Source organism: Xenopus tropicalis, chromosome 7 (assembly GCF_000004195.4).
Source record: "Xenopus tropicalis strain Nigerian chromosome 7, UCB_Xtro_10.0, whole genome shotgun sequence".
NCBI lineage: Eukaryota > Metazoa > Chordata > Amphibia > Anura > Pipidae > Xenopus > Xenopus tropicalis.
Genome location: NC_030683.2, coordinates 131,916,210 through 131,987,170, shown reverse-complemented (window position 1 = coordinate 131,987,170; position 70,961 = coordinate 131,916,210). Strand labels below are relative to the sequence as shown.

The 70,961-nt window shown below is 51.1% G+C and overlaps 3 protein-coding genes and 1 long non-coding RNA gene across 8 annotated transcripts in view; all 4 read left to right on the top strand.

Annotated features, from left to right (window-relative positions):
• Nucleotides 1-1,411, top strand: part of ddi2 (DNA damage inducible 1 homolog 2) — an 18,985-nt gene extending 17,574 nt beyond the window's left edge. For 2 of the 3 annotated variants that reach the window (XM_031905124.1, XM_031905123.1), the window contains one exon: nucleotides 1-1,411. This exon is cut by the window's left edge. The gene's annotated coding sequence lies outside the window, so the exon portion shown is untranslated. 3 annotated transcript variants of the gene reach the window in all.
• Nucleotides 1,412-34,858: 33,447 nt separating this feature from the next.
• On the top strand, nucleotides 34,859-56,706 carry padi2 (peptidyl arginine deiminase, type II). Of its 2 annotated transcripts, none has more exons than XM_031904768.1 (16): nucleotides 34,859-34,965; nucleotides 46,601-46,784; nucleotides 46,867-46,939; nucleotides 49,096-49,157; nucleotides 49,238-49,355; nucleotides 49,431-49,556; nucleotides 50,020-50,183; nucleotides 50,659-50,762; nucleotides 51,164-51,275; nucleotides 51,476-51,583; nucleotides 53,477-53,628; nucleotides 53,820-53,964; nucleotides 54,076-54,169; nucleotides 54,588-54,664; nucleotides 54,839-54,967; nucleotides 55,859-56,706. In XM_031904768.1, exons 1-16 carry the CDS (start codon nucleotides 34,874-34,876, stop codon nucleotides 56,093-56,095), a joined length of 1,977 nt encoding a protein of 658 aa, XP_031760628.1. In that variant the 5' UTR covers nucleotides 34,859-34,873; the 3' UTR covers nucleotides 56,096-56,706.
• Nucleotides 56,707-58,624: 1,918 nt separating this feature from the next.
• Nucleotides 58,625-66,791, top strand: sdhb (succinate dehydrogenase complex subunit B, iron sulfur (Ip)). Of its 2 annotated transcripts, NM_001126528.1 has the most exon segments (9): nucleotides 58,625-58,704; nucleotides 58,706-58,771; nucleotides 63,504-63,649; nucleotides 64,444-64,529; nucleotides 64,611-64,747; nucleotides 65,749-65,865; nucleotides 65,985-66,086; nucleotides 66,308-66,430; nucleotides 66,538-66,791. In NM_001126528.1, coding segments are annotated over 8 exon segments (855 nt in total). In that variant the 5' UTR covers nucleotides 58,625-58,704; the 3' UTR covers nucleotides 66,616-66,791.
• Nucleotides 66,792-67,814: 1,023 nt separating this feature from the next.
• LOC116412474 lies at nucleotides 67,815-69,752 on the top strand. The gene is made up of 2 exons (XR_004223721.1): nucleotides 67,815-67,885; nucleotides 69,536-69,752. It is a non-coding gene; the product is annotated as an uncharacterized LOC116412474 (long non-coding RNA).
• Nucleotides 69,753-70,961: the final 1,209 nt, after the last annotated feature.

The following is a 70,961-nucleotide window of genomic DNA, read 5'->3' as shown; positions in this document are numbered from 1 at the left end:
TCTCTTCATTGTCCACTTTGAAGGTCCCCCATTAGCCAAAGGCCAACGATCCCATTACAGGGTGGTGTGGGATCCATGGGGGCACGAGAGTTTCCTGTTTGCTGCTTTGGTTTTAGGGGTGAGGTTAAGGCTTTTATAGGCATGAGTAGAACCGCAGGCCGAGGGGGTGGGCACCACCATGAATTCTTCCTCGTGCCCTGACAGTAGGGGGTGCAATTGGGCAGCTCCGGGGACGCGTTGCCATTCGCTGCTTTACATAGTTTTTTTTTTTTTTTTTTAAGAAGGTTTTTAAATGACGGACGCTGAGGTGCAGGGGTATTTCTTATGGGGGGGGCTATTAATTTGCCGAGGTGATCATTTCCCTTGGGGGGGGGGCGCAAGTGCTGAAACGGGTATGCTTCCATCCACTTACTGAGTCTTAATGTAGTTACCAAGTCATTGCAAGGGGGGTGTGGTTAGACCTGCCAGGGGGAGGGGCTTCGGCCTAGGCTGCGGAGCTGACACACGATTAAGTACAGACGGGACGTTGATAAAATGTTGCTTTTCTGTTGTATATTTTATATTATGAGCGGAATCCTTAGCAAATATTTTGGGGGTAACGTAACAGCCTCCGTTCCTGGGTGGGCACCGCAGGGGGTAGTTCAGTGTCGGTGACTAGCGGTGCCGCTGGGTACTGCCTCTCCCTACAGCGGTGCCACTGGGTTCCGGTACCGGGTCGGAATAACGAGAGGTTTGGGGGACAAACTGCCTTTCTGCTCTTGTTAATGGCGCTGGTTCTGCTCCTACACCGTTTGGGTTTGGGTTGTGCCATGTACAAGGAGCCCCAGTACTTATTAATGGCGTGTCCTCACTTTGCTACACTGCTGTTCTGTATGAACCGGTTCTGGTGGAGCTCGACCCAAGCAGCACCCTCTCTTTAGCGTTTGTTGGAAACATGGCAGCAGTTTGGGGGCGGGTTTTGCCCAGCTGGGGGTGGGGCATATACGCATGACTGACAGTTCTGCCCCGGGGCCCTACGAGCGACATTCTCAGGGTGGGTTTTACGGTAGAAAATGACACTTGAAACCCCGCGCCGTGTATTTCTGCCTTTTGCTTTCAGTCGCTCCGTGTCCCTGTATGTAGCGCTGCGCTTGGGGGGCCGCATACAGAGCCCAGTGGTCCTGGGATGTGCCAAGCTTTCAGGCAGGGGGGGTGAACTACAGCTCCCAGCATCCCCTGAGAGCCACCTATCCTTGCTGGGAGCTTTGGGAGTCCCCCTGTATATTGTGCCTTCCTCCCCCCCCCATAGGGTTCTGAGCTGCTCGGAACATTTACAGGTCGGGGGCTCATTGGCTTTGGGCGGGGCTTGGAAACTGGATGTTACTGGAGTTTGTATTTAAAAACCAATAAAGTGTTTTTTTTTCCTGAAAAATGTGTTTTCTGCAAGTAATAGATCCATAGTATCATTGGGGAAACCCAGGCAGGGGGGGGAATTCTGCTGTTTTGCCCCCTGGGGCTATAGCCAATAGCCAATCACAGCCCTTATTTGGCTCCTCCATGAACTGTTATGGTGCTTGTGTTGCTCCCCAAGTCGTTTTACATGTGACTGTGGAAAGTTGCAGGTTAAGGAAGGTATAATTTGCAGCCCCCCAGCTAAAGCCTTTGTGTATTTGGGGAAGTCCGGGCTGAAGGCCCCTCTGTACCCCAATATTTCTCCATCAGTAGTGGGACACAGTGGTGTGCCTGTGGGTGTCACGGTCGGCACCCTAAACCAGAACTGATGCCAAGTTCCTTGGTCTCGGCGCGGCTTCACCAGTAGTGTGACCGCCTTTGGCTTCGGGAGGAGCCCTCAGCTACTCAGAGGAACAAGGCGAGGAGTTCTGGCAAGCAAAGGGGCACGACAGTAGTTAAAGTCAGTTAGGCTGAAGATCACGGTACAATAGGATTAGGCAAGTTTGTAGTCAGGCAGGCTGGGTCGAGGCAGGCAGAAATCAAGGATCGTCAGACAGGCAAGGGTCAACCCTAATAATCAAACAGCAGGATGAGGCGAAAATCAGGGTCAACGTACAAGCCGAGGTCAGGATACGGATAGCAGAATAGTCGGGAACAGGCCGGGTCAAAACCAGAGGAAAGCACTAGCAGGGTACAGGGACTAACGCACAAAGCTCACAAAAGGCACCAGGAATCAATCCTATCACGGGCAACGAAAATGTAAACAAAGCCCCTTTAAATAAATTTAAACTTCGCGCCATTGCGCGCTGATGTCGGCGCAAATGCGCCTATAAATTACTGCATAAGCAAAAGGGCTCCAAATGCACCGGACACAGCGGCTTGCTTAAAACTCGATTTTTATTACTCCATTTAAAAACAATACGCCTTATAAATTACTGCGGTGCGCACTAGGAAGTTGCCGGCACAAGAAGAGGAGAGGTAAGCAATATTTTATTACATTACCCCCCTCTCTAGGGGGGGCCACCGGACCCCCAGGCTTCTCAGGAAACCTAGAATGAAATTGCCTCCTGAGGCGGTCAGCCTTGATGTCATCAACTGAGACCCAAGAGTTCTCCTCAGGACCGAAGCCTTTCCACCTAGTAAGATATTGAAGCTTACCTCTCACCAGGCGGGAGTCGAGGAACTCTTGGATCTCATACTCGGGCTGACCTTCAACCAACACCGGGGGAGGAACAGACAGACGACGAGTATTAGTAGCAGGTTTTAGAAGAGAAACATGAAAAGTATTAGCAATCTTGAAATTAGGAGGTAACTGAAGACGGACAGAAGATGGGTTAACTATCGAAATGATGGGATATGGACCAATGAACCTTGGACCCAGTTTGGGAGAGGGAACCTTCAATTTAATATTTTTGGTTGACAACCACACTAAATCCCCCACCTTATACTGGGGTGCTTCCCGACAGGACTTGTCAGCAGCTTTCTCCTGGGCTATGGAAGCTGCAGACAATGAATCATGAACTGAAGACCAGATTTCAGAAAATTTTAAAACAGAAGAATTGGCAGAAGGTTCAGGGGAATTAGAGCCAGAAAAGGAAAATGCTTTGGGGTGTAAACCATAGACAACAAAGAAAGGAGACCTCCCTGAGGAGGGATGGGTAGCATTATTGTAAGCAAATTCTGCCCAGGGAAGCAGTTCAGACCAAGTGGACTGGTTATCAGATACATAGCATCTGAGATACTGCTCAAGGGACTGGTTCACCCTTTCAGTTTGACCGTTAGTTTGGGGGTGATAGGCAGAGGAAAAAGACAATTCTGTACCAACCAAAGAACAGAAAGCACGCCAAAATTTTGAACAAATTGGCCCCCCCTGTCAGAAACAATATTTACCGGAAACCCATGAAACTTAAAAATATGAGTAATGAATAAGTCAGCCAGGGTCTTGGCAGAAGGGAGATGTGGAAGAGGAATAAAATGAGCCATCTTACTGAACCTATTGACCACCACCCAAATCACTGTCTTACCCTGAGAAGGGGGCAACTCCACAATAAAATCCATAGAGATGTGAGACCATGGTTTCATTGGGATGGGTAAGGGATTTAACAGACCCTGGGACCGATGATGAGACTGACAAAAGTTTTAGCATCCTGTTTGAAGGAAGGCCACCAAATATGACGGGACAATAAAGAAACGGTTTTTGCAATACCTGGATGACCTGCCATTTTAGAATCATGAACTTCTTTTAATACTTGTTCCCTAAGCTCCTCAGGAATGAACCATCTACCAGCTGGGGGTTTCAACGGGAGCAGAGGACTGTAAAGGGGACAATAAGGAAGAGAGGTCAGACTCCAAGGTTGCAACAATTATTTCCCTGGGAATGATGGGAGTGCAGTCACTAGGGTCGGAGGAAACAGAGTCGAAACTCCTAGAGAGTGCATCCGCCTTGGTATTCTTTGAACCAGGCCTAAAGGTTAATGAAAGATTGAACCTTGAAAAGAATAAAGCCCACCTTGTCTTGGATTCAGACGCTTAGCGGACTCGATATAAAGTAAATTTTTATGGTCAGTATAGACCGTTACCAGATGCTTAGCCCCCTCTAGATGATGGCGGCATTCCTCAAAGGCCAATTTGATAGCCAACAACTCCCTATTCCCTATGTCGTAATTTACCTCTGCAGATAAAAACTTCTTAGAGAAAAAGGCACAGGGATGCATTTTGTTGGTTATCGGGTACCTTTGAGAAAGAACTGCCCCAGCACCCACTTCAGAGGCATATACCTCTACAATGAAAGGGAGAGCGGAATCGGACTCTTTTTTGAGAATTTCAAAAGCTTGTACCGCCTCAGGGGGCCACATGCTGGGATCAGCGCCTTTCTTAGTGAGATTCGTGATGGGGGCTACAATAAGAGAAAAATTCTTAATAAATTGACGATAATAGTTGGCAAAACCAACCGATTTCTAGACCCTTGTTAGAAATAATAAACCCCAAAAACTGGACAGAAGAGACTTCAAAGGTACATTTCTCAAGCTTTGCATACAGATTATTCTCTCTTAGTCTCTTTAAGACCTCACAAACATGATTACGATGTTCAATTAGATTAGAAGAGAAAATAAGAATATCGTCAAGTAGACCACTACGAATACCCCTAGCAGGTCACAAAAGATGTCGTTGACAAATTCTTGAAAAACTGCGGGGGCGTTACAGAGCCCAAAGGGCATTACTAAATATTCGTAGTGGCCATCCCTGGTGTTGAATGCAGTCTTCCACTCATCCCCCTCTCTAATACGAATGAGATTGTATGCACCTCTAAGATCAAGCTTGGTATAGACCTTGGCGCCTCTAACCTGGTCAAATAACTCGGAAATTAGAGGAAGGGGGTAGCGGTTCTTAATAGTGACTTTATTTAACCCTCTGTAGTCTATACAAGGACGAAGACCACCATCCTTCTTACCCGCACCTGCAGGAGAACTAGAGGGCCGGATAAAACCCCTTTCAAGGTTTTCCTGGATATATTCCCTCATAGACTGAGATTCAGGTAAGGAAAGAGGATATGTACGACCACGAGGAGGAGATGCACCTGGAACCAGATCAATGGGACAGTCATACTGTCTGTGGAGGTAGGAACTCGGCAGCTTTTTTAGAAAAGATATCAGCAAAAGCCGAATAGGCTGCAGGTAAACCCTCTATTGAGGTGGTTGCAATAATAGGAGGAATACAAACACCCCTACAATTATCACCCCACTGAGAAACCTCCCCTGTAACCCAATTAATCAGGGGGTTGTGAGCCTGGAGCCAGGGTAACCCCAAAATGAGAGGAGAAGAGGCACCTTCAATCAGAAAAAGTTATCTCTTCACTATGAAAATCATTTACACATAATGATAAGAAGATAGTTTTCTTATCTACCACCCCTGAGCCTAGGGGTCTTTTGTCCACCGCTAAAATTCTCATGGGGACACCCAGAGGGACCACAGGAATTCCATGTCTGGCTGCAAACGTGGCATCTAAAAAGTTACCCTCTGTCCCAGAATCCACAAAAGCGGACAAATTAATAGAGCCTGTAGGCCAGGTCAGTTTGACCAAGTTGCATAGGCTCCTCCTGAGATGGAGACGCAGAGGAAACAGAGGACTTAACATTTGACTCAAAATCAGGTTTGACATAAGTAACCCCAGCGAAATTAGTATGACCCTTTTCATTCCTTCTTTCTCTTTGTCTCCTATCAATCTGGATGGTCAGGGACATGAGGTCATCCAGACTGGACGACAAGGGGTAGTTCACCAGGCTATCTTTAATAGAGTCAGATAACCCAATACGGAACTGACTGCGCAGGGCCGCATCATTCCACCCAGTTTCTACTGCCCACCGGCGGAATTCAGTGCAATACACCTCCGCATCCCGTCTCCCTTGGCGCAATTTACGAATCGCTGAATCGGCAGATGGAGTGCGATCCGGGTCATCGTAAAGATTTGCCATGGTATGAAAGAACAAATCTAGGGAGAAACGGGCAGGATCAGAGGGGGGCAGTCTAAGGGCCCAAACTTGGGGGTCCTCCAGAAGAAGGGTCATGACAAATCTTACTCTTTCCTCACCAGTTGGAAATGAATGAGGGAAAAAGCTAAGATAAAGTTTACATGCCTCTTTGAAGACAAAAGCATTAGTCCTATCCCCAGAAATTTTTTCTGGAAAGGCAATTTTGGGCTCTTGGGGCCTAGAGGTGTTACCCCACATAGCAAAAGAGCCTACAGGAGGAGAAGGACTAGGCACAGGCTGCTGCTGTGGAACTTGTGGAGTCTCTAGCTGGCGGGTTAGACTGTGGAAACCCTGCAGGAGATAATTTTGTTTCTGCTCCTGGTCCTCCAAGCGCTGTAGTAGGGTAGTAAGAAGCGATTCGGTAGCAGATGGAGCAGAAGAAGCAGCAGCGGACTTAACGTGATCTTGGTCCTCTATGGCCCTTGATAATGTCACGGTCGGCACCCTAAAACCAGAACTGATGCCAAGTTCCTTGGTCTCGGCTCGGCTTCACCAGTATTGTGACCGCCTTTGGCTTCGGGAGGAGCCCTCAGCTACTCAGATGCCACCTGGACTTAACGAGAGGAACAAGGCGAGGAGTTCTGGCAAGCAAAGGTGCACGACTGTAGTTAAAGGCAGTTAGGCTGAAGATCACGGTACAAAAGGATTAGGCAAGTTCGTAGTCAGGCAGGCTGGGTCGAGGCAGGTGGAAATCAAGGATCGTCAGACAGGCAAGGGTCAAACCAAATAATCAAACAGCAGGATGAGGCGGGTCAACGTACAAGCCAGGGTCAGCATACGGATAGCAGAATAGTCGGGAACAGGCCGGGTCAAAACCAAAGGAAAGCAAGAGCAGGGTACAGGGACTAACGCACAAAGCTCACAAAAGGCACCAGGAATCAATCCTATCACGGGCAACGAAAAAGTAAACAAAGCCCCTTTAAATCAGCCTATAAATTACTGCGGTGCGCGCGGCGTGCACTAGGAAGTTGCCGGCACAAGGAGAGGACGGCGCGGCGGGCCGGTAAGCAATATTTTATTACAGAGGGAAAGCTCCTGTGCAGTTATAGAGTTGAACAGCAGGTGGCGCTGCAGCTGCACTCATGCACTTGTATGTATGTATAACTTTATTTATAAAGCGCCACAAGGGTACGCAGCGCTGTACAGTCTTACAGAATACACAATTACACACAGGGAGGGCAAGTGATATAATAAATAAATACAATAAATACATATTATGTATATATATATATATATATATAAGTGCCATGTGGTATGAGACACAGTAGGAAGGAGGTCCCTGCCCCGTAGAGCTTACAATCTGAGTGGTTGGGTAACATACAGGCACAAACTGGAAGGTAAGAGGCACCAGGTATGGGCATTTGCCCTTAAGCGCAGGACTGGGCAAAATAATGTTTTAGTGCCCCAGAAGGTAACAGCTGAGTTTTTTCTTAAAGAGAGTGGGTGAGTTTTCCCTACGGAGGGATTCAGGGATAGAGTTCCAGAGGGAAGGAGCAGCGAGATAGAAGGGGTTAAGCCGAGAGAGCGCAGTGGGTGTGGTCTGGTCTTCTTATCCTCCCCCGCAGGTCTCTTTACCCTAAGCCCGAGGTACCCCCCCGGGCCTCCTTACCCTAAGCCCGAGGTACCCCCCCCCGGGCCTCCTTACCCTAATCCCGAGGTACGCCCCCCCGAGGGTCTCCTTACCCTAAGCCCCAGGTACGACCCCCCCCCCAAGGGTCTCCTTACCCTAAGCCCGAGGTACGCCCCCCCCGAGGGTCTCCTTACCCTAAGCCCGAGGTACGCCCCCCCCGAGGGTCTCCTTACCCTAAGCCCGAGGTAAGCCCCCCCCGAGGGTCTCCTTCCCCTGAGCCCGAGGTACGCCCCCCCCGAGGGTCTCCTTACCCTAAGCTCGAGGTACGCCCCCCCCGAGGGTCTCCTTCCCCTGAGCCCGAGGTACGCCCCCCCCCGAGGGTCTCCTTACCCTAAGCCCGAGGTACGCCCCCCCCGAGGCTCTCCTTACCCTAAGCCCGAGGTAAGCCCCCCCCGAGGGTCTCCTTCCCCTGAGCCCGAGGTACGCCCCCCCCGAGGCTCTCCTTACCCTAAGCCCGAGGTACGCCCCCCCCCCACCGAGGCTCTCCTTACCCTAAGCCCGAGGTACGCCCCCCCCCCCACCGAGGGTCTCCTTCCCCTGAGCCCGAGGTACGCCCCCCCCCGAGGCTCTCCTTACCCTAAGCCCGAGGTAAGCCCCCCCCGAGGGTCTCCTTCCCCTGAGCCCGAGGTACGCCCCCCCCCCGAGGGTCTCCTTACCCTAAGCCCGAGGTACGCCCCCCCTGAGGCTCTCCTTACCCTAAGCCCGAGGTACGCCCCCCCCCCACCGAGGGTCTCCTTACCCTAAGCCCGAGGTATGGCCCCCCCGAGGGTCTCCTTACCCTAAGCCCGAGGTACGTCCCCCCCCCACCGAGGGTCTCCTTACCCTAAGCCCGAGGTACGCCCCCCCCACCGAGGGTCTCCTTACCCTAAGCCCTAGGTACGCCCCCCCCCGAGGGTCTCCTTACCCTAAGCCCTAGGTACGCCCCCTGCAGGCAAGTGTCAGCTGAGTCCCGGCCGGCAGTCACTTTGCCCTCGTGCCATTAGGACTGATCCAGTTTATACTCGGTGCCCAGGCAGCAGAGTTGGCACAGACTCCCACCATGTGCTGAACTGGGCACATAAAGGGCGCAGGGAGTCCAGTTTGTACCCCCCAGAGGGCAGTTCTCATTGGCCCCAGGGGTCGGTCCGGTCAGTCGCCTGATAAATATCTATATTTGTCCGGTCGGGCACAGACCTAGCGCCATAAAAGGCCCCAGAATGGAGGTGCCGGAGTAAGGGGACACGGGGCGTTCCTATCCCTGTGCGTATGATTCCCAAGCGCCGGGGGGGCATAACTGTATAAGCTGGGGTATTAGGCCGGGCCCCCATGTACCAGGGCGGCCATTCTGTAACCGGACCCCTAACATTAAAGGCTGATGTCATCGCAACCAATCGCTGGTTAATTAATCAAGTGCCCGGGGGGGGGAGCAGCTGGGCAGCAAGTGGGGGGGGGGGTATAGAGAAATGGATGCTGGGAGTGGGCCCTGGCCATGGGGGGGAGTTGGGGTGTATTAATACTGTAGCACTGACATAAATGCCCCCCCCAAAATGTTCCTGTACCCCCATACTGTACTGTCTAAGGGAAACACTATGGCACCCCTACCCATATGTATAAATACAAATATACAGAGAGGGAATGTTCTGGGCACACAATAAGCTGTACCCCCATACTGTACTGTCTAAGGGAAACACTATGGCACCCCCTACCCATATGTATAAATACAAATATACAGAGAAGGAATGTTCTGGGCACACAATAAGCTGTACCCCCATACTGTACTGTCTAAGGGAAACACTATGGCACCTCCTACCCATATGTATAAATACAAATATACAGAGAAGGAATGTTCTGGGCACACAATAAGCTGTACCCCCATACTGTACTGTCTAAGGGAAACACTATGGCACCCCCTACCCATATGTATAAATACAAATATACAGAGAAGGAATGTTCTGGGCACACAATAAGCTGTACCCCCATACTGTACTGTCTAAGGGAAACACTATGGCACCTCCTACCCATATGTATAAATACAAATATACAGAAAGGGAATGTTCTGGGCACACAATAAGCTGTACCCCCATACTGTACTGTCTAAGGGAAACACTATGGCACCTCCTACCCATATGTATAAATACAAATATACAGAAAGGGAATGCTCTGGGCACACAATAAGCTCCACCCCCATACTGTACTGTCTAAGGGAAACACTATGGCACCCCCTACCCATATGTATAAATACAAATATACAGAGAAGGAATGTTCTGGGCACACAATAAGCTGTACCCCCATACTGTACTGTCTAAGGGAAACACTATGGCACCTCCTACCCATATGTATAAATACAAATATACAGAGAAGGAATGTTCTGGGCACACAATAAGCTGTACCCCCATACTGTACTGTCTAAGGGAAACACTATGGCACCCCCTACCCATATGTATAAATACAAATATACAGAGAGGGAATGTTCTGGGCACACAATAAGCTGTACCCCCATACTGTACTGTCTAAGGGAAACACTATGGCACCCCCTACCCATATGTATAAATACAAATATACAGAGAAGGAATGTTCTGGGCACACAATAAGCTGTACCCCCATACTGTACTGTCTAAGGGGAACAATACAGAAATACATTTGTTGACTCTTTAGTAATTAATGGGTCCCTAAGGGGCCAATCAGTGCACCCCGTGGCAGGTCATTATACACAGAGCTGTTTTAGGCTGGAGATGCCCTCTGTGCCCGCGGGTGACAGTTAATCTTGGCAGACTCGGGACACGGCGAGGCTCTTGGCTGTTAATGGGAGACGTATTTCTGAGCCGAGGGGGGAAGTGTCACTATCAGAACCATCTCACTCCCGCTGGGGACTCTCCGATACCCTCGCAACTCCCTGCCCCCCTGCGTTAACACCTACCCTGGCAGACTTACAGCTGCACGTGCCCCCTGAGCGCTTGGCAGGGGGTATCAGCAATGTCGCCACTTTCCATCCGGTGCCCCTAGGGTGCCAGTGAGCTCATTGCACAGATCAGATCTATATGTGTATTGCTAGCTTGCAACTCCCTGCAACTCCTACAATGTACCTTATAGACCCTGCTGCCCTGGCAGAGTATTGCATAGAGCTCAGTGCCACTCATGGCACACTGGGTGCCCGACCATGCCTGGCATAGTGCATTTACTATTGTGCCCCATCCCTTATTACATCCCCTGTCCCTATCCTACCCCCGATAATCGGCATTTTCTATTCCCACTGGGTGTCCAACAGTGCACCTAGAGGGGCCCCGGCTGGCAGTAGGGCACAGGTTGGACCACAGATGATGCCCTCAGGGGGCAATTCTCCCCATGCCAAGTCCTGCTGGCATCCTGGCACACTGCAGGCACGCTCCGTAGGGATTAGTGGGAGTGGGGGGGGGGGAGACTGGATCCTGTTACACCAGTGGGATCATTTTGTTCAGGTCGACGTTCCCGAGGGACAAAGTCACGGACCATGTGTTACAGCCGTCAGCTTCGCTGCCTAATTTGGGACATCAAGGGCACAGTGTGTTGTGTAGCAGCCCCAGGTATTGCCCCCCCCTGTCTGACTGGTGCCCCCCCATGCCCATGCCCTTCCAGCGCCCTCCCTGTACTGAGTCAATGGTGCCCCCCCCATCTGACTGGTGCCCCCCCATGCCCATGCCCTTCCAGCGCCCTCCCTGTACTGAGTCAATGGTGCCCCCCCATCTGACTGGTGCCCCCCCATGCCCATGTCCTTCCAGTGCCCTCCCTGTACTGAATCAATGGTGCCCCCCCTGTCTGACTGGTGCCCCCCCATGCCCATGTCCTTCCAGTGCCCTCCCTGTACTGAATCAATGGTGCCCCCCCCTGTCTGACTGGTGCCCCCCCATGCCCATGCCCTTCCAGCGCCCTCCCTGTACTGAATCAATGGTGCCCCCCCATCTGACTGGTGCCCCCCCATGCCCATGTCCTTCCAGCGCCCTCCCTGTACTGAATCAATGGTGCCCCCCCCTGTCTGACTGGTGCCCCCCCATGCCCATGTCCTTCCAGCGCCCTCCCTGTACTGAATCAATGGTGCCCCCCCCCTGTCTGACTGGTGCCCCCCCTTGCCCATGTCCTTCCAGCGCCCTCCCTGTACTGAATCAATGGTGCCCCCCCCCTGTCTGACTGGTGCCCCCCCATGCCCATGTCCTTCCAGCGCCCTCCCTGTACTGAATCAATGGTGCCCCCCCATGCCCATGTCCTTCCAGCGCCCTCCCTGTACTGAATCAATGGTGCCCCCCCCCCCTGTCTGACTGGTGCCCCCCCCCATGCCCATGTCCTTCCAGCGCCCTCCCTGTACTGAATCAATGGTGCCCCCCCCCCTGTCTGACTGGTGCCCCCCCCATGCCCATGTCCTTCCAGCGCCCTCCCTGTACTGAATCAATGGTGCCCCCCCCCTGTCTGACTGGTGCCCCCCCCATGCCCATGTCCTTCCAGCGCCCTCCCTGTACTGAGTCAATGGTGCCCCCCCGTCTGACTGGTGCCCCCCCATGCCCATGCCCTTCCAGCGCCCTCCCTGTACTGAATCAATGGTGCCCCCCCCGTCTGACTGGTGCCCCCCCTGTCTGACTGGTGCCCCCCCCATGCCCATGCCCTTCCAGCGCCCTCCCTGTACTGAATCAATAGTGCCCCCCCGTGCCCAGAGCACCCATGCCCATGACCTTCCCTGTACTGAATCAATGGTGCCCCCCATGCCCAGAGCACCCATGCCCATGACCTTCCCTGTACTGAATCAATGGTGCCCCCCGTGCCCAGAGCACCCATGCCCATGACCTTCCTTGTACTGAATCAATAGTGCCCCCCGTGCCCACAGCACCCATGCCCTTCCCTGTACTGAATCAATGGTGCCCCCTGTGCCCAGAGCACTCATGCCCATGACCTTCCCTGTACTTAATCAATAGTGCCCCCCCGTGCCCACAGCACCCGTGCCCATGACCTTCCCTGTACTGAATCAATAGTGCCCCCCCGTGCCCACAGCACCCGTGCCCATGACCTTCCCTGTACTGAATCAATGGTGCCCCCCCTGTGCCCAGAGCACTCATGCCCATGACCTTCCCTGTACTTAATCAATAGTGCCCCCCCGTGCCCACAGCACCCGTGCCCATGACCTTCCCTGTACTGAATCAATAGTGCCCCCCCGTGCCCACAGCACCCGTGCCCATGACCTTCCCTGTACTGAATCAATAGTGCCCCCCCGTGCCCAGAGCACCCATGCCCATGACCTTCCCTGTCCTGAATCAATAGTGCCCCCCCGTGCCCAGAGCACCCGTGCCCATGACCTTCCCTGTACTGAATCAATGGTGCCCCCCCCCATTCCAAGGTTCTGCCCCACATTGTGTCCCGGTTCTGCCCCTGTGTCTGGGCAGAGATATTTATAAAGCGAGAGGCGCTCAGGGTGAGTGGGGGTCCGACGGGGGGGTCTGTGGGTGGGACCGGGGGAATCTGAGGGCTTCCAGGCATGAGCGGAACCTTTAAATACATCAAGGGAATAACGAGGGATTAGCAGGGACAGAAATATGGAAATGCCCCCCCCCCCCCATATGTCCTACTGCCCCCTCTGTGTCTTTTGTGTGTGAGCGACACCGACCCTTTAGTTGCCCTTATTGGGCACCTGGCACCTCCCACTGTATCTCCTGCCCCCCCCCCGAGCCAACTCCCCTAGCACTCACCTGTATATAAACTTACCTGTATATTAACTCACCTGTATAGCACTCACCTGTATATAAACTTACCTGTATATAAACTTACCTGTATATTAACTCACCTGTATAGCAGTCACCTGTATATAAACTTACCTGTATATAAACTTACCTGTATATTAACTCACCTGTATATAAACTCACCTGTATATAAACTTACCTGTATATAAACTCACCTGTATAGCACTCACCTGTATATAAACTTACCTGTATATTAACTCACCTGTATAGCAGTCACCTGTATATAAACTTACCTGTATATAAACTTACCTGTATATTAACTCACCTGTATAGCACTCACCTGTATATAAACTTACCTGTATATTAACTCACCTGTATAGCAGTCACCTGTATATAAACTCACCTGTATATAAACTTACCTGTATAGCACTCACCTGTATATAAACTCACCTGTATATAAACTTACCTGTATAGCACTCACCTGTATATAAACTCACCTGTATAGCAGGTATATACAGTATACAGGTGAGTGCTATACAGGTGAGTTTATATACAGGTGAGTGCTATACAGGTGAGTTTATATAGAGGGGAGTGCTATTCAGGTGAGTGCTATACAGGTGAGTTTATATACAGCTGAGCTTATATACAGGTGAGTGCTATACAGGTGAGTTTATATACAGGTGAGCTTATATACAGGTGAGTGCTATACAGGTGAGTTTATATACAGGTGAGTTTATATACAGGGGAGTGCTATTCAGGTGAGTGCTATACAGGTGAGCTTATATACAGGTGAGTTTATATACAGGGGAGTGCTATACAGGTGAGTTTATATACAGGTAAGTTTATATACAGGTGAGTGCTATACGGGTGAGTGCTATACAGGTGAGCTTATATACAGGTGAGCTTATATACAGGTGAGTTTATATACAGGTGAGTGCTATACAGGTGAGCTTATATACAGGTGAGTTTATATACAGGTGAGTGCTATACAGGTGAGTTTATATACAGGTGAATTTATATACAGGTGAGTGCTATACAGGTGAGTGCTATACAGGTGAGTGCTATACAGGTAAGTTTATATACAGGTGAGTGCTATACAGGTGAGTTTATATACAGGTGAGTGCTATACAGGTGAGTTTATATACAGGTGAGTGCTATACAGGTGAGTGCTATACAGGTGAGTTTATATACAGGTGAGTGCTATACAGGTAAGTTTATATACAGGTGAGTGCTATACAGGTGAGTGCTATACAGGTGAGTGCTATACAGGTGAGTGCTATACAGGTAAGTTTATATACAGGTGAGTGCTATACAGGTGAGTGCTATACAGGTGAGTTCTATACAGAGGACATACAGGGGCAAAGCTTCGTTCTGGAGACTCGCAGGACTGATTCCTATTTCTACAAGTAACATTTCAGCCCAGTGACCCCCCCCCCCAAGCGCTTGGTTACCCTGAGCCCCCCGCTGAGTGATCTGGTTATTCCCCTAATCCTGTGCCAACAAGGCAAATGCCGCCCTGGTACTTGTCTAATTGATTGGATCCTGTATGAGTGGGCGGCGTGGAGAGACGGGTATCTGCTAATGCCCCCCGGCCCCCCCGGCTCCCTCTCACATTACACCTTCCCTACACTTTCCCCGGGAATCCGAGCAGGGCATTTAGTGGGAATTAATCAAAGTCAGGGCAAAAATAGCCCCAGCGTCTCCTGCCGAGCTGCCTCCTGGGGGTAATTAGGGGGCTGATGGGCTGCTGACATGGCGGCTAATTAGGCATTTGTTGCGCTTTAAAGGCCCCACGCCCGGTGTTGGTCCGACTCCTGAGCACTTGTACTGAGCTGTCACATGGTCACGGTGAATTTGTGCCCTGGGAGTGAGCTGTCAGCAAGGGGTATTATGGTCTCAGCAACGGGGGGGCGGGGGCAGATTGGGTCATTACAGACACTGTCATTTACCCCTAATGTAACAGCAAAATAACATACAATTTCCTTCCTGTACATTTGATCCCAAATTAAAGGGGATATAAACCCAAATATAAAACTCAAACTCTAACATCCCAATATCCATTCATTCCGCATTCCCTTCCCTGCACTGCTGGTTCTGACTCCTGATACAACTCCCCAATACCCATTCATTCCTCATTCTCACTGGGTTTATAGTTATGTGTAACTGTCACTGTGTCTGTCCCTTTCCCTTCCCTGCACTGCTGGTTCTGACTCCTGATACAACTCCCCAATATCCATTCATTCCTCATTCTCACTGGGTTTATAGTTATGTGTAACTGTCACTGTGTCTGTCCCTTTCCCTTCCCTGCACTGCTGGTTCTGACTCCTGATACAACTCCCCGATACCCATTCATTCCTCATTCTCACTGGGTTTATAGTTATGTGTAACTGTCACTGTGTCTGTCCCTTTCCCTTCCCTGCACTGCTGGTTCTGACTCCTGATACAACTCCCCAATACCCATTCATCCCTCATTCTCACTGGGTTTATAGTTATGTGTAACTGTCACTGTGTCTGTCCCTTTCCCTTCCCTGCACTGCTGGTTCTGACTCCTGATACAACTCCCCAATATCCATTCATTCCTCATTCTCACTGGGTTTATAGTTATGTGTAACTGTCACTGTGTCTGTCCCTTTCCCTTCCCTGCACTGCTGGTTCTGACTCCTGATACAACTCCCCAATATCCATTCATCCCTCATTCTCACTGGGTTTATAGTTATGTGTAACTGTCACTGTGTCTGTCCCTTTCCCTTCCCTGCACTGCTGGTTCTGACTCCTGATACAACTCCCCAATATCCATTCATTCCTCATTCTCACTGGGTTTATAGTTATGTGTAACTGTCACTGTGTCTGTCCCTTTCCCTTCCCTGCACTGCTGGTTCTGACTCCTGATACAACTCCCCAATATCCATTCATTCCTCATTCTCACTGGGTTTATAGTTATGTGTAACTGTCACTGTGTCTGTCCCTTTCCCTTCCCTGCACTGCTGGTTCTGACTCCTGATACAACTCCCCAATATCCATTCATTCCTCATTCTCACTGGGTTAATAGTTATGTGTAACTGTCACTGTGTCTGTCCCTTTCCCTTCCCTGCACTGCTGGTTCTGACTCCTGATACAACTCCCCAATATCCATTCATCCCTCATTCTCACTGGGTTTATAGTTATGTGTAACTGTCACTGTGTCTGTCCCTTTCCCTTCCCTGCACTGCTGGTTCTGACTCCTGATACAACTCCCCAATACCCATTCATTCCTCATTCTCACTGGGTTTATAGTTATGTGTAACTGTCACTGTGTCTGTCCCTTTCCCTTCCCTGCACTGCTGGTTCTGGGGTATTATACATGGAATTGGCACTGTATTTATCCCGCTGTGGGTTCTGGGGTATTATACATGTAATTGGCCCTGTATTTATCCCGCTGGGGGTTCTGGGGTATTATACATGGAATTGGCACTGTATTTATCCCGCTGTGGGTTCTGGGGTATTATACATGGAATTGGCACTGTATTTATCCTGCTGTGGGTTCTGGGGTATTATACATGTAATTGGCCCTGTATTTATCCTGCTGTGGGTTCTGGGGTATTATACATGGAATTGGCGCTGTATTTATCTGCTGTGGGTTCTGGGGTATTATACACGGAATTGGCGCTGTATTTATCCCGCTGTGGGTTCTGGGGTATTATACATGTAATTGGCCCTGTATTTATCTGCTGTGGGTTCTGGGGTATTATACATGGAATTGGCACTGTATTTATCTGCTGTGGGTTCTGGGGTATTATACATGGAATTGGCACTGTATTTATCTGCTGTGGGTTCTGGGGTATTATACATGGAATTGGCACTGTATTTATCTGCTGTGGGTTCTGGGTATTATACACGGAATTGGCCTGTATTTATCCCGCTGTGGGTTCTGGGGTATTATACATGGAATTGGCACTGTATTTATCTGCTGTGGGTTCTGGGGTATTATACATGGAATTGGCACTGTATTTATCTGCTGTGGGTTCTGGGGTATTATACATGGATTGGCACTGTATTTATCTGCTGTGGGTTCTGGGTATTATACATGGAATTGGCACTGTATTTATCTGCTGTGGGTTCTGGGGTATTATACATGGAATTGGCACTGTATTTATCTGCTGTGGGTTCTGGGGTATTATACATGGAATTGGCACTGTATTTATCTGCTGTGGGTTCTGGGGTATTATACATGGAATTGGCACTGTATTTATCCGCTGTGGGTTCTGGGGTATTATACATGGAATTGGCACTGTATTTATCCCGCTGTGGGTTCTGGGTATTATACATGGAATTGGCGCTGTATTTATCCCGCTGTGGGTTCTGGGGTATTATACACGGAATTGGCTACCTGTATTTATCCCGCTGTGGGTTCTGGGGTATTATACACGGAATTGGCACTGTATTTATCCCGCTGTGGGTTCTGGGGTATTATACACGGAATTGGCACTGTATTTATCCCACTGTGGGTTCTGGGTATTATACATGGAATTGGCACTGTATTTATCCTGCTGTGGGTTCTGGGGTATTATACATGGAATTGGCACTGTATTTATCCTGCTGTGGGTTCTGGGGTATTATACACGGAATTGGCACTGTATTTAATCCCGCTGTGGGTTCTGGGGTATTTAATACACGGAATTGGCACTGTATTTATCCTGCTGTGGGTTCTGGGGTATTATACATGGAATTGGCACTGTATTTTATCCTGCTGTGGGTTCTGGGGTATTATACATGGAATTGGCACTGTATTTATCCGCTGTGGGTTCTGGGGTATTATACATGGAATTGGCACTGTATTTATCCCTGCTGTGGGTTCTGGGTATTATACATGGAATTGGCACTGTATTTATCTGCTGTGGGTTCTGGGGTATTATACATGGAATTGGCACTGTATTTATCTGCTGTGGGTTCTGGGGTATTATACATGGAATTGGCACTGTATTTATCCCGCTGTGGGTTCTGGGGTATTATACACGGAATTGGCACTGTATTTATCCCGCTGTGGGTTCTGGGGTATTATACACGGAATTGGCACTGTATTTATCTGCTGTGGGTTCTGGGTATTATCATGGAATTGGCACTGTATTTATCTGCTGTGGGTTCTGGGGTATTATACATGGAATTGGCACTGTATTTATCTGCTGTGGGTTCTGGGGTTATTATACATGGAATTGGCACTGTATTTATCCCGCTGTGGGTTCCTGGGGTATTATACATGGAATTGGCACTGTATTTATCTGCTGTGGGTTCTGGGGTATTATACATGGAATTGGCACTGTATTTATCCCGCTGTGGGTTCTGGGGTATTATACATGGAATTGGCACTGGTATTTATCCGCTGTGGGTTCTGGGGTATTAACATGGAATTGGCACTGTATTTATCCCGCTGTGGTTCTGGGGTATTATATCATGGAATTGGCACTGTATTTATCCCGCTGTGGGGTTCTGGGTATTATACATGGAATTGGCACTGTATTTATCCCGCTGTGGGTTCTGGGGTATTATACACGGAATTGGCACTGTATTTATCCCGCTGTGGGTTCTGGGTATTATACACGGAATTGGCACTGTATTTATCCCGCTGTGGGTTCTGGGGTATTATACATGGAATTGGCACTGTATTTATCCTGCTGTGGGTTCTGGGGTATTATACATGGAATTGGCACTGTATTTATCCCGCTGTGGGTTCTGGGGTATTATACATGGAATTGGCACTGTATTTATCCCGCTGTGGGTTCTGGGGTATTATACATGGAATTGGCACTGTATTTATCCCGCTGTGGGTTTTCTGGGGTATTATACACGGAATTGGCACTGTATTTATCCCGCTGTGGGTTCTGGGGTATTAATACACGGAATTGGCACTGTATTTATCCGCTGTGGGTTCTGGGGTATTATACACGGAATTGGCACTGTATTTATCCGCTGTGGGTTCTCTGGGGTGAATTTATACGATGGAAATTGGCCACTGTATTTATCCTCCGTGTGGGTTCTGGGTATTATATCATCGGAATTGGCAACTGGTATTTTAAATCCCGCTGGTGGGTTCTGGGGGTAAATTACTACACGGAATTGGCAACTGTATTACCCGTCTTGTGGGTTCTGGGGTATATACACTGGAATTGGCACTGTAATTTTATCCCGCTGTGGGGTTTTGGGGTAATTAATACACGGGAATTTGGGCTACTGGTAAAATTTATCCCGCTAGGTGGGTTCCGTGGGGTAATTATAACATCGGAATTGGCACTTGTATTTATCCCACTGTGGGTCTGGGGTATTTATACAAGTGGACATTGGCCACTGTTGATTTTATTCCTGCCCTGTTGGGCTGGGTTTAGTACAGTGGGAATTTGGCAACTGTATTTTATCCTGCGTGTGGGTTCTGGTATTATGTACTGGAGATGGGCAGCTGGTTATTTATCCCGCGTGGGGTTCTGGGGTGATTATACACGGAATTCGGGGCACTGTATTATCCCGCTGTGGTTCTGGGGTTATTATAACACGGAATTTGGCACTGTCTTTATCTCTGCTGTGTGTTTTCTGGTGTATTATACAGTTGGAATTGGCGACTAGTAATTTTATGCTGGCTGTGGGTTCTTGGGGTAAATTATCGATGGAATTGGCAACTGTATTTATTCTGCTGTGGGTGTCTGGGTATTAATACATGGAAGTTGGCACGGTCTTTTATCCTTCTGTGGGTTTCCTGGGGTAATTATACATGGATTGGCACTTGTTTATTACTGCTGTGGGTTCTGGGGTAAATTATCAGTGGAATTGGCACTGGTATTTATCTCCGCTGGTGGTTCTGGGTATTATACAACGGAATTGGCAACTGTAATTTTATCCCGCTGTGGGTTTGGGTATGCTATATCATGGGAATTGGGGCAACTGTTTATCCTGCCTGTTGGCGGGTTTCTGGGGTATTATAACATGGAATTGCCACTGTTATTTTTATCTCTTTTTGTCGGTTCTGGGGATTTTTTATACATTGATAATTGGCAAACTGTAATTTATCCGTGGTGGGTTCTGGGGTAATTAATAATCAATGGAAATCTGGCACTGGTATTTATCCTGCTGTGGTTCTGGGGTATTAATGACATGGAATTGGCACTGTATTTTATCCTGCTGTTGGGGTTGCTGGGGTATTATAACATGGATTGGCAACGTTAAATTTTTATCCTGCTGTGGGGTTCTGGGGTATGTATACATGGTGAAGTGGGCTTTATTAGGGAATGGGTTTTAGATCCCAGTTTTTGGTGTACAAACACTCAATAAATTCCTTTTTGGAAACACAACTGTAAGAAGTAAAGGGTCTCAATGGGTAGGAGGCCTCTGGAGGGACTCTATTGGCAGGCCATTTACTGCTTATGATCTTATTATCCCCTTTCAGTAAATAGAGTGATATACATGGAAGCAATGAAAATAGCCATGAATCACGTTTAACAAGAATGGACTTGCCCCCAGGCGTATGTGCTTTGACACTTTCAGTCTGGGGTTTTCTAGATTACTCAATACAAATTCTTCTACGTTACGGATAATCCCCATCAACACAGGAAATTCTATATTTCTGACTCTCATTCACCGGCAATTTTCGAGAAAATGAGGCTCAGAATCAGGTTGCCTAGCCCTTTTGTAATCACTTTTCCTAGATGACTCCTTGACTCTTGCATATGGGGCTTCGTGATAGGTGGCCAAGAGTGGAGACAGTAAGGGCAAGATGGGCGACAGAAGGGCAAGAATGGAGAAGGCTAGACAAGATTGGAGACAGTAGGGCAAGTGGAGACAGTAGAACCAAGATGGAGACAGTAAGGGCAAGTATGAGACAGTAGGGCAGAGATGGAAGACAGTATGGCAAGATGGAGACAGTAAAAAAGGGCAAGATGGGGGGGACAGTTTAAAGGCACGATGGAGATCAGTAGGGCAAGATGGAGACAGTGGGGCAAGATGGGAGACAGTAAGGGCCAAGATTGGGGACAGTAAGGGCAAGATGGAGACAGTAAGGCGCAAGATCGGGGACACGTAGGGCAAGATTGGATGAACAGTAGGACAAGATGGGACAGTAAGGGCAAGATGGAGTCCAGTAGGGGCAAGATGGAGTCCATAGGCGCAAGATGGAGACAAGTAAGGACAAGAATGGGGTGCAGTAGAAGAAGATGGAGACAGTAGGACAAGATGGAGAACATGTTAAGGACAAGATGGAGAACCAGGTAGGGCAAGATTGGGGACAGTAGGGCAAGGATGGAGACATGGTAAAGGGGGCAAAGGATGGAGACAGTAGGAAAAGATGGCGACTAGTAGGGCAAGTGGGGACAGTAGGGGCAAGATTGGGAGAACAGTAGGGCAAGAATGGGGACAGTAAGGGGCAAGATGGGGACAGTAGGGCAAGATGGAGTTCAGTAAGGGTGCAAAGATGGGGAACAAAGTAGGGGCAAGATGCAGACAGTAGGACAAGATGTGGGGACAGTAGGAAAAAGAATGGGAGACCAGTAAGGGTAAAGATGTGAGACAGTAAGGGCAAAGATGGGACAAGTAGGGCAATGATGGGGACCAGGTAGGGCAAAGATGGAGACAGTAGGGCAAGAATGGGGATCAGTAGGGCATAGATGGAGACAGGTGAAATATTTTTTTTTATCCACTCTAATGGTTCCACCTTCCAGCAATCACTCGGCTTAAGCGAGGTTGCGCCCACGTAGGGCAGAGTCAGTAAGGACACTGAGAACCCTGTGATTTTATTTTATTCTAACCTAAGCCAAGGATGAATAATTAACCAAGATTCCCCTTTTCATCCTTCTCTCCGATTGTAAACTATAACTTCCACTGCGTACGCACTCCCTGCGCTGGCCGCACTGGGAATGGAATTAAGAAGAATCCTTGGACCGCCGTTAGGCACTGAAAGCCAGAATAGTCCGCCGACGCATGAGGGACACGATAGTCGAGCGACAGGCTGTACCGAAGTTTTCCAGCCGCACGTGGGTGTTTGCAATGTAGTGTGTTTGGGCTGTTGATTGGGAGAAAAGCAAAATTTTTTTGGGCCATCATCTGCCCCGTAGCCCCCCCCTGGATTCCTTCGCCTCCCACTCGGTCACCCGTGTAACATGGACCTCCCACACTTATTCATATATTGGCACATAAATGTTAAACTGTTAATACGTGATTATCACACGCATAGCGCGACACAGAGAGTTAGTCGCGACTCCGCCATTCTTTTCCCCCAGCCCGCCCCACCTCCCCGGACACCCATCATACTGTCTACGGAAGTGTAACCCGCCAAGGATATAATTGACATGGCAAGTTGCGACGAATAAAATTATAACATGGTATAATAGTAGATGTATGGCACAGAGGTATGATACCCCCCAGTACTTTGCCTACCCCCCCCACCCCACAGCCACTGTAAACCCAGTGTAACCCCTCGAGATGAATGCAGATAATATGCCAATAATGTAACTGTAAGAATATATGTAAGGCCATAGCCAGATATAGCCCACCCATCTTTCCCCACCCCGCCCGGACTGGTCCGACCACGGTGTAAACCCCATGATCAATATTACTGCAATAAAAGTTAAACTGTAAATATATGATATGGCACAGATTTACCCCCCCATCTTTCCCCCAAGCGCCCCCCACCCCAACTGGTCTACAGGTGTAAGCCCTTATTCCCATATCATAATATGTCACCATAATGGTAACTGGTAAAAGAATATAATTTAGGCACAGATATACCTCGTCATCTTTCCCCGCCCTGCGCACTGTCACAGTGTAAACCCCCATATCATATATGCACACAATGAGATGTAATAACTGTATAATGTATAGCGCACAAGATATAGCCCCGCCATACCCCCCATCTTCCCCCAGCCCCCCCCCCCACTGGGTCCACGTTAAAGCCCCCCCATCATCATATATGAGCACAGTAATGTAACTGTGAATAATAGATAGGCCGAAGAGTATAATCCGGCACCCTCATCTTTCCCCCCCGTCCCACTGTCCACAGGGTGAACGCACACCATGAATCATATTATGCAACATAATGTAGACTGTAAATCAATACTAATAGTGCCGTAACAGATAGTACCGCCCCACCAATCTTTCCCCCAGTCCCCCCCGGCCACCCCCCCCCACTGTCACAAGGTGTAACCCCAATATCACCTAATATGGCAACATAATGTAACTTGTATTCGATAAATATAGGCCCAGATATACCCCCCCATCTTCCCCCCCCCCGCCCCCACGGTCACAGTGTAACCCCCATATCATTATATGCCCAATTATCGATTAATGTAGAATATATTAAGGCATCAAGATATACCCCCCATCTTTCCCCCCCCCCCGCACTGTCCACAGTGTCACTTTTCCCCATAATTATCATGATTGGCCAATTAATGTTGACTGTATATATGTACTAAGGCACAGATATATCCCCCTGATCCGGTATTGTGGTGTGAGTGTAGTCAATGATTAGTTTTACCATAGCCATCTGCCTGGTATGGTTGCGCTTATAATGTGTTTTTCGATCCGGCTGATATAGGGCTATGAGGTTATATATGTCGGTTTGTGAGTATTTGATTAATCACAGTGTCTTCTAGGTGGCCCCGTTTCGTTAGAGATTGCGTACGATGGTCTTCAGACCAGTCCAGCCTGTGCTGATATAGTGATTGGACGTCTTTTATGTGATGAACATGATATTTTATATTACCCCCTCTGTCCGCCCACTTTGGTTTCATCTATGTTGAATCCCCCATATATTCATATAGCAGACGATAAAATGTTAACTTGTTAAGAATATTTGATCAGGTCCGACTCCAATCGTCTTGATTTATAACCCCCCATCTTTAACCTCCCCCCTCAATTGTTCACAGGGTGCGTTCACATTACCGACCATTTTATCACAGTATGCAGCATTAATGATACCTGTGATAACATATAATGGGGCACGAAGAGTATAACCCCACCATCTTTTGCTGCCCGGCCAGGCCCCACCCCGCCACTGTCAAACAGTGGTAAGCGCCCATATATATGAAGTCGCATAATGTTACAACTGTATAATTATATCTAGGCACAGATATACCCCCGCAATCTTTCCCCCGCCCACTGTCTCGCAGTGTAAAACCCTCGTACGCCATATCAAAACACTATAATTGCACATATATGTACTTGTAAATGATATATAGGCACAGATATACCCTCCATTCTTTCCCCCAGGCCCCCCCCCCCGTCCCACTGTCACAGTGGGTAACCCCCATATCACAAATGCCTAACATAATGTAAACTGTATGAATATATAGGCACAAGATATACCCTCCATCTTTCCCTGCCAGGCCTCCCCCCCCACTGTCACAAGGTCGGTAACGCCCCATATCTAAATATATGCATCATATGTTAACTGTAAATAATTATATAGGCACGAATATACCCCCCCATCCTTTCCCCCCCCCCCCCCGCCCTGTCACAGTTGGTAACCCCCCCACATATCATAGTATGCACATAATGTAACCTGTATAATATTATAAGGCACAGATATACCCCTCATCTTTCCCCCAGCCCACCCTCCCGCCAACTGTCACAAGTGTAAACCCCATAGTCATATAATAGCATCTTAAGTGTAATCTGTATGATATATAGGCACAGATATACCCCCCATCTTCCCAGCCCCCCCCCCACTGTCACAGTGTAACCCCCAATATCATATATGGCAACACATTAAGTAAACTGTTATAATATATGAGGGACAGATATACCCCCTCATCTTTCCCAGCCCCCCCCCCGCCACTGTCAACAGTGTATCCCCCATATAAAATATATGCACATAATGTAACTTGTAATAATTATAGTAGCAAACAGATATACCCGCCATCTTCCCTCCCAGCCCCCCCCCCACTGTCAACAGTGTTAAGACCCCCCATTATCATATATGCCAATGAAATTTTTGTAACTGTATAAGTACTTAATAGGCACAGATATACCCCCCAATCCTTTCCCCAGCCCCCCCCACTGTCACAGTGTAACCCCCATATTCTAATAATGCACAATAATGTAACTGTAGTAAATATTAGGCACAGATATATGCCCCCACATCTTTTCCCCCCCCCCCCCCCCACTGCACAGTGTTAATCCCCGTCATGATCATATATGCATCATTAAATGTAAACTGTATATAATAGGCAAACATGATATACCCTCCCAACTCTTTCCCCCCCCCACTGTTCCACAGTGGTACACCCCCAATATCATATATGCGGAGCATAATGTAACTGTAGTAGAGTAAATAGTGGCACAGATATACCTGCCCTCATGCTTCCCGCCCCCACCTGGTCCCACAAGTGTAACCCCGACATATCATATAGGTGAGGCGACTAATGTACACTGTATATAATATAGGCACAGATATTAATGCATGCTTCGTCACTCCATCATTGTTCCCAGCAGCCTGGCTCCGAACCTGCTCGCCACCTGTCCCACAGTGTAGGCCCGAGCCATTCAGTCATCAGTATGCCACAATAATGTAACTGTCTAAATATATAGGCAACAGAATATACCCCCATCACTTTTCCGCCCAGCCCCCCCGCCCCCCCACCTTGTCACAAGGTGAGTAAGCCCCAGTGATCATATATGCACATATATGTAACGTGTATAGATAATTAGTAGGGCAGCATGTATACCCCCCATCCTTTTCCCCCCCCCCCCACTGTGGTCCCAGTGTAACTCACCCATAATCAGTAAATATGCACATCAATTGTAACTGTAGTAATATATAGGCTACAGGATATACCCCCCATCTTTTCCTCCAGCCCCCCCCCCCAACTGTCACAAGTGTAACCCCACATCATAATATGCACATAAAAAATTGGGAGGGGGGGGGGTAAACTGTAATAATATATTTAGGCAAGAATATACCCCCCATTTTCCCCCTCCCCCCAATGTCTGTCACAGTGTAACCCCCATAATCAGAAATTATAGGCAGACATATGTATACTGTATAATATATAGGCACCAGATAATACCCCATCTTTTCCCCAGCCCCCCCCCCCCAACTGTCCCAACAGGGGGTAACCGATATCTATAGTATGCACATAATGTAACTGTAATAATATATAGCGCACAGATATACCTACCCCATCTTTCCCCCAGCCGCCCCTCGCCAACTGTCACGCTAACACCCCATACACATAACTACCTCACACCATAAATGTCAACTGTATAATTATATAGGCCAACAGATTACCCCCATCTTTTCCCTCCAGCCCCCCCTCCCCGATCCCACTGGTCACAGTGAGTGTAAACCCCCATATCATCTATGCAGCATAATGGTATAACTGTACAAATAATATATAGGCACAGATTATGAAACCCCCATCCTTTCCCCCAGCCCCTACCCCCCCAACTGTCACAGTGGTAACCCCTCATAGTCATATATGCACATAATGGTAACTGTTATATTAAGTATACGGCAACAGACGTATAGGCAACCACCCCGCAATCCTTTCCCGCTCTCGCCAGCCATCACTGTCACAGATGTAAACAACCCCGACTATCATATTAGTGCATCGCTAATTGTGGTAGAACGACGTGGTAATAGAAATATAGGGACGCTACAGATATACCCCCCCATGCTTGTCCCCCAAGCCCGCCCCCCACGTCCCAAGACAATGTAATGACCGTAGCCCATAATCATAGTATGGCACAGTGAATACGAGGCTAAACGTGTATAATAAAGATTAGGGTCACAGAAATATGACCACCCCAATATCATTGTCCCCCTCCGAGCCACTGTCACAGTGTACCGCCATAATCATATATGCAGCATATGTGAACTGGTAAAAATAATGTATTCGAGCACAGATATAGCCCCCCCATTGGCTTTCCCCCCACACGCGCCACTGTCGACAGTGGTAATCCCCATGAAGTCATATACTGCACATCAATGTATATGAGTAATCAATATTATGAGGCGATCAAGAAGTATGATGCCCCCCATTGCTTTCCGGCCCCACCCCCACTCCCACTTGTCACAGTGGTAAATCACGTCACACACCATAAAGTCATATAGGCTACATGAATTGGTAAGACTGGTATACTATAAGGTATGGGCAGCGAGCGATATGACCCCGCTCGATCTTTCCCTTGTTGTGCGAGGCCCCCCCCCTCCACTGTCGACAGGTGGTAACCGCCCGATCATCATATATGCACAATGAGTATGTAACTGTATTAAGTAATAGTAGGGGACGAGAACTATACCCCCCCATCTTTTCCCCCCCCCACTGTCACAGTGTACTCCCAGTAATGTTCGTTATTATCACATAATGTAAACTGTAGATAATATAATAAATGTGGCACAGGATTAGCTACACTGCCGCCATCTTTCCGCGCCCGACCATGCCATCTGGGTCCCCAATAGGCTGTAAGCGCCCCATATCAATATATATGCGATTCACATTAATGTCAACCTGGTAATCAATATTAGTAGTGCAGGCGCAACAGATTATACTCGCCCAGGGCAGCATCTTTATCCGACCCAGCACGTCCGCGACCACCCACCGCCCAGCTGAGTCAAAGCACCGTGTAGACCTCCTCATTACTAATATATGCACAATAATGTTACCACTCTGGTAATAATATATAGGCTGCACCGAGTGTATAGCCGCCCCCACTTCCACCCCCGCGCCTCCTCACTGTCACGTGCTACAAGCCCCACAGTATCAGAATATATGCAGCATAAGTGGGTCTTAACTGGTGAGTAGTATGTTTAGAGTAATGGCCACAGACTATATGCCCCGTGCCCCCTTTCCCAGCCGCCCGCCCATCTGTCTACAGGTTGTAAGACCACCCCACATCTCATTATATGCAAGCATAATGTAGACGTAGGATAATAATATCATAAGGCACAGATTATACCGTCACGCGCCGCAATCCTTTCCACTCCCCGCGCCACCCAACCGGCTCCGCCCCACTGTCACGAGAGTCGTGCGTAACCGGCCATAATCAACAACAGGTCCCAGGAGATTGAATCTTGCAACTTAACGTCCGAACTTCTTTCCCATCAAGGAAATGTTTTATCTTTAAGCCCACACCCAGGTTATTCTGGGTCTCATTAACTCCTGGGGTGTCACTGCAGAGGTCCACTTCAACCAGGTCCCTTGTTTATATATAATTAATTAGCACACTCTCCGGTACGCAATCCGCATGGTCCCTCTTACCTGGTGGCCGTACGCAGTCCTTGTCTAGAGGAACCTTCTGCCCCGTCTCCTCTGAGTGCTGCACTGATTCCTCCGGAATGTTTCTCCTCGATCTTGAAAATATGGCCCCGTTGCTGTGGTGCTCTCTGACACCTCGAGTGGATGATGGGTCTTCTTGATCTGGCGGTCTCTGCCCAGGAAATCTTATCTCTAGATCCTGGTGTCATCTCACACACACGGGGGGTCCTCCAAGCGCTAATCCTGTCCCGACTGGGAGCACTGGAGAATTATGGAGAGATGGACATTTAGTCCACGCGCTCCCTACATGAGAAAAACGGAGGTGGAGACACGAAGCGAAGTTGAATGTGAGATGAATTATTCGGTGGACGTGAGGATGAGAATAGGGCAACAGTGGTAGGAGAGGGAACAGACATGGACAGAGTGATTAACAGAATAGGGCATCAGCAGTAAGAGCAGCGGTAAGATTCGGTTAGACTAGTTGCTGACATATAAGAACGACACGTAATGACCGGGCTCAGGGCATATCCGATGAACAGGGTGAATACATCTGGGACACGTGCGCTTGCAGAGACTTTAGATCGAGACTCTAGAGAGGGGGGGATTGCTGGCAGTTAGGATAAGAATTTTGGCAGTGGTCGAGTGCTACCGCAGTCGGGCGGCTGGAGTGATAACGCGAGAATCAGATGCGACGTGTAAATGAGCTGGGCTGTTAGGCGTATTGTCGATGGGTAAGGGCAGGTGTTATTCGGGTGTAGAGACCGCAGGCGGCGGTGCAGCCGTCGCATAAAAGGAGCTCGGCAATAATAAAGCATCATCCGACGGCGAAACCAAGATTACACAGGAGGTCTTTGGGCGAAATGGGGTATAGAGAGGAATTCACCGAAAGGGGTGGCAAAGCGACGCGACGACCCTACGTGGCAGGAGGCCTTGCTGTACAGGGTTAAGGATTGGGGGTTGACTCTCTCTACCAATCAGTGTATTGTTGCTGTCTTTCGTAGGTGAGCCCGTGACGTTGATTTGTCAGCCCTGGATTGAGTGTCCGGTTTCGGAGGGCGAGAGCCGACGTCTCGGTTTCGCGGGCCTAGGGTTATGGAGGTAGTCGTGCCGGTAGGCGCGAAGAACGGGCAGATTCCGTGGGGAGGATGCCCTAGCCGGCCTCTTGAGAGGCGTATGTTTGTCCTGGGACGGACGCAATACGACCCACGGGGACGCAGAGAGATCGAGTGGGATAATGCGCCGGAGTGAGGAGCTTGCTTGGTGGTTTCCGTCGGAGTATGACCGCTCGGGCACCAGATGTTGCGAGATCAGGCAGACGAGGGCCGAGGTAGTTGCATGAGAGATAGTGGGTTCGAGTAGGAGCAGTCTGGATTAAGATGAGAATGATGTTCGCGTTCAGCGCTGGTTGTCCAGTCACAGATAGATTGTGCCTCTGGGAACGAGCCGGTATGCTACGTCTTAGGTCGTAGCGGTACCCGGCGCATACAGACTACGACGGTCTGCAGTCTAGAACGTAGTTGGGGGTACAGGGCGCTCAGCCGCCCTGGGAGAAGACGGATAGCAGGCAGATGAACATTTAGGAAGGAATTGGGAGGACCAGTAGGGGGCAATGAATGGGGGAGAAAGACCAGGTAAGGCAAGATTTTGGGCCGTTAAGGGCGATTTGGAGACAGTAGGGCCAAGAAATGGGCGACAAGGTAAGGCAAAAAAGATTGGGGACCGAGGAGGGCCAAGATGGAGACCAGTAAGGGAAGAAAGTGAAACAGTAATAGGGCCAAGAATGGAGACACAGTAGGCAAGATGGGGACAGTAGGGCAAGATGGGGACAGTAGGGCAAGATGGGGACAGTAGGGCAAGTGGAGGACAGAAGGGCAAGATGGAGACAGTAGGCAAGATGGAGGACAGTAGGGCAAGATGGGAGACAGTAGGGCAAGGATTGGAGGACAGTAGGGCACAGATGGAGACAGTAGGGCAAGATGGCCGACAGTAGGGCAAGATGGGGGACAGTAGGGGCAAGATGGGACAGTAGGGCAAGATGGGGAACAGTTAGTGGCAAGATGGGGACAGTTAGGGCAAGAATGGAGACAGTAGGGCAAGATGGAGACAGTAGGACAAGATGGGGACAGTAGGACAAGATGGAGACAGTAGGGCAAGATGGGGACAGTAGGGCAAGATGGAGACAGTAGGGCAAGTGTCACGGTCTCCCTGTGGAGACGCTGTGGAGTACCAGGAAGGTGGGAGCCTGAAGACGGGGTAACCCGGAGTGTAACCATAAGTCACAGAACTGGTGCCAGAGGCCATGTTGAAGGTGAAGAACTTTAATAAACTAGTGATGTAACCGAACACACAATGAACATACAAACTGAATGTAGAACGGCAGGCAGAGGCAGAATCCAAAAGCAGGCAAAAGGTCAGGGCAAGCGGCAGTCAAACGTAGTCAGGGCAGGCCAAGGTCAAAACCGGGAAATCAAGGTAGAACTAGAAAGGGCTCAGGAACAAGGCAGAAGGCAGGATCAGGACACGGAACTGGAGCTTGGAACCAGCGAGAACAAGGACACAGACACAGGAACAGGAACAGGACGGCAGGGTCACGAAAGACAATTAATGACCAAGCAAGGGGCAATGGTCAGGGAAAGGCTTATAAAGGGAGAAGATTAGAAGATGGGAAACACATGAGGTTAATGAGGTGGGCGGAGGAAAGGGAGCAGACAGAAAGTAGGAGACAAGAGAAGAAACAGACAGACCGAAATGCCTCCAGTGGCTACAGAGGCAAAAGCATCGAATCCCGCTGATCCTGACAGCAAGATGGGGACAGTAGGACAAGATGGAGACAGTAGGGCAAGGTGGAGACAGTAGGGCAAGATGGAGACAGTAGGGCAAGATGGAGACAGTAGGGCAAGATGGAGACAGTAGGTCAAGATGGAGACAGTAGGGCAAGATGGGGACAGTAGGGCAAGATGGGGACAGTAGGACAAGATGGACACAGTAGGGCGAGATGGAGACAGAAGGGCAAGATGGAGACAGTAGGGCAAGATGGCAAGATGGGGACAGTAGGGCAAGATGGAGACAGTAGGACAAGATGGAGACAGTAGGACAAGATGGGGACAGTAGGACAAGATGAAGACAGTAGGACAAGATGGAGACAGTAGGACAAGATGGAGACAGTAGGACAAGATGGAGACAGTAGGGCAAGATGGAGACAGTAGGGCAAGATGGAGACAGTAGGACAAGATGGACACAGTAGGGCAAGATGGGGACAGTAGGGCAAGATGGGGACAGTAGGGCAAGATGGGGACAGTAGGGCAAGATGGAGACAGTAGGACAAGATGGAGACAGTAGGACAAGATGGAGACAGTAGGACAAGATGGAGACAGTAGGGCAAGATGGAGACAGTAGGGCAAGATGGGGACAGTAGGGCAAGATGGAGACAGTAGGACAAGATGGAGACAGTAGGACAAGATGGAGACAGTAGGACAAGATGGAGACAGTAGGGCAAGATGGAGACAGTAGGGTAAGATTGAGACAGTAGGGCAAGATGGAGACAGTAGGACAAGATGGAGACAGTAGGGCAAGATGGAGACAGTAGGACAAGATGGAGACAGTAGGGCAAGATGGAGACAGTAGGGTAAGATTGAGACAGTAGGGCCAATGTAGGGACAATGCCATTGGGCTGGCAGACTGGCACTATGGCTACATGGCAGGATGACTTTCCCAATAGATATGTATGAGAGAGCGGAACATTCCGTGATAGTGTAAGGGACACGCTCGGTGTAATCCCCATAGAGAGATTTATGGCCCAAGGGCTGCGCCTCCCAGCTGGTTCCCGGGGGCCACATTTTAGGGTTCAGGAATCCGCGGATACTCAATCCCTATAGAAATATAAGCGATGGCACGGAATCACGGATGCCACACATGCCTTACCCATCCGGCATTGCTGGGCATTCATCATCCCCCATCGTTGGCTGAAGTGAGATCACATTCAAAGGGAAATATTTGCTTCTCTCAGGCTCTGACTGGGCATCGCTGGCATCTGGCACGGCCGGGGCCCCAGGGGGCAACTAAATCCTCCCTTGTTATTATAAATGTGAATGGGCTGCATCAGGGGTATTGTCTGTGCGCTAAGTATGGGCGGCAGCGACCAAGGGCAGCATTTGGGGCATTTGACCGAATGCCAAGGGGCATCATCCTTCTATATTTACCCTTACAGTAAAGTGCTCAGTACTGATGGACTCGGGTCCAGCTGGAGCCGCATTAATGGGTTTGTATAGAACATTGGTCCTTCCTATGGAATAAAGAGAATTATGGATTTATTTTATATCCTGCCGAGTCCCCATCATTGTAGGCAGTTAGTGGCCTAGGGGCAAATTTATATCCATTGTGGTAAATGAGGGCTAATGTTTGCTCCCATGAACCCGGGTAGTCGGCCCTAGCTCAGCTATATACCCCAATATAGGGCAATAAATCTGCTTCTGTAATGTCTATCGTTATCATTAATCCATTGATCCTGTTTCCCCTCCTGGGCTGCTCTCTTTCCCATGGTCAGGCAGGAACCTCCCCCTGGGTAAGTGAATCCAATCTCCCCCCAGTACTTACCCAGGTACAGAGCTCTGATTCTCTGTACTTCCTGCTCCTGGGCTGCTCTCTTTCCCATGGTCAGGCAGGAACCTCCCCCTGGGTAAGTGAATCCAATCTCCCCCCAGTACTTACCCAGGTACAGAGCTCTGATTCTCTGTACTTCCTGCTCCTGGGCTGCTCTCTTTCCCGTGGTCAGGCAGGAACCCCCCCTGGGTAAGTGAATCCAATCCCCCCCAGTACTTACCCAGGTACAGAGCTCTGATTCTCTGTACTTCCTGCTCCTGGGCTGCTCTCTTTCCCATGGTCAGGCAGGAACCTCCCCCTGGGTAAGTGAATCCAATCCCCCCCAGTACTTACCCAGGTACAGAGCTCTGATTCTCTGTACTTCCTGCTCCTGGGCTGCTTTCTTTCCCATGGTCAGGCAGGAACCTCCCCCTGGGTAAGTGAATCCAATCTCCCCCCAGTACTTACCCAGGTACAGAGCTCTGATTCTCTGTACTTCCTGCTCCTGGGCTGCTCTCTTTCCCATGGTCAGACAGGAACCTCCCCCTGGGTAAGTGAATCCAATCTCCCCCCAGTACTTACCCAGGTACAGAGCTCTGATTCTCTGTACTTCCTGCTCCTGGGCTGCTCTCTTTCCCATGGTCAGGCAGGAACCTCCCCCTGGGTAAGTGAATCCAATCTCCCCCCCAGTACTTACCCAGGTACAGAGCTCTGATTCTCTGTACTTCCTGCTCCTGGGCTGCTCTCTTTCCCATGGTCAGGCAGGAACCTCCCCCTGGGTAAGTGAATCCAATCTCCCCCCAGTACTTACCCAGGTACAGAGCTCTGATTCTCTGTACTTCCTGCTCCTGGGCTGCTCTCTTTCCCATGGTCAGGCAGGAACCTCCCCCTGGGTAAGTGAATCCAATCTCCCCCCCAGTACTTACCCAGGTACAGAGCTCTGATTCTCTGTACTTCCTGCTCCTGGGCTGCTCTCTTTCCCATGGTCAGGCAGGAACCTCCCCCTGGGTAAGTGAATCCAATCTCCCCCCAGTACTTACCCAGGTACAGAGCTCTGATTCTCTGTACTTCCTGCTCCTGGGCTGCTCTCTTTCCCATGGTCAGAACAGGCCAAAAGTCTTTTAAGTGCTGAAGAGAGACTAAATATGTTGCACCTTTAGGGCCCCCGGATCAAGACTGTTACTTGCCTTCTATTGAAGCCACTGCATCGTTACTATGTTTTGTGAACCCTTAGCAACCACCCAGGGAGGAGTTTGATGGGCAGGTCAGAGCGTAGCAGTGCCCGGGAGTAGCCGCTGTACATAATAGGCCCATTGCTTGGCACAGACTGGCACCCCTTGGCTGTACTGAGGGGCTATTGTTCTGCCCCGGTGCAGTTTGTAGGAGGAAGCAGTGGGGGCTATTTCTCTGCTGTATTTAGAGAAACGGACCCTGGAAAAAGAGCAATTGGGACCCTATTAACCCGTTACCCTCCAGCTGCAGTTGTACTACAACTCCCAGAATCCTTCCTGACAGCCGACTAAAAATATGGCATCTGGTCAATTGTCCTATTTGCACCTGGGGAAGCCCCCTACAGGCCCCGCCCCCTACAATGGGGGTCACTTTGGTGCCTGTAACTATTTCATGCTCAGAACGTCCTCCCATTGGTTATTTTTAGGGCTTTATCCTACAATTTATTGCATGGGCAGCTTTATAAGTGTTACCTGTACAGGCTCCGCCCATCCTCTCTCAGGCCACGCCCCTCAGTGACTGGGCACCAATAGGATCATGGGCCTCTCATAATGATGGGAAGCCGCAATCTTAGCGCTGCTGCTAAGGATTATGGGAAATGCCCATGAAGCTTTGCGAGACTATTGGCAGGCTGCGGCCCTGGGAGTTGGTATCAGTTCTATACCCCGGGGCAGTTGCAGGGGGTAATTATCAGTAACACTGGGGCAGATCAGTGGGAGACACTGACGCTAAATATTTTGGTCAGGACGCGCAGCTGGGGGGGTGGGAGGAGCTTCAGTGACAGGCGGGGCGGCAGGGGGCGTGGTGTGGGCGGGGCTTGGGTGCCGGGTAGAAGCGCAGATGTTGGCGCAGACAGTAGAAGAGACGCTGGGCAGGTGGAAGAGCGGACGGAGAAGGGAACAAGATGCAGCAGAATCGCACGGTGCGTTTGGTCCGGGGGCAGAGACTGGAGGCTGTGTGTGTGTTGGGCACCACCGTATCCATCCCTGTGCTGGGGTAAGTACTGCCCTCCCCTGGGGTAACTAGCGGCTATCCATCCCTGTGCTGGGGTAAGTACTGCCCTCCCCTGGGGTAACTAGTGGCTATCCATCCCTGTGCTGGGGTAAGTACTGCCCTCCCCTGGGGTAACTAGCAGCTATCCATCCCTGTGCTGGGGTAAGTACTGCCCTCCCCTGGGGTAACTAGCAGCTATCCATCCCTGTGCTGGGGTAAGTACTGCCCTCCCCTGGGGTAACTAGCAGCTATCCATCCCTGTGCTGGGGTAAGTACTGCCCTCCCCTGGGGTAACTAGCGGCTATCCATCCCTGTGCTGGGGTAAGTACTGCCCTCCCCTGGGGTAACTAGTGGCTATCCATCCCTGTGCTGGGGTAAGTACTGCCCTCCCCTGGGGTAACTAGCAGCTATCCATCCCTGTGCTGGGGTAAGTACTGCCCTCCCCTGGGGTAACTAGCGGCACTTCCATCCCTGTGCTAGGGTAAGTACTGCCCTCCCCTGGGTAACTCGGGTCCTCCCTGTGCTGGGGTAAGTACTGCCCTTCCCTGGGTAACTGTGCTGGTAACTAGCGACATATCCATCCCTGTGCTGGGGTAAGTACTGCCTTCCCCTGGGGTAACTAGCGACATATCCATCCCTGTGCTAGGGTAAGTACTGCCCTCCCCTGGGGTAACTCGCGGCTATCCATCCCTGTGCTGGGGTAAGTACTGCCCTTCCCTGGGGTAACTAGCGGCTATCCATCCCTGTGCTGGGGTAAGTACTGCCCTCCCCTGGGGTAACTAGTGGGGTATCCATCCCTGTGCTGGGGTAAGTACTGCCCTCCCTGGGGTAACTAGCGACATATCCATCCCTGTGCTAGGGTAAGTAGCAGCGCTTCCATCCCTGTGCTGGGGTAAGTACTGCGCTCCCCTGGGGTAACTAGCGGCGTATCCATCCCTGTGCTGGGGTAAGTAAGTACTGCTCTTCCCTGGGGTAACTAGCGGCGTATCCATCCCTGTGCTGGGGTAAGTAAGTACTGCTCTTCCCTGGGGTAACTAGCGGCACTTCCATCCCTGTGCTGGGGTAAGTACTGCCCTTCCCTGGGGTAACTAGCGGCACTTCCATCCCTGTGCTGGGGTAAGTACTGCCCTTCCCTGGGGTAACTAGTGGCACCTGCCCTGGGCCTGCAAACCAGTATGTGAGGGATGTGTAGCTGGACCTGCCCTACTAACTAGTAGCATCAACCACTAACCCTCCCTAGTACTGACTGATCTGCCTGGCAACCTCTCAACTGAGAAATGAGCTGCTAACTAGTTCCCTGGGTGACTTACAATCAGTGCAAGTAGTTAAGAAACTTCCCCTGCCTGCCACTAACTAGTCCTTTATCTAACCCACTTGCCAATTATACCGACTTGTCCTTACACCTGGCACTGTACTAACCAACATGTACAGGGAGTGTCTCTAACTAACCCACCGCAGACTGGCACTAACTAGAACTAACTAGTTGCAGTACTTAGTGGGCTGGAGCTGCAATTTCACCATATTCTGCTTCTCAGTGTTACAGGGAAGGTAATGACCGGTTACTAATAGATAATGGATTCATCTGTCTTGTCTAATCTAAACTCCAGGTAACTTGTCTTACTAGTCTGATACCCCGGTACTAAGTAACTTGTCTTACTAGTCTGATACCCCGGTACTAAGTAACTTGTCTTACTAGTCTGATACCCCGGTACTAAGTAACTTGTCTTACTAGTCTGATACCCCGGTACTAAGTAACTTGTCTTACTAGTCTGATACCCCCGGTACTAAGTAACTTGTCTTACTAGTCTGATACCCCGGTACTAAGTAACTTGTCTTACTAGTCTGATACCCCGGTACTAAGTAACTTGTCTTACTAGTCTGATACCCCGGTACTAAGTAACTTGTCTTACTAGTCTGATACCCTGGTACTAAGTAACTTGTCTTACTAGTCTGATACCCCGGTACTAAGTAACTTGTCTTACTAGTCTGATACCCCGGTACTAAGTAACTTGTCTTACTAGTCTGATACCCTGGTACTAAGTAACTTGTCTTACTAGTCTGATACCCTGGTCCCTATCCCATTCCCATCAGTCCCTGCCCCAGTGAGCTTACAATCTAAGGTCCCTATCCCATTCCCATCAGTCCCTGCCCCAGTGAGCTTACAATCTAAGGTCCCTATCCCATTCCCATCAGCCCCTGCCCCAGTGAGCTTACAATCTAAGGTCCCTATCCCATTCCCATCAGCCCCTGCCCCAGTGAGCTTACAATCTAAGGTCCCTATCCCATTCCCATCAGTCCCTGCCCCAGTGAGCTTACAATCTAAGGTCCCTATCCCATTCCCATCAGCCCCTGCCCCAGTGAGCTTACAATCTAAGGTCCCTATCCCATTCCCATCAGTCCCTGCCCCAGTGAGCTTACAATCTAAGGTCCCTATCCCATTCCCATCAGTCCCTGCCCCAGTGAGCTTACAATCTAAGGTCCCTATCCCATTCCCATCAGTCCCTGCCCCAGTGAGCTTACAATCTAAGGTCCCTATCCCATTCCCATCAGTCCCTGCCCCAGTGAGCTTACAATCTAAGGTCCCTATCCCATTCCCATCAGCCCCTGCCCCAGTGAGCTTACAATCTAAGGTCCCTATCCCATTCCCATCAGCCCCTGCCCCAGTGAGCTTACAATCTAAGGTCCCTATCCCATTCCCATCAGTCCCTGCCCCAGTGAGCTTACAGTCTAAGGTCCCTATCCCATTCCCATCAGCCCCTGCCCCAGTGAGCTTACAGTCTAAGGTCCCTATCACATTCCCATCAGTCCCTGCCCCAGTGAGCTTACAATCTAAGGTCCCTATCCCATTCCCATCAGCCCCTGCCCCAGTGAGCTTACAATCTAAGGTCCCTATCACATTCCCATCAGTCCCTGCCCCAGTGAGCTTACAATCTAAGGTCCCTATCACATTCACACACATTAGGGCTAATTTCGCCAGGAGCCAGATTACCTGTGTGGCTTTGGGGGTGTGTGGGCGGAGCCTACCCAGTCCTGGGGGGACAGTACCTGCCGGCAGTAGAACTCGGGCCCAGTACTGAGCTTTATATAGTGAGTCCCGGGAGCTGCCTGTAACCCCGCGTAACCCGCATCAGATCTCTCCCAATTAAACCTGATACGGATTGAGCTGTTTATGACGTGCCATTAGCGCCTGTGGGGGGCTCCCCCCCCCCAAGTATTTACACTAAGGAAACAGCCAATAAACCCGCCGGCTTCCCTGACCCAAAGATTCTAACCCAGCGACCCCCAACCAGTGGCTCCGGGGCACTTGGCTCCCCAAGTCTTTTTACATTTTAATGTGGCTCAAGGGTAAAAAAGGTTAGGGACCCCCCTGCTCTAACGGGCCCACCGGCCCTGCTGGGAGGCTGTTCCCTGTACCTACCCCCCTTTCTGTGAAGTAGCACTTCCTTATGTTCCCTTTCAGCCCCCCCCCTATTCCTTTTCTGTATTAGTCCCACCGGCCCTGCTGGGAGGCAGTTCCCTGTACCTACCCCCCTTTCTGTAAAGTAGCACTTCCTTATGTTCCCTTTCAGCCCCCCCCCCCCTATTCCTTTACTGTATTAGTCCCACCGGCCCTGCTGGGAGGCTGTTCCCTGTACCTACCCCCCTTTCTGTAAAGTAGCACTTCCTTATGTTCCCTTTCAGCCTCCCCCCCCTATTCCTTTACTGTATTAGGCCCACCGGCCCTGCTGGGAGGCTGTTCCCTGTACCTACCCCCCTTTCTGTAAAGTAGCACTTCCTTATGTTCCCTTTCAGCCCCCCCCCCTATTCCTTTACTGTATTAGTCCCACCGGCCCTGCTGGGAGGCTGTTCCCTGTACCTACCCCCCTTTCTGTAAAGTAGCACTTCCTTATGTTCCATTTCAGCTCCCCCCCCCCCATTCCTTTACTGTATTAGTCCCACCGGCCCTGCTGGGAGGCTGTTCCCTGTACCTACCCCCCTTTCTGTAAAGTAGCACTTCCTTATGTTCCATTTCAGCCCCCCCCCCCATTCCTTTACTGTATTAGTCCCACCGGCCCTGCTGGGAGGCTGTTCCCTGTACCTACCCCCCTTTCTGTAAAGTAGCACTTCCTTATGTTCTATTTCAGCCCCCCCCTATTCCTTTACTGTATTAGTCCCACCGGCCCTGCTGGGAGGCTGCTCCCTGTACCTACCCCCCTTTCTGTAAAGTAGCACTTCCTTATGTTCCCTTTCAGCCCCCCCCCCCCTATTCCTTTACTGTATTAGTCCCACCGGCCCTGCTGGGAGGCTGTTCCCTGTACCTACCCCCCTTTCTGTAAAGTAGCACTTCCTTATGTTCTATTTCAGCCCCCCCCTATTCCTTTACTGTATTAGTCCCACCGGCCCTGCTGGGAGGCTGCTCCCTGTACCTACCCCCCTTTCTGTAAAGTAGCACTTCCTTATGTTCCCTTTCAGCCCCCCCCCCTATTCCTTTACTGTATTAGTCCCACCGGCCCTGCTGGGAGGCTGTTCCCTGTATCTATGGAGCCAGGCCCAGAGTTGGGTAAAGCAAGGAAATAGTATGTAATGTAATATCAATGTATTTTGCTAAATAATATAAATGTGTAGAAATAGCCCAATCTGGTTGCATCAGGTTGGGGTGTTGCAGGGGAGGGGTGGTCTTTCCTGTTGCACCCAATGCATTTCCCTTACAGTTGGGCCCCTGTGGGTTATACAGACCCAGGCTCAGACTCAATAGCAATAAAGGAACTTTGCCTGGGGGGGGGCTGTTTGTGCCTCTGGGTACTGGGAATGCCAGGGGGCTGTAAGGTGCCACAGACAGTCACTATTTATTGGGCTGGGGGGGGGGGCTGTTTGTGCCTCTGGGTACTGGGAATGCCAGGGGGGCTGTAAGGTGCCACAGACAGTCACTATTTATTGGGCTGGGGGGGGGGCTGTTTGTGCCTCTGGGTACTGGGAATGCCAGGGGGCTGTAAGGTGCCACAGACAGTCACTATTTATTGGGCTGGGGGGGGGGGCTGTTTGTGCCTCTGGGTACTGGGAATGCCAGGGGGGCTGTAAGGTGCCACAGACAGTCACTATTTATTGGGCTGGGGGGGGGGCTGTTTGTGCCTCTGGGTACTGGGAATGCCAGGGGGCTGTAAGGTGCCACAGACAGTCACTATTTATTGGGCTGGGGGGGGGGGCTGTTTGTGCCTCTGGGTACTGGGAATGCCAGGGGGCTGTAAGGTGCCACAGACAGTCACTATTTATTGGGCTGGGGGGGGGGCTGTTTGTGCCTCTGGGTACTGGGAATGCCGGGGGGGCTGTAAGGTGCCACAGTCACTATTTATTGGGCTGGGGGGGGGCTGTTTGTGCCTCTGGGTACTGGAATGCCGGGGGGGCTGTAAGGTGCCACAGTCACTATTTATTGTGCTGGGGGGGGGCTGTTTGTGCCTCTGGGTACTGGGAATGCCGGGGGGGCTGTAAGGTGCCACAGACAGTCACTATTTATTGGGCTGGGGGGGCGGCTGTTTGTGCCTCTGGGTACTGGGAATGCCGGGGGGGCTGTAAGGTGCCACAGACAGTCACTATTTATTGGGCTGGGGGGGCTGTTTGTGCCTCTGGGTACTGGGAATGCCAGGGGGGCTGTAAGGTGCCACAGACAGTCACTATTTATTGGGCTGGGGGGGCGGCTGTTTGTGCCTCTGGGTACTGGGAATGCCGGGGGGGCTGTAAGGTGCCACAGACAGTCACTATTTATTGGGCTGGGGGGGCTGTTTGTGCCTCTGGGTACTGGGAATGCCAGGGGGGCTGTAAGGTGCCACAGACAGTCACTATTTATTGGGCTGGGGGGGGGGGCTGTTTGTGCCTCTGGGTACTGGGAATGCCAGGGGGGCTGTAAGGTGCCACAGACAGTCACTATTTATTGGGCTGGGGGGGCTGTTTGTGCCTCTGGGTACTGGGAATGCCAGGGGGGCTGTAAGGTGCCACAGACAGTCACTATTTATTGGGCTGGGGGGGCTGTTTGTGCCTCTGGGTACTGGGAATGCCAGGGGGGGCTGTAAGGTGCCACAGACAGTCACTATTTATTGGGCTGGGGGGGCTGTTTGTGCCTCTGGGTACTGGGAATGCCAGGGGGGCTGTAAGGTGCCACAGACAGTCACTATTTATTGGGCTGGGGGGGGCTGTTTGTGCCACTGGGTACTGGGAATGCCGGGGGGGCTGTAAGGTGCCACAGACAGTCACTATTTATTGGGCTGGGGGGGCTGTTTGTGCCTCTGGGTACTGGGAATGCCGGGGGGCTGTAAGGTGCCACAGACAGTCACTATTTATTGGGCTGGGGGGGGACTGTTTGTGCCTCTGGGTCATAAATATATTGGGACCCTTGGGCGGGGGTGGGAGGGGTCAAGGTCTTTACTGAGCCCTCTCTGGTCACAGGGTCTTCTCCCTACCTTGTTACTCCTCCCACTACCTCCTGCACCATGTGACCCCACAGACTTTAGTGCTACATTGTATCCTGTGTCAGACTGACAGGAAGTTGCATTTAAAGAGACAAAACTAATTTCTCAATCCATTCATTTAAAATTCTGATTTTGGATGTCAACTCCCCAATATCCATTCATCCCTCATTCTCTGTGTCTGTCCCTTTCCCTTCCCTGCACTGCTGGTTCTGACTCCTGATACAACTCCCCAATATCCATTCATCCCTCATTCTCACTGGGTTTATAGTTATGTGTAACTGTCACTGTGTCTGTCCCTTTCCCTTCCCTGCACTGCTGGTTCTGACTCCTGATACAACTCCCCAATATCCATTCATCCCTCATTCTCACTGGGTTTATAGTTATGTGTAACTGTCACTGTCCCTGTCCCTTTCCCTTCCCTGCACTGCTGGTTCTGACTCCTGATACAACTCCCCAATACCCATTCATTCCTCATTCTCACTGGGTTTATAGTTATGTGTAACTGTCACTGTGTCTGTCCCTTTCCCTTCCCTGCACTGCTGGTTCTGACTCCTGATACAACTCCCCAATATCCATTCATTCCTCATTCTCACTGGGTTTATAGTTATGTGTAACTGTCACTGTGTCTGTCCCTTTCCCTTCCCTGCACTGCTGGTTCTGACTCCTGATACAACTCCCCAATACCCATTCATTCCTCATTCTCACTGGGTTTATAGTTATGTGTAACTGTCACTGTGTCTGTCCCTTTCCCTTCCCTGCACTGCTGGTTCTGACTCCTGATACAACTCCCCAATATCCATTCATTCCTCATTCTCACTGGGTTTATAGTTATGTGTAACTGTCCCTGTCCCTTTCCCTTCCCTGCACTGCTGGTTCTGACTCCTGATACAACTCCCCAATATCCATTCATCCCTCATTCTCACTGGGTTTATAGTTATGTGTAACTGTCACTGTGTCTGTCCCTTTCCCTTCCCTGCACTGCTGGTTCTGACTCCTGATACAACTCCCCAATATCCATTCATCCCTCTTTCTCACTGGGTTTATAGTTATGTGTAACTGTCACTGTGTCTGTCCCTTTCCCTTCCCTGCACTGCTGGTTCTGACTCCTGATACAACTCCCCAATATCCATTCATCCCTCATTCTCACTGGGTTTATAGTTATGTGTAACTGTCACTGTGTCTGTCCCTTTCCCTTCCCTGCACTGCTGGTTCTGACTCCTGATACAACTCCCCAATACCCATTCATTCCTCATTCTCACTGGGTTTATAGTTATTGCATAAGTTTCCATAAGGCAGACACTTGGGTTCGCTTGCCCTTTAGACGCTGGCTTGGGTATCCCTACATTCCTGTGTAGAATTACAGCCCCCCCAGGATATGATACGGCCGCAGGGGGCGGGATTACTTTGCCCAGAATTCCCAGATTGCAGGATTCCGGCGCGGCGGGACGCTGTGGGCGAATAGGAGAGGGCGCAGTTGTCTGACACCCGGGTTGATGGCAGAACATGAGAAGCTCTAATGTCCCGGCGCTGCTCCCATCTGGGTGTCATTTGTACGCTCGGCCCCCGAGGGTGGGGGGATCACGTATCAGCGCTTTATTCCCTCGCACACTCGCCTTCTGCATTAAAGGGGAACTGTGCCGAGTCTGCTGGGGGGGGGGGGTCATTACTCTGCTGCTCAGGAGTCGCAATTAGTTGGAAAACATATAATAAAACATCTTGAACTTTGAGTTAACTTTTAGTATGTTATATTGTAACTAAGTTCATAGCAACTTTTCAGTTGGTCTTTTTTTAATATAGTTTTTCAGTTATTTGCCTTATTCTTCAACCTCTTTTGATTTTCAAATGGGGGTCACTGACCCAAGAAACGATTATTTTTTATTACCTGTCCTTACATTCAGGCCTCTCCTATTCATCTCCCAGCCTCATATGCACACCGCTGCCTGGTTTCTAGGGAAAATTTGGCCCTAGCAACCAGAGAGCTGCTAAGGGAAAAGCAAAATAATTTTAAAACTACAACAATAAAAAGACCAATTGCAAGTCCAATTATGCACTGTGTCAGACTGAGGTACCTTGCCCACCAAACCACCAGCCTGGGCCTATCAGAATTTCTAATGGTATCTTTGTGGGCCAGTCCAACCCTGCCATGGGGGGTATATATATACTAGTGGTACCCCTGAGGGTTTTATATCATAGTGCTGAAGTGCCCCTGCGGGGTATATAGACCAGATCTACCCACTGGTGGGGCAGGTTTGTGTAATGAGGCAGACTATTAATCCCACCACACATCGGCCACTGGCCCCATTACCAAGCCCCCTGTTACCCCAGTGAGTCAGTCTCAAGTAAACTTTTAGGTTGCAGGTCCATTCATAGGCAGTTTGCAATTGGTCTTCTTTTTCTGTTTTTTTTAATTTACAGCTATTATATGTATGAGGTTGCTAGGGGGCTGCCCTTCCAAGCAACCAGGCAGGGGGTTGAGTGACAGACCAGAAGATGAGTAAAAGGTCTGATAATGGATAAAAACCCAACCTCGGGATTCATCTGCTTTCTGGTTACCAGGCGCCGATGACCATAACAACCGGGTAGCATTGAATAAAACGTTAAAGTGGTGGTACAACATTTAGTATGTTATAGAATGTCCTATTGAAAGCAACTTTTCAATTGGTCTTTTTTATCTATTTGTTATAGTTTTTGATTTTTTTGGCTTCTTCCAACTCTTCAGCTTTCAAATGGGGGTCACTGACCCCGGCAACCAAACCCTATTGCTCTGTGAGGCTCCAGTTTTATTGTTACTGTTACTTTTTATCGCTTTCTTTTCTATTCAGCCCCTCCCCTATTCATATACCAGTCTCTCACTCAAACCACTCCATGGTTGCTAAGGTAATTTGGACCCTAGCAACCAGATAGCTGCTGAAACTTTAAACTGCAGAGCTGCTGAACTGAAAATGAAATAACTAAAAACTACAAATAATAAAAAATGAAGACCAATTGCAAATTGTCTCAGAATATTAAAGACTTGTTCAGTGCTGGGAAACTGTGCTTATTGCTCCCAACTCCAATTGCAGGAACAGAGAACAGGGAGCCGGATTTACTCACATCAGCTGGGATTCTCATTGGGGGATTTCTTGCATTTTAATGCAGTTTTATTGGGCAATATTGCTTTAAGAATACAGTCCTGATGTTGCTGGACTACAGCTCCCAGCATGCCTCACCCTTCATTATATGTTACATTATTCTGGGATTTGTAGTCCGGCAACAGCTGAGTAACGTTTGGTTGAGCCGCAGGGTTTAGTTCCCCTTTAAAGCTGCTGGGATAACTGTCTGTGTGTATCACAAGGGGATTTGGCTCGCTGTACCCTTTAATCACTGGAAACAGAAATATTTATACGAGCGGCGCTGGTGGGGGATGAGTGACAAATTAATAACTGGGCTCCGGTTTCATTGGATCTCTATCTCCCGCGAGTGCTGCCAGGGGGATCCGTATCCTGGCACGTCGCTCTGCCCCCGGGGGGTTGGCAGCTGTGCCCCTGGTAATCCCTGAGAAGAGAGAGATCCGTCGAGTGTCCCGACGCCCCGCGGTGCTGAGTGATGGATTGGAATAACCTGCTCGGGATTTGTAAGGCTTAGTCCTAAGTGAGTTCTATGGAGAGGTCCGATCGGCCAGTTCTGGATTCCAGGCAGTGCGTTTACCCCTCCTGGGATTGGGCTGCTGTAGACACTGCTGTGTAAAGCCGCTCTCCTTACTTGGGGGTGTAAAGCAACTGTATGTATCGCCGGGATAGTGTCCCCAAATGGGTCATGTTGGGGTTCTGGGGTACACTGGTGCTGTTCTCTAGTGACCGGGAGGCCCCATTGGCTAAAGCCTCCCGACGTGACTGTAAGATCAGGAGAGATGTTCCTACTCGGCTATAAATTCTGCTTCATAGGATCGAACACCAGGGTGGGCCCTCTGTATAAACAAACCCATCCCCTCTACAATATGTGATGGTGCGCCACAAAGTGGGCCCTAGAGTTCAGGTTCTCCCAGGAGGCCCAGAATGGCGCTGTCCATTGCTTTTACCCCCCCCCCAAGTCGCATTTATGTTCTGATTTTCAGGTTTGCGGAATTTCATTTGTAATGAACGGTAGAAACCACCAACCTTGGGCAATTTGGACCCTGCAATTAAGGGAAATTGACACATAACTGGAAATGGGTGGGGGGGGTGACGGTTAAAGGGGATGTTTACCTTTGAGTTAACTTTTGCAATTTGCAATTGGTCTTCATTTTTTATCATTTGTAGTTTTTTAGTTATTTCACTTTTTATTCAGCAGCTCTGCAGTTTGGGGTTTCAGAAGCTATCTGGTTGCTAGGGACTTGCTTACCTTAGCAACCAGAGAGTGGTTTGAATGAGAGACAGGTATATGAATAGGGGAGGGGCTGAATAGAAAGATAAGGAATAAAAAGTAACAATAACAATAAAACTGGAGCCTCACAGAGCAATAGGGTTTGGCTGCCGGGGTCAGTGACCCCCATTTGAAAGCTGCAAAGAGTCAGAAGAAGAAGGGAAATAATTAAAAAACTAAACAAATAAATAATGAAGACCAATTGCAAAGCTGCTAGGAAGAGTACATTCTCTAACATACTAAAAGTTATCTTACAGCCTTTAAAGGAAAGGCCATGTCTTGACCAATCAGATAGTTGCAGCTGATGGGGAGTAGGAGGAGTTAGAGAGTAGACCATGTGGTGTTGCTGAGCTCCCAGCATCCATGACGTCTCAGGGCGGATCTGGGAGTTGTAGTTCAGCCATAGCTGGGGGGGGGGCTGATACCTACTAATGCCCCAATGTTCCTGTTTGCCCAGGGCCTTGTATTGACTGGCCAATTGCCCTTCTTCCCTCTCCCCACACAGGGGGGCGCCAGCTGAGTCCCAATGGTTCTCCCTGCACCACTCGCAGAACATCGAGGCCTCCGTGCTCCGCACCGACAGCGCCAAACAGAAAACTGTCAATGGGGAGAAGCTTTGGCCGCTGACGCCGGAGAGTTTGGTGGAAATAAAGATGTTGGCGCCGAGCGCAGAGACCAACGATGGGAAGGTGAGTGGAACGGAGAGGTAGGTGCCCCCCCCCGCCTGTGGCCCTGCTTGGTACATTCCATTTTGTCTCTTCTTTATTACAGATCACATTTGCATATTATGGCAACGGGTCAGACGCTCCTATAGACAAGGCTGGAGTCTATTTCACTGGGGTTGGTAAGTGGCCTCTCTCCCTATGTTACTCCTGGGTCAGTACTCGGACTCAGTGCGGCCTCTCTCCCTATGTTATTCCTGGGTCAGTACTCGGACTCAGCGCGGCCTCTCTCCCTATGTTATTCCTGGGTCAGTACTCGGACTCAGTGCGGCCTCTCTCCCTATGTTACTCCTGGGTCAGTACTCGGACTCAGTGCGGCCTCTCTCCCTATGTTATTCCTGGGTCAGTACTCGGACTCAGCGCGGCCTCTCTCCCTATGTTACTCCTGGGTCAGTACTCGGACTCAGTGCGGCCTCTCTCCCTATGTTATTCCTGGGTCAGTACTCGGACTCAGCGCGGCCTCTCTCCCTATGTTATTCCTGGGTCAGTACTCGGACTCAGTGAGGCCTCTCTCCCTATGTTATTCCTGGGTCAGTACTCTGACTCAGCGCGGCCTCTCTCCCTATGTTATTCCTGGGTCAGTACTCGGACTCAGCGCGGCGTCTCTCCCTATTATACTCAGTGGGGGTGCAGAAGTGATACACACAGGGATCTATAACAAAGGGAGACAAGGTGCCCCGGGACGTGATTGGTTGGCCCAAGGTTGGTACTGGGAAGCCACAAACTCAGTTCCAATCAGAACCGGACTCCAGAGTTCCCCCAGTTTGGGGGCCGGAATATCTCAGCAGTGGGGAATCCTGGGACGGTTGCAGCCAGCGCTTGGCTTGTGTTCCTCCCTATCGGCACTTGGGGAAATGCTTTATGGGCCAACTGCCACCTGAGAAGGGGCCACAGCTGAGGGGCTTGGGCTTTGGAGAAACCCGACTCTGTGATATTCAGCCTCTCGCTCAGATGCCCCCGAGCAGCTCAGGCACAAGGGCAACCGGCTGGGGGCTATTAGTCTGGGTATAATACCCCTCATTCTCATATCAATTAATAACTGCAATTATATCTTTGGGTCTCATTTACTAATTAATAAGTCACTTTGTGTTGGGCCCCTTTATATTCATCCCACTAGGAACCTTCTATGGGTAACATAGTAACATAATTATTAAAATCTGTACTTCCTGCTCCTGGGCTGCTCTCTTTCCCATGGTCAGACAGGAACCTCCCCCTGGGTAAGTGAATCCAATCTCCCCCCAGTACTTACCCAGGTACAGAGCTCTGATTCTCTGTACTTCCTGCTCCTGGGCTGCTCTCTTTCCCATGGTCAGGCAGGAACCCCCCCCCCCTGGGTAAGTGAATCCAATCTCCCCCCAGTACTTACCCAGGTACAGAGCTCTGATTCTCTGTACTTCCTGCTCCTGGGCTGCTCTCTTTCCCATGGTCAGACAGGAACCTCCCCCCCTGGGTAAGTGAATCCAATCTCCCCCCAGTACTTACCCAGGTACAGAGCTCTGATTCTCTGTACTTCCTGCTCCTGGGCTGCTCTCTTTCCCATGGTCAGACAGGAAACCCACCCTGGGTAAGTGAATCCAATCTCCCCCCAGTACTTACCCAGGTACAGAGCTCTGATTCTCTGTACTTCCTGCTCCTGAGCTGCTCTCTTTCCCATGGTCAGGCAGGAACCTCCCCCTGGGTAAGTGAATCCAATCTCCCCCCAGTACTTACCCAGGTACAGAGCTCTGATTCTCTGTACTTCCTGCTCCTGGGCTGCTCTCTTTCCCATGGTCAGGCAGGAACCTCCCCCTGGGTAAGTGAATCCAATCTCCCCCCAGTACTTACCCAGGTACAGAGCTCTGATTCTCTGTACTTCCTGCTCCTGGGCTGCTCTCTTTCCCATGGTCAGACAGGAACCCCCCCCCTGGGTAAGTGAATCCAATCTCCCCCCAGTACTTACCCAGGTACAGAGCTCTGATTCTCTGTACTTCCTGCTCCTGGGCTGCTCTCTTTCCCATGGTCAGGCAGGAACCTCCCCCTGGGTAAGTGAATCCAATCTCCCCCCAGTACTTACCCAGGTACAGAGCTCTGATTCTCTGTACTTCCTGCTCCTGGGCTGCTCTCTTTCTCATGGTCAGGCAGGAACCTCCCCCTGGGTAAGTGAATCCAATCTCCCCCCAGTACTTACCCAGGTACAGAGCTCTGATTCTCTGTACTTCCTGCTCCTGGGCTGCTCTCTTTCCCATGGTCAGGCAGGAACCTCCCCCTGGGTAAGTGAATCCAATCTTCTCCCTTGCAGAGATCTCATTGGACGTTGACGCAGACCGCGATGGGGTCGTGGAGAAGAACAATCCGCACAAGGTACCTTTAACACAGGGAGTTGGGGGGCCGGGGGGGCCCATTTCTCACCCCCAGTCCCTCATGGTTCCCCCCTATTCCAGGCCTCGTGGACGTGGGGCCCTAACGGACAAGGGGCCATTCTCCTAGTGAACTGCGACAAGGACAGCCTATTCGCTCGCTCGGTGGACGGGGGGGACAATATAATGATGAGCAAAGAAGGTAACGAAGTCTCCGCCTCCTGCTAACGCTCGTTATGGGGGAGGATCTAATTGTCGCTCCTGTCCCTTCCCCCAGATCTGCTGGACATGTCCCCCATGTGTCTCTGGGTTCGGGGGCCCGAGAAGCTCCCCACCGGGTATTACCTGCTGCTCTATGTCTCCGCCTCCGACGCGGGGAATCTGGGGGTGTTTCACTACCACAGTAAGTGCCATTGGCTGGAACCGTCTCAGTGCTGCCCCCTAGGGGTGTGGCTGTAGCGTGTGTCAGTGAAGTAACCTTTTAATATGTTCTAGAATTCTAAGCAACTTTTAAATTGGTCTTTATTTTGTATCTTTTATTGTGTTTGAATTATTTGCAGCTTTCAAATGGGGGTCACTGACCCCGGCAACCAAACCCTATTGCTCTGTGAGGCCCCAGTTTTATTGTTATTGTTACTTTTTATTCCTTATCTTTCTATTCAGCCCCTCCCCTATTCATATACCCGTCTCTCATTCAAACAGCTCCCTGGTTGCTAAGGTAATTTGAACCCTAGCAACCAGAGAGCTTTTATAACTCCAAGCTGAAGAGCTTATATTTTTTCAACAAAAATTGAATAATTAAAAACCTGCAATGAGTTCCATCCTGATGTTGGGCCAAACCAACTGACCCCCCCGCCCCCCCGCAGATAAGATCTATAGCCACGTGCTGGGCAAGCAGAAGCTGTTCTACAAGGCGCGCTACACGGGAACCAATGAGCTGCAGTTCTTTGTCGAGGGCCTGCGCTTCCCGGACGAGGGGTTCGAGGGGCTCCTGTCACTCAGGGTCAGCCTCCTGGAGTCCATGGGGGAGGTAGGAAGGTTTCCATTGGGAGGACTTGGGGGGGGGCCAGGGTTCAGTTTGACTTGGGGGTCCGGTAGGAGCTTCCCCCGCCCCGGTGGGATGGTTCATTCTGCTCCCTAATATGTGACCGTGATTGGTCGGTTGTTCCTTATGAGCACCTCCCTCGTGGTCAGTGCCCCCCTTATTTAGAGTCAGTGCCCCCCTTATTTAGAATTGCACCCAATGCAGGGGGGCTCCTTACAGCTTATGGGCTCAGGGGAAGCCATCATCATCCTCACCTCTTGCTGGATATCAGGTAGCGCAGTGCATCTGGGGGAGGTCCCCAAATTGAGGGGCGGGACACATTAGGAGGGGCCAAAACAGTGTGGGTGGAGCCAAGTTTGATGCCCAGTTGGGTTAAGGGGTAGATGGCTGCTGGAAGGAATATTGCGGGGGGGTTACAGCAGGATCATAAGGCCCCTTAATATTTCCTTTTTTTTCCCAGGGGATCCCTGACACCCCCATATTCACAGATGTGGTCACCTTCCGTATGGCTCCTCTCATCATCACCCCAAACACATTGCAGCCCATCGACGTGTTTGTATGCAGGTAATTCTATACCCCCCCATACCCACTAAATTAGTCCCCCCCCCATACCCACTAAATTAGTCCCCCCCATACCCACTACCCACTAAATTAGTCCCCCCCCATACCCATTAAATTAGTCCCCCCCCCCCCCATACCCACTAAATTAGTCCCCCCCCATACCCACTAAATTAGTCCCCCCCCATACCCACTAAATTAGTCCCCCCCCATACCCACTAAATTAGTCCCCCCCCATACCCACTAAACTAGCCCCCCCCCTGCCCCCCCAGCCCTTACAGCAGCCCCCCGGCATTCCCAGTACCCACAGATTGCCAGTCTGGGCCTGGGTGGGCACCCTAGACATCAAGAACCCCCCGTGGGCACCTCTCTGCCCCCCCCACTAATGCCCCCCCTTCCGCCCACAGCGTCAAGGACAACCTCTTCTTCCTAAAGGCCATCAAGAGCCTCGTTGCCCAGGCCGACTACAACGTCAAGATCTGCTTTGAGGATGTGAACCGGGGAGACCGCTGGATGCAGGTAGGGGGCGGGGCTAACCTTATTCAGGGGCGGTGCCGCAGTTCTCCAGCTCTGATTGGAATAATGATCCCCATTGTTATATCAATGGTAATTGTGACATCACTTGTGTATTGGTTCAGTCCATTTGCCGGGGGGCATATTATGGGGTAAATAATGGGATAAGACCCCCCATGTAACCACTTGTTACCCCCCCCCCGCAGGATGAGATTGAGTTCGGGTACATCCACGCCCCCCACAAGAGCTTCCCTGTGGTTCTGGACTCGCCGCGAGACCGGGGGCTGAAGGATTTCCCTGTCCGGAATCTGCTGGTGAGTTCTGAAACCATGGTCGTTTGCACTTGGCCAATAATAAACGAGCTGCCAGGAATGAGCCCCGTGCGTGACAGTTTGTGCCCCCCCATCCATGTGATCCTTAGTAATGACAGTGTGGGGGCTGCGCTGGCATTTTGCTCACCCTGCAGGTTGTGACAGGGATTAATGGGCCGAGTGAGGGAATGAATTTCAGTCGCACACAGATCACCTGTTGGAAGTCGTTCTCACCCAACACGGGAACAGGAGAGCGTTTGGGGGACACCGGTCAGCAGAACGGGGCAAATGAGAATTCTACCCTGGCAGGGGCAATTAGTAGGGGAAACCCCTGCCTTTCTGTGCCCGTCGGGCCTGGGAGTCCCAGTTTGTAGCCCTGGGGGTGTGGGAGCATTGGGGGCATTGGGGCCCTTCCCCCCCCGGGCTCAGCAGCTTCTCCGGTTACGGGGTAATCCCTGTGTGACAGATCATTAATAATCCCAGTATCGCTCTCGGGTTACCCCCCCCGGCTAAATGGAGCGTCGGCCACTAAGGTTTCACTCTCAGTCCGGCCCAGATGCCCCCGTGTGGGGCACATTCACTGACATCACCCACCTCTGTCATTTATACCCCCAATGCTGCAGGGACCCCCGCGCACAAACGGGGTGCGAGTCTCTGGGTGCGAGAGCGTTGTACGTGGTGGAACATTCCCAGAAGTGACAGCTCCTCTCCTGTGCTCCATGTGCCCCATCCCTATATACCCCCCGTCCTTATATTCCCCCCAATCCTTATATACCCCCCGTCCTTATATGCCCCCCAATCCTTATATGCGCCCCATCCCTATATGCCCCCCAATCCTTATATACCCCCCGTCCTTATATTCCCCCCAACCCTTATATGCCTCCCGTCCTTATATGCCCCCCAATCCTTATATGCGCCCCATCCTTATATGCCCCCCAATCCTTATATGCGCCCCATCCTTATATGCCCCCCAATCCTTATATACCCCCCGTCCTTATATTCCCCCCAACCCTTATATGCCTCCCGTCCTTATATGCCCCCCAATCCTTATATGCGCCCCGTCCTTATATTTCCCCCAACCCTTATATGCCCCCCAACCCTTATATGCCCCCCAATCCTTATATGCCCCCCCGTCTTTATATTCCCCCCAATCCTTATATGCGCCCTTTCCTTATATGCCCCCCAATCCTTATATGCCCCCCGTCCTTATATTCCCCCCAACCCTTATATTCCCCCCAACCCTTATATGCCCCCAACCCTTATATGCCCCCCAATCCTTATATGCGCCCCATCCCTATATGCCCCCGTCCTTATATTCCCCCCAATCCTTATATGCGCCCCATCCCTATATGCCCCCGTCCTTATATGCCCCCGTCCTTATATGCCCCCCAATCCTTATATGCCCCCGTCCTTATATTCCCCCCAACCTTTATATGCCTCCCGTCCTTATATGCCCCCCAATCCTTATATGCGCCCCGTCCTTATATTTCCCCCAACCCTTATATGCCCCCCAATCCTTATATGTGCCCCGTCCTTATATTTCCCCCAACCCTTATATGCCCCCCAATCCTTATATGCCCCCCCGTCTTTATATTCCCCCCAATCCTTATATGCGCCCTTTCCTTATATGCCCCCCAATCCTTATATGCGCCCCATCCTTATATTCCCCCCAACCCTTATATGCCTCCCAACCCTTACATTCCCCCCAACCCTTATATGCCCCCCGTCAGGGTCCCCCTCCTCCCACACCCCTGTAGCTACAATGCGCTTGTGTTCATGGGGGGCCCCTAATGGCAGCCGTGTGGGTAAATGCTCGGTCGCTCACATGGGATTTGGGTCGGTTCCGGGCTCGGTATGCCGGTACCAGATACTGATACAGATTTTTGCTCCTTTCAGGGCCCGGACTTCGGATACGTCACTAAACTCGCCGCCGCTGCCGAAGTGACCAGTCTGGACTCATTTGGGAACCTGGAAGTGAGCCCCCCAGTAACTGTGAATGGGAAGGATTACCCCCTGGGGCGCATTCTGATTGGAAGCAGCTTCCCCACGTAAGGAGGGGGGGCAGGGGGTGCGGCGCAGAAATGCCCTGTAACCTGGTAGGGGCAAATAATGGGGGGCCCAGTGTCGCACGTTCCCTACATTGTTCCTTTAGATTGTAAGCTCTGGTGGGCAGGGCCCCATGTGGGGGTCAGTATGTAGGCTCAGGCTCATTATAACCAGTATTTGGCCCCACACACAGCTCCTCTGGGCGGCGGATGACCAAAGCAGTACGAGACTTTCTCTATGCCCAGCGGGTACAGGCGCCAGTAGAGCTGTACAGTGATTGGCTGTATGTGGGTCACATTGATGAGTTCATGACCTTTGTACCCACGGCCGATAAGAAGGTAAGTGTCCCCGAATTGGGCTCTGACTGTGCCCCAAATACCTTTGCCCGATGGCTCACTCTCTGCCATGTTTATCCCTAATGCCCTCCCTGTGCCCTTGTTTGTTGGCAGGGATTCCGGCTTCTCTTGGCCAGTCCGGTCGCTTGTTTTCAGCTTTTCCGTCAGAAGAAGGACGAGGGGCACGGGGACGTAACGTTGTTTCAGGGTGAGTGGGAGCCTGTGATATACTCACATATTGGCACTGTCAGCAGCCACTCCTGGGCTGCTCTCTTCCCCATGGTCAGGCAGGAACCCCCCCCCCCCTGGGTAAGTGAATCCAATCTCCCCCCAGTACTTACCCAGGTACAGAGCTCTGATTCTCTGTACTTCCTGCTCCTGGGCTGCTCTCTTTCCCATGGTCAGGCAGGAACCTCCCCCTGGGTAAGTGAATCCAATCTCCCCCCAGTACTTACCCAGGTACAGAGCTCTGATTCTCTGTACTTCCTGCTCCTGGGCTGCTCTCTTTCCCATGGTCAGACTGAGGGGCTGAATGAGGGATCACATGGGAGGGGCTAAGGTTTCCCAGTTCGGGTCGGTGCCGCTCCCAGTATCAGGGTCACATGATCCTTGTTCTGTTCTTTCAGGGAAGGAAACCAAGAGATGGACAGTTGCCAAGATCATCTCCACTGATTCGCTGGTGAAGGAGAACCTTTATGTCCAGGTGAGGGATCCGATTGAGCAGAACTTTGGGCCCATTTAGGTAGAGGAGCAGCACATGGAAACCCTTAATTACAGAGCGGGAGAAAACATTATATTTCCCTAAGGGGAGAGTATGGGGGGGTGAGTGGGGGGGTCTCAGTATCGGGTCCAATTAACCTCGGTCCTGTACTTCCAGCGATCCATAGACTGGAACAGGGACATCCTGAAACAGCAGCTCGGCCTCAGCGAAGACGACATCATTGATATCCCGGCGCTGTTCAAGTTGGAGAGCGGGGGCCGAGCGCTGGCATTCTTCCCCAATATGGTGAGTGGGGCAATGAGGGGTTCATTGGGGGTGGGGAGATCTCACCATCAGCATAGGAAGGGGTTCCTTACTGTAAGGGCAGTCAGGTTATGGGATTCCCTACCCAGAGAGGGGGAATGAGTGATACATTGGGGGTGGGGAGGAAAGGGGATCTCACCATCAGCATAGGAAGGGGTTCCTTACTGTAAGGGCAGTCAGGTTATGGGGTTCCCTACCCAGAGAGGGGGAATGAGTGATACATTGGGGGTGGGGAGGAAAGGGGATCTCACCATCAGCATAGGAAGGGGTTCCTTACTGTAAGGGCAGTCAGGTTATGGGATTCCCTACCCAGAGAGGGGGAATGAGTGATACATTGGGGGGGAGGAGGAAAGGGGATCTCACCATCAGCATAGGAAGGGGCTCCTTACTGTAAGGGCAGTCAGGTTATGGGGTTCCCTACCAAGAGAGGGGGAATGAGTGATACATTTGGGGTGGGGGGAAATGAGATCTCACCATCAGCATAGGAAGGGGTTCCTTAGTGTAAGGGCAGTCAGGTTATGGGGTTCCCTACCAAGAGAGGGGGAATGAGTGATACATTTGGGGTGGGGGGAAAGGGGATCTCACCATCAGCATAGGAAGGGGTTCCTTACTGTAAGGGCAGTCAGGTTATGGGGTTCCCTACCCAGAGAGGGGGAATGAGTGATACATTGGGGGTGGGGAGGAAAGGGGATCTCACCATCAGCATAGGAAGGGGTTCCTTACTGTAAGGGCAGTCAGGTTATGGGATTCCCTACCAAGAGAGGGGGAATGAGTGATACATTGTGGGTGGGGAGGAAAGGGGATCTCACCATCAGCATAGGAAGGGGTTCCTCACTGTAAGGACAGTCGGATAATATGGGGGTGTCTCGGCAGGTGAATATGTTGGTGCTGGGGAAGGAGCTGGGGATCCCCAAACCCTACGGGCCGGTGATTAAGGAGAGCTGCTGCCTGGAGGATCACATGGTGTCACTGATGAAGCCGTTCGAGTTGAACTGCACGTTTATCGAGGACTTTACCTCGTACCACAAGAAGTTGGGGGAGGTGCATTGCGGCACAAACGTGCGTCGGAAGCCGTTCCCGTTCCAGTGGTGGCGGATGGAGGAGCCGTAAGAGCCGGACCCAGCAGGGGACCTGTATCTGGGCACAATGGCTCCAGTAGGCATGGGGGCGCCCCCTACTGATAGGGTCACACAGTGTTTCCCAGTCAGGGATCGACCAGTTTGTGCCTTAAAGGGACCTTGGCCCGAGACTCCTCCTCCCCGGTGCCGCCTCTCTATATATTTTAGCCTATAATAATCAACCAATGGGAAGAGAGACAGGGGGCTGGGCCTCATTCTCCTATACACCCCCCCCCCCCCCAGTCTGTACAACTCCCTGCAACCCCTGAGGGCAAATCACTCACGGAGGAAGCCGGGCTCAGAACCAATAAGACAATAGGCTGTGATTCATGGCAACCAATCAGATGTCTGCTTCATAGGACTAATGGGCAGGAGGTGGAGACAACTGCAGATTGGTTGCCATGGTTACTGCCCTGCTTCTGTAAGTGCCCAGTTAATCAGTGTAACCTTATTGGAGGGATATAGTGCAGGACGAGTGCCCCACTTAGCTCCGCCCCTATTCCCATGGTGCCTCAGTAACCAATGATTGTCATTTCCTTTACTAACTCGTTATTCCAGGAACAAGTTCTGTTTGTTTTCTGTAATAAAACTTCCATTGTGTTACGTTCTGTGCCTTTAATTTCCTGCTGAGTCTGCCCAGTTACCCCCTATATACCCCCAGCGGGTGGGTCCTGCCCCACAGTGTCTGGTGCCCCCAGGAACCTCCCCCTGGGTAAGTGAATCCAATCTCCCCCCAGTACTTACCCAGGTACAGAGCTCTGATTCTCTGTACTTCCTGCTCCTGGGCTGCTCTCTTTCCCATGGTCAGGCAGGAACCCCCTGGGTAAGTGAATCCAATCTCCCCCCAGTACTTACCCAGGTACAGAGCTCTGATTCTCTGTACTTCCTGCTCCTGGGCTGCTCTCTTTCCCATGGTCAGGCAGGAACCCCCCCCTGGGTAAGTGAATCCAATCTCCCCCCAGTACTTACCCAGGTACAGAGCTCTGATTCTCTGTACTTCCTGCTCCTGGGCTGCTCTCTTTCCCATGGTCAGGCAGGTACCTCCCCCTGGGTAAGTGAATCCAATCTCCCCCCAGTACTTACCCAGGTACAGAGCTCTGATTCTCTGTACTTCCTGCTCCTGGGCTGCTCTCTTTCCCATGGTCAGGCAGGAACCCCCCCTGGGTAAGTGAATCCAATCTCCCCCCAGTACTTACCCAGGTACAGAGCTCTGATTCTCTGTACTTCCTGCTCCTGGGCTGCTCTCTTTCCCATGGTCAGGCAGGAACCTCCCCCTGGGTAAGTGAATCCAATCTCCCCCCAGTACTTACCCAGGTACAGAGCTCTGATTCTCTGTACTTCCTGCTCCTGGGCTGCTCTCTTTCCCATGGTCAGGCAGGAACCTCCCCCTGGGTAAGTGAATCCAATCTCCCCCCAGTACTTACCCAGGTACAGAGCTCTGATTCTCTGTACTTCCTGCTCCTGGGCTGCTCTCTTTCCCATGGTCAGGCAGGAACCTCCCCCCTGGGTAAGTGAATCCAATCTCCCCCCAGTACTTACCCAGGTACAGAGCTCTGATTCTCTGTACTTCCTGCTCCTGGGCTGCTCTCTTTCCCATGGTCAGGCAGGAACCATGACAGTTACACATAACTATAAACCCAGTGAGAATGAGGGATGAATGGGTATTGGGGAGTTGTATCAGGAGTCAGAACCAGCAGTGCAGGGAAGGGAAAGGGACAGACACAGTGACAGTTACACATAACTATAAACCCAGTGAGAATGAGGAATGAATGGGTATTGGGGAGTTGTATCAGGAGTCAGAACCAGCAGTGCAGGGAAGGGAAAGGGACAGACACAGAGAATGAGGGATGAATGGATATTGGGGAGTTGCTCAGATTTATACTTTCATTAGGTTTTATATCTCCTTTAATTTCCTTACACTTTGCTGCCATCTGCTGGACATGGGCAGAGTTGCCCCTCACGCTGCGGCAGAGACAGGAGTCGGAGACTCAGAGGGGCAATAACCTTTAACCATTTCCTGACTGAGGCGCTGCCCTTATCCAATAGATGCCCCTGTCTGTCCTTCCCCCAATAATAGCTAATAACAGGGGGCGACCTTTTATATCTGCAGCTCAGCCAGTGAATTTGGGGGGCAGGGCCACTCTATGCATGCTGTTAGTGCCCCGCCCACAGGGACAGTTTGGCTCCTCCCACTTGTCCTTTATTGCTTTTGCTGAGGCTTTACTTACCCTTTAAAAGGTCTCTTCCCCTCACCCACCATGGCCTTATTGGTACAACAATTACCCCAGGGGCATTTATAGTAATATTGCGCACTAAATCGATGAGACGTTGCTATAGCGACTAGCGAGAGGGAATTACACAACCAGTTACTCAACATCACATGACCATGAAACACCGCCCACTTTTATTTGTGAGTAAACCATAGAGATCGCGGATCCGGGCTAGAGCGCCCCATCCCCCCATAGAGCTGAGAGAAAAGGAAAACGGACGCTCTAGCCCCGAGCTCCCTCTCTCTGAGCGGGAAAGTAACGCCTCTCTATGGTTATAGCCCCGCCGCGCTGCATTGTGGGAGGCTGGCGGAGTTACTGGTGTCAGAGGAAATATGGCGGCGGTCGTGTTCTCCTTGAGACGTAGCGGGCCGGTGTTCCGGTTACCGGGAGTCCTGCAGGTCAGAGCCGGGTCGGGAGTGGGAGCAGTGACCGTGGGGCTGTCTGTCCCGGTGTCATGTCTGTCCATTCAACTGCAGCTTATGCCTCTGCCCAGTATTGGCCCCTAGGGGCCCCAGTTCCCTCTCATGTTGCTGTCAGTGCATAGGGCCCCCCCCAGGTTCTGTGTAGCCTCTGTCAGTGCCCAGTATTGGCCCCTAGGGGCCCCAGTTCCCTCTCATGTTGCTGTCAGTGCATAGGGCCCCCCCCCCAGGTTCTGTGTAGCCTCTGTCAGTGCCCAGTATTGGCCCCCAGGGGCCCCAGTTCCCTCTCATGTTGCTGTCAGTGCATAGGGCCCCCCCCCCAGGTTCTGTGTAGCCTCTGTCAGTGCCCAGTATTGGCCCCTAGGGGCCCCAGTTCCCTCTCATGTTGCTGTCAGTGCATAGGGCCCCCCCAGGTTCTGTGTAGCCTCTGTCAGTGCCCAGTATTGGCCCCTAGGGGCCCCAGTTCCCTCTCATGTTGCTGTCAGTGCATAGGGCCCCCCCCCCAGGTTCTGTGTAGCCTCTGTCAGTGCCCAGTATTGGCCCCCAGGGGCCCCAGTTCCCTCTCATGTTGCTGTCAGTGCATAGGGCCCCCCCCAGGTTCTGTGTAGCCTCTGTCAGTGCCCAGTATTGGCCCCTAGGGGCCCCAGTTCCCTCTCATGTTGCTGTCAGTGCATAGGGCCCCCCCCCCAGGTTCTGTGTAGCCTCTGTCAGTGCCCAGTATTGGCCCCCAGGGGCCCCAGTTCCCTCTCATGTTGCTGTCAGTGCATAGGGCCCCCCCAGGTTCTGTGTAGCCTCTGTCAGTGCCCAGTATTGGCCCCTAGGGGCCCCAGTTCCCTCTCATGTTGCTGTCAGTGCATAGGGCCCCCCCCCCAGGTTCTGTGTAGCCTCTGTCAGTGCCCAGTATTGGCCCCCAGGGGCCCCAGTTCCCTCTCATGTTGCTGTCAGTGCATAGGGCCCCCCCCAGGTTCTGTGTAGCCTCTGTCAGTGCCCAGTATTGGCCCCTAGGGGCCCCAGTTCCCTCTCATGTTGCTGTCAGTGCATAGGGCCCCCCCCAGGTTCTGTGTAGCCTCTGTCAGTGCCCAGTATTGGCCCCCAGGGGCCCCAGTTCCATCTCATGTTGCTGTCAGTGCATAGGGCCCCCCCCCCAGGTTCTGTGTAGCCTCTGTCAGTGCCCAGTATTGGCCCCAGGGGCCCCAGTTCCATCTCATGTTGCTGTCAGTGCATAGGGCCCCCCCCCAGGTTCTGTGTAGCCTCTGTCAGTGCCCAGTATTGGCCCCCAGGGGCCCCAGTTCCCTCTCATGTTGCTGTCAGTGCATAGGGCCCCCCCCAGGTTCTGTGTAGCCTCTGTCAGTGCCCAGTATTGGCCCCTAGGGGCCCCAGTTCCCTCTCATGTTGCTGTCAGTGCATAGGGCCCCCCCCCCAGGTTCTGTGTGGCCTCTGTCAGTGCCCAGTATTGGCCCCTAGGGGCCCCAGTTCCCTCTCATGTTGCTGTCAGTGCATAGGGCCCCCCCCCCAGGTTCTGTGTAGCCTCTGTCAGTGCCCAGTATTGGCCCCTAGGGGCCCCAGTTCCCTCTCATGTTGCTGTCAGTGCATAGGGCCCCCCCCCCAGGTTCTGTGTAGCCTCTGTCAGTGCCCAGTATTGGCCCCCAGGGGCCCCAGTTCCCTCTCATGTTGCTGTCAGTGCATAGGGCCCCCCCCAGGTTCTGTGTAGCCTCTGTCAGTGCCCAGTATTGGCCCCTAGGGGCCCCAGTTCCCTCTCATGTTGCTGTCAGTGCATAGGGCCCCCCCCAGGTTCTGTGTAGCCTCTGTCAGTGCCCAGTATTGGCCCCTAGGGGCCCCAGTTCCATCTCATGTTGCTGTCCCATTGCCCCAGCCCCCAGTCCCTATGTACTCTGATCCTGGGGAAGGGGGTAAAACTGAATGAAACCATGGTAACCAGGGGCAGAAGGGGCTATTGGGGGGGCCCCATGTGGGAAGGTTCGTCTCTTAGAGCTCAATGGGCCAGAAAGGAAGTTCTCCCTGATACTGTAAGTAGCCGCTGGGCCCGGTATGTAACCCAGAGTACCTGTGCTGCTATTGGCTCCTTCAGTAATTAGGCACAGGGTCACATGGTCTCCGGCAGCAAAGGGAGGAGCTCAGTGACCTTGACTGTGGCCCCATCATAGGAGGCCCCCTTCCAATACCAAAAGGTGCCATGTTATTTCTGGGGCCCCCCAGAGCCAGAGCGAGTCCTCAGCCAATCAGTTCTTCTGGCCTGACAGCCCCTAACGGGATGGGGCAAAGGGTGAGTCTTTCAACCCTCCCCCCACCCTGGGGCCCACAGTGCTATTTGGTCACTTTTAGTCCCTCCGGCCAATACCTGTAGTTCAGTGAGTAAGTGCCACTGGGTATTTAGGGCGGGTAATTACCCACAGGAATAAACCATTGCGCTCAGGGGACTTTGCCCTTCCTGGGTGTTATTTTCCTTTACTCCTCGGTGCATTTACTTTCCCACTGACCTTTATTATCAGAGAAATCCCATCATGCACCATTCCCTATTAATATCACTCATTGATAATAATAATCAGTACAATAAAACATGTACTTTCCACCAATAGGAGGCAGGTGCTGCTATAAATCCCCCCGGCCTATAGAGCGCAGCATTTAGCAGACACGGCCCAGACCCAATACTGTTAGTACATCCCGGTGATCCCTAACGAGATCTAAATGACAGAATGGGATCAGAACCAAAATGCAGCCGCCGCCGTGCTGGGAACTGCTCTCTAGTGTGGTTGGTGCTCAGGGGAGGTGTGTAGGCAGCCGTGAGCCAATCAGAGCTCAGCTTTTTGCCCTGCCTGCCCTGATGACTTAGGGCTAAACATTTCATCAGATTATGTGGGTCAGATTTTATGTGATCATGTGACCAACTGCATGAGATTGTGTGGGGTCCTACAGAACCGTGAATGTGATAGGGACCTCAGATTGTAAGCTCACTGGGGCAGGGGCTGATGGGAATGGGATAGGGACCTTAGATTGTAAGCTCACTGGGGCAGGGACTGATGGGAATGTGATAGGAACCTTAGAGTGTAAGCTCACTGGGGCAGGGGCTGATGGGAATGGGATAGGGACCTTAGATTGTAAGCTCACTGGGGCAGGGACTGATGGGAATGTGATAGGAACCTTAGATTGTAAGCTCACTGGGGCAGGGGCTGATGGGAATGTGATAGGGACCTTAGATTGTAAGCTCACTGGGGCAGGGGCTGATGGGAATGGGATAGGGACCTTAGATTGTAAGCTCACTGGGGCAGGGACTGATGGGAATGGGATAGGGACCTTAGATTGTAAGCTCACTGGGGCAGGGGCTGATGGGAATGGGATAGGGACCTTAGATTGTAAGCTCACTGGGGCAGGGACTGATGGGAATGTGATAGGGACCTTAGATTGTAAGCTCACTGGGGCAGGGGCTGATGGGAATGTGATAGGGACCTTAGATTGTAAGCTCACTGGGGCAGGGACTGATGGGAATGGGATAGGGACCTTAGATTGTAAGCTCACTGGGGCAGGGACTGATGGGAATGGGATAGGGACCTTAGATTGTAAGCTCACTGGGGCAGGGACTGATGGGAATGGGATAGGGACCTTAGATTGTAAGCTCACTGGGGCAGGGGCTGATGGGAATGGGATAGGGACCTTAGAGTGTAAGCTCACTGGGGCAGGGACTGATGGGAATGATGCATGATCTGTAGGCCAGTGCTGGGGATTACATACCCATTACTGTAATAACAAAGAGCCTGAATACAGGGGGGGGCTCCTGGGGGTGCAGTTGATGATTAAGTAATAAGCATAGAGGTGGCGCACATCCATAAGAATATGGTTTTGTTTCAGTTCCTTTTCTGCTTCTGAACTTATAGACAACTGCCTATAGGGGCCTCCCCCTGCTGTACAGATAATGGCCTATAGGGGCCTCCCCCTGCTGTACAGATAATGGCCTATAGGGGCCTCCCCCTGCTGTACAGATAATGGCCTATAGGGGCCTCCCCCTGCTGTACAGATAATGGCCTATAGGGGCCTCCCCCTGCTGTACAGATAATGGCCTGTAGGGGCCTCCCCTTGCTGTACAGATAATGGCCTGTAGGGGCCTCCCCTTGCTGTACAGATAATGGCCTGTAGGGGCCTCCCCTTGCTGTACAGATAATGGCCTGTAGGGGCCTCCCCTTGCTGTACAGATAATGGCCTATAGGGGCCTCCCCCTGCTGTACAGATAATGGCCTATAGGGCCTCCCCCTGCTGTACAGATAATGGCCTATAGGGGCCTCCCCCTGCTGTACAGATAATGGCCTATAGGGGCCTCCCCCTGCTGTACAGATAATGGCCTGTAGGGGCCTCCCCTTGCTGTACAGATAATGGCCTGTAGGGGCCTCCCCTTGCTGTACAGATAATGGCCTGTAGGGGCTTCCCCTTGCTGTACAGATAATGGCCTGTAGGGGCCTCCCCTTGCTGTACAGATAATGGCCTGTAGGGGCCTCCCCTTGCTGTACAGATAATGGCCTGTAGGGGCCTCCCCTTGCTGTACAGATAATGGCCTATAGGGGCCTCCCCCTGCTGTACAGATAATGGCCTGTAGGGGCCTCCCCTTGCTGTACAGATAATGGCCTGTAGGGGGTGCCCTATGGCTTATACAGAAAGTCGGATTTTGTAGCCAGTTCAAACTAACCGTCATGTTTTCTTCCAGGTTTGTCGTGGGGCACAGACAGCTGCCGCCGCTGCCCCCGCCTCCCAGGCAGAGGCTCGCATCAAGAAATTTGCCATCTACAGATGGGACCCCGACAAGCCCGGCGACAAGCCCCGTATGCAGACTTATGAGGTCGACTTGAATGAGTGAGTGGGAAGGGGCTTGTACCCCATGTGGGGCAACTGTGCTCCCTAATATCTGTGTATTGGCAACTGATACAGGGAATGGGCTCAGTTATGGGGAAAGGCTGGCCCAGTTGGGATTGGTTACACTGGGGAAGGGGCAGTTAAGGGGGGGTCACTATATATAAATATATAAGGGGGGGCAGTAATGAAATAGAGAAAGTACAGGGAAGAGCGACTAAGCTGATAAAGGGAATGGGCTCAGTTATGGGGAAAGGCTGGCCCAGTTGGGATTGGTTACACTGGGGAAGGGGCAGTTATGGGGGGGTCACTATATATAAATATATAAGGGGGGGCAGTAATGAAATAGAGAAAGTACAGGGAAGAGCGACTAAGCTGATAAAGGGAATGGGCTCAGTTATGGGGAAAGGCTGGCCCAGTTGGGATTGGTTACACTGGGGAAGGGGCAGTTAAGGGGGGGTCACTATATATAAATATATAAGGGGGGGGCAGTAATGAAATAGAGAAAGTACAGGGAAGAGCGACTAAGCTGATAAAGGGAATGGGCTCAGTTATGGGGAAAGGCTGGCCCAGTTGGGATTGGTTACACTGGGGGGGGCAGTTAAGGGGGGGGGTCACTATATATAAGGGGGGGTTAGGGTTGGGATTGGTTGTAGCCACAGATACATACAAGGCAGGGCACACACAGGAGTTGCTTTAGGGGGGCCATTGGGCAGATTTAAGCTGCTGATTCAGTGTATGGGTCCCATCCCAAGCAGTATCTGAAGTGAATGGTACTGACCCGGTTTCCCCCGTAGGTGTGGCTCCATGGTGCTGGACGCGCTGATCAAGATTAAGAATGAGATGGACCCCACCCTGACCTTCCGCAGATCCTGCCGAGAGGGTGAGAGCTTTATATCCCAGTGCTACTGAGGCTCTGGCTCCCTCTTTACCCCACTCGGCTCATTGTCTTTGGTTCTGCCAGGTATATGTGGCTCCTGCGCCATGAACATTAACGGGGGTAACACCCTGGCCTGCACCGTGAGGATAGACACCAACCTGAGCAAAGTCTCCAAAATCTACCCCCTCCCTCACATGTATGTTGTAAAGGATCTTGTGCCTGTAAGTGTTGTGCTTCCTCTTCCTCTCATCCTTGTATATTATTCTCTGCTCCTGGGCTGCTCTCTTTCCCATGGTCAGGCAGAGAATCCAGTGTCCCCCATGTATTATTCCCAGTACTTTCCAACCAGGGCTGCTCTCTTTCCTATGGTCAGGCAGGAACCTCCCCCTGGGTAAGTGAATCCAATCTCCCCCCAGTACTTACCCAGGTACAGAGCTCTGATTCTCTGTACTTCCTGCTCCTGGGCTGCTCTCTTTCCCATGGTCAGGCAGGAACCTCCCCCTGGGTAAGTGAATCCAATCTCCCCCCAGTACTTACCCAGGTACAGAGCTCTGATTCTCTGTACTTCCTGCTCCTGGGCTGCTCTCTTTCCCATGGTCAGGCAGGAACCTCCCCCTGGGTAAGTGAATCCAATCTCTCCCCAGTACTTACCCAGGTACAGAGCTCTGATTCTCTGTACTTCCTGCTCCTGGGCTGCTCTCTTTCCCATGGTCAGACAGGAACCCCCCCCTGGGTAAGTGAATCCAATCTCCCCCCAGTACTTACCCAGGTACAGAGCTCTGATTCTCTGTACTTCCTGCTCCTGGGCTGCTCTCTTTCCCATGGTCAGGCAGGAACCTCCCCCTGGGTAAGTGAATCCAATCTCCCCCAGTACTTACCCAGGTACAGAGCTCTGATTCTCTGTACTTCCTGCTCCTGGGCTGCTCTCTTTCCCATGGTCAGACAGGAACCTCCCCCTGGGTAAGTGAATCCAATCTCCCCCCAGTACTTACCCAGGTACAGAGCTCTGATTCTCTGTACTTCCTGCTCCTGGGCTGCTCTCTTTCCCATGGTCAGACAGGAACCTCCCCCTGGGTAAGTGAATCCAATCTCCCCCCAGTACTTACCCAGGTACAGAGCTCTGATTCTCTGTACTACCTGCCCCTGGGGGAGAGAGACCCCCTACCTACCTGTTCCAGTTGGGGGGACACTCACCACAAACCAATCTTTATTTTTCCGGAAGGATCTGAGTAATTTCTATGCGCAGTACAAGTCCATAGAGCCGTACCTGAAGAAGAAGGACGAGTCGCAGGAGGGCAAGGAGCAGTACCTGCAGTCTATAGAGGACCGGGATAAGCTGGTGAGTGCTTTCACTGGGTATAAATACAGCACTGCAGCCTGGAGGGGCCACGATAGGTTAATATAGGAGAGAGAAGTCATTATGTTCCCAACCATTAACCCTTCTTTCCCTGTGTGCAGGACGGGCTATACGAGTGCATTCTGTGCGCCTGTTGCAGTACCAGCTGCCCCAGTTACTGGTGGAACGCAGATAAATATCTGGGCCCGGCCGTGCTAATGCAGGTAAGTGTCTCTCCGGCCCAGAAACCGCCATCTTGGTATGTTATGGGGAATAAAATACACCCCAATCTTTGTAATGAAGCTGGCTACATTGATTCAGTAGTGAGAAACAGCAGTGCAGAGAATGTAAACACCCAGACTTCCAGTGCAGATCCATGTTACAGCTGCCTAGGGCGCTGTAACCCCCCGCTGCATACAGTAAGGAGATTGCTGTTGGGTTTCAGGCCTATCGGTGGATGATCGACTCCAGAGACGACTACACGGAGGAGCGGCTGGCCAAACTGCAGGACCCCTTCTCCCTGTACCGCTGCCACACCATCATGAACTGCACGCGCACATGCCCCAAGGTAACTGGCATTGTGGGTAATCTGGTCGCATCACATGATAGGCTGCCCGGGGATGCTGGGAATTCTGCTGCAGAGTTGCTGATTTTATTGTTCCCTGTGTGTTTAAGGGGCTGAACCCGGGCAAAGCCATCGCCGAGATAAAGAAGATGATGGCGACGTACAAGGAGAGAGCGGCGTCGGTGTAGCACTGCTGCCTGGCGTGGCCCCCGCTGTGTGATTCTACGCACATCCGTCCTGGCAGCGGCGCCGCAGCTCCCCCAGCACTTTCTCTACTCCGCGTTGTGCCCGCCGGCTGCCAGCGAGGGAATGTGCCCCCTGTGATGTACATTAAATTGTTCATTCTGGTATTTACCCCTCCAAATGCCTCTCTCTCGCTCTTCCTGGGGGGCTGTTACTCTGTAGTCTGAACTGTGCAGTGGGGGCACCCAGGGGCAACTCCCAGGGGCAGAGAGGGAATGGAGAAATGGTTTATGGGGTTCAAGGCAAGATGTTATAGGGTGTGTGTATAGTAAGGCAAGATGTTATAGGGTGTGTGTATAGTAAGGCAAGATGTTATAGGGTGTGTCTATAGTAAGGCAAGAAGGTGTTGGGGAAAGGTCTGTAACTGTGGGATAGTGTGTATAGTAAGGCAAGATGTTATAGGGTGCGTGTATAGTAAGGCAAGAACATTCTGGGGAAATGGTCTGTAACTGGGATAGTGTGTATAGTAAGGCTAGATATTATGTGTGTATAGTAAGGCAAGAAGCTGCTGGGGAAATGGCCTGTAACTATGGGATGGTATGTATAGTGAGGCTAGAGGGTGTGTGTATAGTAAGGCTAGAGGCTAGAGGGTGTGTGTGTATAGTAAGGCTAGAGGGTGTGTGTGTATAGTAAGGCTAGAGGCTAGAGGGTGTGTGTGTATAGTAAGGCTAGAGGCTAGAGGGTGTGTGTGTATAGTAAGGCTAGAGGGTGTGTGTGTATAGTAAGGCTAGAGGCTAGAGGGTGTGTGTGTATAGTAAGGCTAGAGGCTAGAGGGTGTGTGTGTATAGTAAGGCTAGAGGCTATAGGGTGTGTGTATAGTAAGGCTAGAGGCTAGAGGGTGTGTGTATAGTAAGGCTAGAGGCTATAGGGTGTGTGTATAGTAAGGCTAGAGGGTGTGTGTATAGTAAGGCTATAGGGTGTGTGTATAGTAAGGCTAGAGGCTAGAGGGTGTGTGTATAGTAAGGCTAGAGGGTGTGTGTATAGTAAGGCTAGAGGGTGTGTGTATAGTAAGGCTAGAGGGTGTGTGTATAGTAAGGCTAGAGGGTGTGTGTATAGTAAGGCTAGAGGCTATAGGGTGTGTGTATAGTAAGGCTAGAGGCTAGAGGGTGTGTGTATAGTAAGGCTAGAGGGTGTGTGTATAGTAAGGCTAGAGGGTGTGTGTATAGTAAGGCTAGAGGCTAGAGGGTGTGTGTATAGTAAGGCTAGAGGCTAGAGGTGTGTGTATAGTAGGCTAGGTGTGTTATAGTAAGGCTAGAGGCTATAGGGTGTGTGTATAGTAAGGCTAGAGGCTAGAGGGTGTGTGTATAGTAAGGCTAGAGGGTGTGTGTGTATAGTAAGGCTAGAGGCTATAGGGTGTGTGTATAGTAAGGCTAGAGGCTAGAGGGTGTGTGTATAGTAAGGCTAGAGGGTGTGTGTATAGTAAGGCTAGAGGCTATAGGGTGTGTGTATAGTAAGGCTAGAGGCTAGAGGGTGTGTGTATAGTAAGGCTAGAGGGTGTGTGTATAGTAAGGCTAGAGGGTGTGTGTATAGTAAGGCTAGAGGGTGTGTGTGTATAGTAAGGCTAGAGGCTATAGGGTGTGTGTATAGTAAGGCTAGAGGCTAGAGGGTGTGTGTATAGTAAGGCTAGAGGGTGTGTGTATAGTAAGGCTAGAGGGTGTGTGTGTATAGTAAGGCTAGAGGCTAGAGGGTGTGTGTATAGTAAGGCTAGAGGCTAGAGGGTGTGTGTATAGTAAGGCTAGAGGCTATAGGGTGTGTGTATAGTAAGGCTAGAGGCTAGAGGGTGTGTGTATAGTAAGGCTAGAGGCTATAGGGTGTGTGTATAGTAAGGCTAGAGGGTGTGTGTATAGTAAGGCTATAGGGTGTGTGTATAGTAAGGCTAGAGGCTAGAGGGTGTGTGTATAGTAAGGCTAGAGGGTGTGTGTATAGTAAGGCTAGAGGGTGTGTGTATAGTAAGGCTAGAGGGTGTGTGTATAGTAAGGCTAGAGGGTGTGTGTGTATAGTAAGGCTAGAGGCTAGAGGGTGTGTGTATAGTAAGGCTAGAGGCTAGAGGGTGTGTGTATAGTAAGGCTAGAGGCTAGAGGGTGTGTGTATAGTAAGGCTAGAGGGTGTGTGTATAGTAAGGCTAGAGGGTGTGTGTATAGTAAGGCTAGAGGGTGTGTGTGTATAGTAAGGCTAGAGGCTATAGGGTGTGTGTATAGTAAGGCTAGAGGCTAGAGGGTGTGTGTATAGTAAGGCTAGAGGGTGTGTGTGTATAGTAAGGCTAGAGGCTATAGGGTGTGTGTATAGTAAGGCTAGAGGCTAGAGGGTGTGTGTATAGTAAGGCTAGAGGGTGTGTGTATAGTAAGGCTAGAGGGTGTGTGTGTATAGTAAGGCTAGAGGCTATAGGGTGTGTGTATAGTAAGGCTAGAGGCTAGAGGGTGTGTGTATAGTAAGGCTAGAGGGTGTGTGTATAGTAAGGCTAGAGGCTATAGGGTGTGTGTATAGTAAGGCTAGAGGGTGTGTGTATAGTAAGGCTAGAGGGTGTGTGTGTATAGTAAGGCTAGAGGCTATAGGGTGTGTGTATAGTAAGGCTATAGGGTGTGTGTATAGTAAGGCTAGAGGCTATAGGGTGTGTGTATAGTAAGGCTATAGGGTGTGTGTATAGTAAGGCTAGAGGCTATAGGGTGTGTGTATAGTAAGGCTATAGGGTGTGTGTATAGTAAGGCTAGAGGCTATAGGGTGTGTGTATAGTAAGGCTAGAGGCTAGAGGGTGTGTGTATAGTAAGGCTAGAGGCTATAGGGTGTGTGTATAGTAAGGCTAGAGGCTAGAGGGTGTGTGTATAGTAAGGCTAGAGGCTAGAGGGTGTGTGTATAGTGAGGCTAGAGGGTGTGTGTATAGTAGTGTGACATTGAGCTGGGAGTGTATCTGTGGGATAACGTGAGTCAGTCACAGAGACTCCCAGTACCCTTAGGGTATCAGAATGAAGTGCCCGTAGGCTGCAGGGAGTCGGGCAGGGCTGGGACACACGGGGTTACACGTCTGAGCCAGGTGCTGAGCATTTGCACTTCCTGTGCGACCTGCTCGGCTGCTTGTGCCCCTTTCCTGCTGATGGAATCTCCTTCCAGCTGATAAGGAAGTGCCTGGAGTCAGAGATTCCTTCTGCCCCTCCCACTCGCCTACCAAGGCATTCTCCTTACTGTATGTCAGACTGTGCCTGGGGATAATGGGGAGATAGCTGTAATAATGAACAGGGCCCCTGTGATGGATCTGGGCCAATGAATGAAATGGGCGGAGCCTGTTTATTTTCCCATGATCCAATATCTGCCCCCATGTCGCTGGCACAGGGCCTGGCAGTGCCAGGGTGCAGAACACTCGGGCCCCAGGAGTGGCACTTACACTCACAGAGCAAACACTCCAGGCTGGAGTAGGGCCGGGCCCTGTGTCAGTAAATATCCTTACACTGCACTTGGGCTGAAGGGCCCCATCCCTGCCCCTCCTGCCCCCACCCACAGTTATAATGGGGGCCTCTCTGTGCTGCCTATGGGTGGGGCAGGAAGGAGCCCTGCCCCAGGTCTAAATAATAATAAAGGACAGTGCCTTCACCCTCTGAGAATGGAAGCTCTGTGGGCGGGGCCTCTCCTGCTACATCCAGCCAATGTAAGAAGGGGGGGCCCTCCGGCTGTTTACTGGAGAGTGAGAGAGACAAGAAAGCAACAAAACCACTGATCGTTACAAATCTGCCCCTGTCAGGTGTGAGAGGAAGTGGGGGGAGGGGTATTTATTAAAAGAAATGGGCGCCGCCCCTCAGGGCAGGGTCTGTACCTTCTGCAAAGCCGAGAGGCAGAGAAAGGGTTAATGGCTGCCCTTTGCCCTGGGCCCTGGTTGTACAAAGGTTCAACTCCCGGCACAGATACCGAACTGGATCATCGTTATTGGCACAGACATGCTCTGTAATCACCTGAGCCGCTGAGGCTGCTGGGAAACAGAGGCGGGGGTTTGTTTACTCTGAGGTTAACCAGCTACTGGGAGAGCGCTGGGCCTTCCCTAGGGAGGGACTACAACTCCCAGCATCCTTCAGAATCCATGAATCCAAACACACGTCCCCTGAATACATCCAGTTGTTTAGTACTACAACTCCCAGCAGCCCCTGAAAGAAAGATACAGAGCTGTGGAGGGTGTTAGTGGGACAACTATTCTACCTAAATACCCACCCTCCTATTAGCACAGGGCCACCATGGGGCCCAATTATCAGCCTATTGGCCCCCCATATAAAAAAAAGCCCCTTGCATGCCCTGGCCACTCCCCATTATC

What these genes read in the sequence shown, in the direction of transcription:
- padi2 (XM_031904768.1), top strand. Translation starts at nt 34,874, where the DNA reads ATGGGAAATGCCCATGAAGCTTTGCGAGACTATTGGCAGGCTGCGGCC. An exon ending in CCCCGGGGCAGTTGCAGGGG is followed by an intron (nt 34,966 to 46,600) that starts GTAATTATCAGT and finishes CTCCCCACACAG; the next exon opens with GGGGGCGCCAGCTGAGTCCC. An exon ending in AGTCTATTTCACTGGGGTTG is followed by an intron (nt 46,940 to 49,095) that starts GTAAGTGGCCTC and finishes TCTCCCTTGCAG; the next exon opens with AGATCTCATTGGACGTTGAC.